Source organism: Cupressus sempervirens, chromosome 5 (genome assembly GCF_028749045.1).
Source record: "Cupressus sempervirens isolate cs-2001-9-10 chromosome 5, ASM2874904v1, whole genome shotgun sequence".
Taxonomy (NCBI): domain Eukaryota; kingdom Viridiplantae; phylum Streptophyta; class Pinopsida; order Cupressales; family Cupressaceae; genus Cupressus; species Cupressus sempervirens.
In genome coordinates, this window is record NC_143122.1 from 374,137,958 (window position 1) to 374,200,107 (window position 62,150).

The 62,150-nt window shown below is 34.2% G+C and overlaps 1 protein-coding gene across 1 annotated transcript; it reads right to left on the minus strand.

Annotated features, from left to right (window-relative positions):
- Window positions 1–14,564: 14,564 nt before the first annotated feature.
- LOC149556310 (tyrosine decarboxylase 2-like) lies at window positions 14,565–60,075 on the minus strand. Its single transcript, XM_089829807.1, has 6 exons — window positions 59,853–60,075; window positions 47,429–47,501; window positions 47,328–47,335; window positions 47,019–47,241; window positions 29,200–29,363; window positions 14,565–14,924 (listed from the first exon to the last, which is right to left on the minus strand). The coding sequence occupies exons 1-6, from the start codon at window positions 60,048–60,050 to the stop codon at window positions 14,565–14,567; spliced, it is 1,026 nt and encodes a 341-aa protein (XP_089685933.1). The 5' UTR covers window positions 60,051–60,075.
- Window positions 60,076–62,150: the final 2,075 nt, after the last annotated feature.

Here is a 62,150-nt window from a genome sequence, read left to right on the forward strand (position 1 = left end):
CACTTCCTTTTGACAAGGACTTGTGCATGCCTATATTCCCTTGTAAGGTTGAACTTCCAAAATATGACCAATATGATGGTAGTGGGGACCCTCATGATCACATTAGATAGGTTTATGGTTTAAGTATGGAAATCTTAGATGAAACCACTTACCTTATTAGGTTATTTCTAAGAATCCTTAATGGAAAAGCAATGGAATGGTTTACTAAACTTTTTCCACCTCTTAGATATTGTAATAAATTGGAAAAATTATTTAGTCAATAATACTCATACAACATTTAATATCCTATCACATTGATTGATCTTTTCAACACTAAGAAATGTATATGGGAGCCATTCATTTCTTTCCTTTAGTGATGGAGGAAGGTACTCTCACACTACCCTCGTAAACTTCCAAAAAAGGAGAGGATATACATCTTTTTGAATGTCCTTATCCCCGTGCTACATTATGAACTAATAAAGAAAATCTTTCATAAGTTTTATTTTATGGTTGTATATGTGTTACACATTTAAGGATTGTTGTTGATAAAGAGGAGCTAACTATTACCAATAATAAGTCTAAAAACAACAACTCCAACTACAACAATAAAGGCAAAAGAAAAGCTTGGAACAAAAATAATCATGTAGTTAATGATGGTTTTATGGATACATCTAAGCCTAAGGAACCTATTTTCAACTTGAGTAGTGGTATTCAAGAAAAAAGAGGCTTCTAAGGTCAATGAATAACAAATCCAATGATTCTAAAGGTAACCCTGGATGGGTATCAAACCCTAAATGTAACTTTACACCTTTGGGAGATTCATATGAGGTGGTACTAAAGACCTTAGTTGCAAACAAGATTATCACCATATAACTCTAAACCTTACGAACCAGATGTTAAACCTAAATGGTAGAAGAGAGATCATTTTTGAAACTTTAATAGAAATAAAGGTCACAAGACATAAAACTACATGAAATTGAAAACCCTCATTCAAGACCTCATTGATAATGAGAAAGTTGGTGTGGATGGGTTCATGAAAAATATTGATCACTCAATTTTTACTAAGCCTCTAATCAAATATGAAAAAGGGATAAACATATAAGAAGAAGAATGGAGATGTTAAGGTTAATTACACATACACAGACAATGGCAATATTATACATATGCTTGAATCCATTGAATAAATCATACACATGGTTAGACCTAAAGGTGATAAAATTTATTATGATTCAAAAATTAATTAAAAGTTCTAAATTTATCTTATAAGGAATTGATTCCTCTTCCATACGATCACACTCTCAACATTAACATTAGAATCGCACAAGAGAAATAAACCTTTGATCATTCTTAAACGAGTTGGTTCAACCTCACACGTTGAAAACTTGAATTCTATCACTAGAAGTCAACAAGAGGTCAATATTAAAGGTCCTAATTCCCTAAAGAAATTAACCTTTAATAAAATAGGGATCCCATCCAAACAAACATCCTCTTCCTCCAAGTCAAGATACAATTTAATGAACAAGATGCAAAGAACACCAGCTCTAATTTATATATTTGATCTTCTTGAGATATCACCTACTCACAAGAAAATCTTGGAGAAATATTTACATGTGGTTAGTGTCCCTAAAGATATTTACACCAATCAATTCCAAACTATGGTCAACCATATCATTGCATGTTACTATCTTGCCTTTTTTAAGGAAAATGATAAATCATTAAGTCATACGCACAACATTGCATTACACATCGAAGTCCAAGTCTATAGAAACCATATCAAATGTGTGCTAATAGATGGAGGCACAGGATTAAATATTTTTACTTACAACTTAGTCAAGCAATTGGGTCTTTTAGAGTTCACCAATAACCCTAGGCATTAAATCACTATCAAATCATATGACAACAAAGAGAGCTCATATAAGGGTCTTGTGGTTTTGCCCATTCAAGTGGGACCTATAGAAAGGGATGTTGTCCTTCAAGTCTTGGATATGTCTCTCACTTAAAACATTTTGCTAGAAAACTCATGGATTCATACATGCAAATAGTACCTTCGACTTATCATTAATGCTTAAGATTTCCTTATAATGGTAATGAGGCCTCTATTCTTGGAGATAATTCTATGTCTATTAATACTCTCATTGAATCCCAAGTACCACATAATAGAAATGCTGAAGAAAACAAGAACACACTTGTTGAATATGAGAGTAAACTATAAATGGGATGGGAGAATATCAGTTGGATTCTATTGCCACTCTTCATGTTTCTCTGCATTCCTATAGTAAACCTTCACAAGACATGAATCCCTTAGCTTTTTCTAAGACCATTTATGGTACTTATTTTTTATCATTGGTACCTTTAGAAGATGAGAATGAGGATAGAGATGTTAGAGAAGAATTCCCTAAAGAGGTAACACTCACTATAGAAATCTCCATAAAAAGTATGGCAAACAATATGAGTTTCCAGATAGGTTATCTAGTTCATGGACCTCTAAGTGATAAAAAGTGTGCTCTTGTAGACCCTTTGATTCATATCAATGGAAACAAATGCAGGGATAAGAATGGTTTTGGATTCTCTGGTGTTGATAAACATCCCATCTTTGATCAAGTACTTGATAGTGTTGATGAGTCCAAAGAAGAAACTCTACCTATTAATGTTATCACTCAAGAGGATGAAAAATTTGTTCCTTCTAATTTTATCCTTTGGAATAAATAAGTGCCCCTACTATATCATGAATATGAAACTTCTATATCTTGCTAGAATGATGATTTAGATATTGAGGACCCAAATAGAGAAAGAATTTAAAGGAGCATTACATGCTTGCTAGAAAGGGACTATAAAATTGATTCGTATGACTATAAGTGGGATTACTTTTTGGTTGAATCTATTGAATTGGGAGTAGATTAAATGCATATCTATTTTAACTAAACTGAGGTAGTAGATGAGTCGTCTATAGGCTTAATGAGTCAAACCCACATATCACTCTTGTTGACAACGTTGACCATGCTATGGGACTAATTGATATAGGTACCTTAGAGGGGGACCTTATAGATTCTAAATTTCTTGTTATTGCACATGACTCCTACCACATTAAAAATTTGGAACCCTCCACATTTCTTTCACTTATGCATACTAATCTTATTGATTGGTTGTAGAAAAACCAACAACCAGGGTTCCTTACTTTTTAAAATGATTATAAGATTGCATGCTACATGAGTGCTATTGAGCCTTTAGTTTCTTGCACCAAAGAACCCACAAAAAATGTGACCCAATCTGACATCAAGTATCTTATTCAAAAAATAAAATAAAAATTGAAAATAGCAAGCATTTTGATGGTGAAAACTACTTTGTGGCAGTATTAGAACCTAAAATCACAAAAAAAAGATGTAACCAAGGGTGAAAACCTACCTAAGGCACCCAAGGATGAGATAATTAGTATTCTACCTAGCTACTTCCAATAAATATCATCAATCTTGATAGATCCAACTCAACTAGCTAACATTGGGACAGAGGAGACTCCATGCATCATTCATGTAGCTCAGTCCTTATCAAAAGAAGTTGTTCACTAAGTTCTTTGTGCAAAATAAGATAAATTTTTCTTGGACATATTTAGACATGCTAGGGCTTGACACTAATCTTATCATGCATCATTTATCTATAGGTCCAAGTGTAAAACCTATTAAAAAAAAACTAAGAAAATGCATCCACATCTAGCTCTTTTGGTTAAAGAATAACTAGAAAAACTTTTCAATGTTGGATTCATACGATCTTATGATTGTGCTGAATAGATTTCAAACATTGAACCTATTTTAAAACATGATAAGTCCATTCATGTATGCAATAACTTCTAAGATATTAATAAAGCTTTCCCTACTTGAATGACTTTCATACTCCCAAATATTGAAATAATAGTGGACATGACAACGGTCTACAAAATGTGCTCTCTTATGGATGGATTCTCAAGTTATAATCAAATCAAGATAGCTCTTGAAGATCAAGAAAATACTTCTTTCACTTGTGCATGGGGGACCTTTTTCTGGAACGTAATACCATTTGGGCTTAAAAATGCTAGAGCTACATACCAAAGAGTCATGACCACTACCTTGCACAACATGATGCATAAATATATGGAAGATTATGTGGATGATACCCTAGCTAAATCAAAGAAATTAAACAATCATCTTGAATATTTGGGTTTAATCCTAGATCAGATGGAACAATTCAAGCTTAGACTTAATCCAAAGAAATGTGGTTTTTTTGTCACTTCGAGAAAAAATCTTGGATGTATCATTTCAGTTGAATAAATTGAGGTTGACCCTAAAAATATTCAAGCTATAACATATACGTCACCTCCCAAAAACATCAGCTAAATGAAGAGATTACAAAGACATATTCAATCCATTAGGAGGTTCACATCTCAACTTCTTGATAAAGAACAACCTTTATTAACAAGAATTTTCAAAAGGGATCTACTTGCATATGGAATGAGGAATGTGAAAAGAGCTTAAATCATATTAAGGAATATTTGGCTAATCCTCCTATTCTAATTCTTCCTATTCTAGGAAAACCACTCATATTATACATCTCAGCTACAACTACATCCTTTGAGGCATCACTAGCACAACAAGATGAGATGGGAGAAGAAAGATCCATATACTACATCAGAAAAGCACTTGTAGATTATGAGATCAACTACAATAAATCTTGTCTTGCAATATTTTTTACATCTTAAAAACTTAGACATTATATGCTAGCTCATACTATAGAACTTGTCACGAAGATTAATCCATTAAAATACACATTAAGAAAGGCTACCCTTATTATTAAATTTTCAAAATGGATGATGATTCACTCTCAATTTGACATTGATTACATCAATCCTAAGGAAATCAAAGGACTATCGTTGTTAATCAACTAGCAGAATTTCTTCTTAAAGACAATGCTCCAATGCATATTAACTTTCCTATTTCTTTCATTATGTAAATGACTAAGAAATCACAGAAGATGTTCTTTGATGGTTCCTACACACAAAATGGTTTTTATTTTGGATTGATATTCATTACTCCCCAAGGATACACTATGCCAAAATTCTACAAGTTGTTATTTTCTTGCACCAATAGTATAACTAAGTATGAGACTCTCACTAATGGAATCGAGTTATATATTGAATGAAGGATTGTTGAGTTACATGCCTTTGTAGAATCTCATCTCATAATCAATCAAGAAAATAATGACTATCAAACCAAAGATGAAAAGATAATTCCTTATAAGAAGATGATTGATTATCCTAAGAACTAGTTTACCTTTGTCACATTTCAACAAATTCCTAGACCTGAGAATAAAGAAATTGATATTATGGTTACATTGGTTTCTATCCTTCAATTACATGAGTATGAGTCAAGATATGGATTCTTGGTGGAAGAACTATACTATCCCACCTATGACTCCCCTAAAAATTGCATTATCTACACCATTATTGGTCATGGTTCTTCCTACTATACTAATATCTACTCCTACCTTTGTGACTAGATTATCACTTAAAACCTTACTCACAAAGAAAAAAGATGGCTCATTCGCAATGTATCTCTCTATACCCTCATCTAAGGTGACTTTTTTAGGAGGGTTCTAGATGGAAAACTTCTTAGGTGCTTAGAAAGAGAGGAATCTAAATGTGCATTATCTGAAGTCCATGAGGGTGTGTGTTGGTCTCACTCTAATGGACCCTGTGCTATCTTAGAAACTACTTCGGGTGGGCTAGTATTGGCCTACCATGCAGACATATGCTATTAGATTTTATAAAGATTGTAAGAAGTATTAGATACATAGTAACTTGATCTATGCTCTAGGAAGAGACCTCATTCCTTCTATCTTGCATTGGCCTTTTCAGTAGTGGGCTTTTGATCTAGTAGACCATAGACATCCCAACTCATCAGGAGAACATAAGCTCATCATGACTACCATAGAATACTTTAGAAAATGGGTTGAGGTTATACCACTTTCATTTTCTACAAGGAAACAAGTGGCATTGTCCACCATAAATTATATCATCTATAGATATGGTGTGTCATCCTCCATAGTTATTGATAATTGAGGTCAACTCAAAAAAAATACCTTAAGAAGCTATGTAAGAAACTCAAGGTTAAGAAACATTGGTCCTCTATTTATTACCCTTAGGTGAATGGTCAAGTTGAAGCTTCTAACAAGACTCTCCTCAAAATATTATAGAGAAGTGCTGGAAAATTTGGTAGCCCAGGTTGGTACCTCTAGATCCATCTTGTTTTATAGGATTATAGAATGAGTATACAAACGGCTAAGAGAGCTACTCCTTTTACCCTTGTCTATGGGGTTGGCATTGTCTTACCTATTAAAGTCAAGATACCATCACTTTGAGTCTCCCTACGAGAACTTATTACAGATGAGGACTATTGCATTTCCTACGTACAAGAACTATAACTAATGGATGAATATAGAAAGGATACTTTTAATCATGTGAGTGTCCATTAAAGTTTTAGTAAATTCGAATGTATTTATCCTTTATATATGTGTGTTTATTTTATGAGATAATTTAATATTATTATAATATATAACTATGGTTATATATATTATTATTATTTATTATGATTATATAATAATAGCATTATAAATATGTTATAATATTAATTATATAGATTAACAAATAGATATGTCCTTTATAGGGACATGTCTATTCATGACTTATGGTTACTAATACAAGGATAGATGCATTTGGAAAACACATATCACAAATACTATGGAAGTTTCATTACATTTGCAATGATCCTCAAACCTTAACATGGTATCAAAGCCTAGTTATAGATTTAAATTGAATAGAAAAGAAGAATTCTAACAATCAGGCTTATATCCATCTTGCATAGGTTAAGAAAAACGATAAGATCTTACAAATGGTGGGCTTCACCTTAAGGGTCGTGTTTTTACATCTTGTGTTGCATTAGACAATGATAGAGATACTTAGTGTGATAAGTAACACTGAAACATTATATCAACTCTTTAGCATTGTATTATAATGTTTAATTCAATATCAGAGATTATATAAGTTATGAGGGTTATCTTTCAATATTAGCATACCTGAAGGACATTACAAATAAATGGTTATGAACTCTTCGTCTACGGCAGTAACTTTTGGCTGAGTTTATTTTTTAAAGAGCCATTGTACCACTATATATAGCACTGCTATAATGGACGATGTCCATTCTTTACAATTGAAAAGGTGATTGTAATACATACAGTATGGTCAAATTGTGGACATGGCAGTGAATTGTATGACAGAATGCCTAAAATGAAACAGGAGTATCATGGGATATAATGATTGTATGCCTCAAAAACATGACAATGGAGTACAGAAATGCTGGAAAATCTGGTCAAATTGTGTGGAAGTCACAACAATCACAATTCAAAGCCTGTGAGTTGATTATTAAATATACCATCTAATCATGAGAGACTTTAGTTCGATCCAGATTCTGAATACAAATTGCCACATAAGAGAATTGGGAGTTTGTCATTTTGAGGAGACATTGCTAATATGTATGTATTAAACTTGATGCCAAGTAAGAGAAAATAAAAAGTAATGACTATAGACTGAAAGGCATGGCATAGAAGGATGGTTTAGCGTAGATCATTGTAGTCAACTTTTATATGTACGTAAACCCTCCACGTGAATTTGGGAGGTCCATGCACCACAAACTTGGAGCCAATATAGTTAGAATAAGGAAAAATAAAATAGGAGAAAGCCTGTGTATTTGACCTATTATTGAAGGCAACATATGAATGGTTACGTGGACACCAAAAGTGGCAAACCAATTATAATATCAATGGGTGCACACTTTATTGAAAATACACAACCATTCGTGAATACAAGTGTAAAAAAAGATTGGATTAAGACTGAGCCTTACTGGTGATGGGCGCAATAAATAAATGAAGTTATAAGGAAGTTATAAAAGGATAGGGAGATTAAATTTTGAAGATTTCACAATTATATTATAGAAGATGAAAATACATCAAGAAAAACTATTTATAGTTTTATAATCTAATTTGTAAAATAGAGGTTTGATTAGCGGAACTCTCTTATTCTTGAGCTTAAAAGAAAATTAGTCAGGGATCATCCTTTGACTACAAGAGGGATGATTCCTTATAAAGAAAAATATGAAAATAAAGTTTTTCAAATTTTGTGTGCTGCAAAATTTCTTGACATTATAAGAGTGGGAATTTTACATTGTGGGAGGGAAATTATAAGCAATGTTACATTCCCATTTGATCTAATCCTTTAAGGGGAGGTGTCAAAGAAGAAGCACTATCAAGGATGTTGATGTCCACTAGTTGTGGCGGAATTAGTTACACAACCATATATGGAACAAAACATTTAAACTAAGGTGCCCTCACCCTCAAATCTAACTATTTTGACGTGGAGGAATAAAAGAGTTCCACGAGAGATTAAAGACCACCAAATTCACTCAGAAATGGAAGAGGTGTGTGATATTCAAATGAATGGTTTATTAGACAAGGTAAGCATCTATCTTTTCATCTTGAATATGCATTTAAGTGAATTTAAATGGAAAATTGAATATAGGAATATAAATAATAATAATACATCATTTATATATAAAATTAAGTATTATGTTATCTTAGTTTTATTATTAAAAATATAAGTGAAGAATTATGTTATGTTGTTGTTAGTGATAGACATGAGTTAGATTACTAACTTTCAAATTAACATTTTTTGTATTTCTATATGTAATATAAGAACTATGTGTTGGAAATCTAAGGTAGGCTAGGTTACTGAGAGGGGAGGGGTGAATTAGGAACCAATAAAACTTTAAAATTAATTCACCAATTAAACTATTACCACATAATCTAATCTAGTTGCATGCATGAAAGAATGAAAGTAATAAAACATTCATAACACTTTGACATAAGATATAGTAACCCAAAAACCTTCCAAATAGAAAGTAAAACTAGGGTGGGGATGACACCCACAAGCTTTATGACTATAGTATAAAGTTGGCCTATTAAGGTTTACAATTGATCACTTCTTGATGATTTGCCCTGCTAGGAGCAATAAGGACTATTAGTCCACCTTGTGAAAGAATTTTACAAACATACAATGAATTATGCACTCTATTAGGAGATTTGGAATAAGATTGTTAAGTCCACCTTGTTAGAGGATTTGACTGATGCACCTGTTAGGATGAACTAGTGGCTGATCTCTGATATGCAACTCTATTTTGCTTAATGAGATTCATTTGAATAACATTGATCACCTTGTTGTGATAGAAAAGTCTTTGCTATTCCTTATACTACTTGTAGCCTTCTCTAATTTGCACTCATCTGCATCTTTCTTTCTCACATACATACTCATTTGGATATGGTATAATGCATTACATATATACCAATCTAATTAACTTCTTTTTGGAGTTGGCTACAATACCCAATTCATCATAATTCACAAAATCAACTAGTTTTTGTAACTCGGGCTCTAAAGACAACTCAATGATGTTTTGACACTCAAAAAATAATGTCAACACTCGGCACACTCTGACACTCGGTTGACATTGAAGCTTGGTCAGGGAACTTGGTTTGCTCTGGATGACTCGGTGAGCACTAAAGAACTTGGTAGATACTGAAATACTCAGTTGACATTGTATAGCTCAATCAACACTAAGATCTTCATTCACTTCATTAACACTATGAGCTCAATAGACACTGATATACTTGGTTATCACTACAAATCTTGGTTAACACCAATATCTTCATCACTAACATTGGAATGCTTGGCAGCTTCTGCTATGCTCGAGTAACACTGTGTTTTGCCTTAGTAACTCGGTAGGCATTGTAAGGCTCGACAAACACTATAAGTTGTCTTAGATGCTTGATAGACACTGTGAACCTTAGCATGAATTTTTATCTGACCATCTAGCTTGATAGCAACTAAAAAACTTGGTTAACATTGCTAGAAGTATGATAATCTTGGTAGCAATTGTAAAACTCGGTAGCAATGAAACCTACTGACTAAGTGTCAAGTCACTAATAGACAAATAATTTGACCATAAGGTCAATAATCTCCCCCTTTGGCATTAGTGACAAAAATACCTATTATACCCAAAATATGAATTCCCAAAATACAAATCAAAACTCCCTTTATCAACAATCTGAATCTTCAACTCAGTTTTGACTATCGTCTCCTATTGTACCTTGGTAACCTCTTACTCTGTTTTTTTAATTTTTTCAAAATTATTTTAGTAAACAGATTTTTTGCTTCATATTTACATCTTCCATATTGGACATGTGTTTTCTCTTCTTGTTACATACTCCCCCATACATATATCTCAACTCCCCTATGCATATATCTGAAGCAATCAATGGTTGGCACACCCTCTTCATCAAAAATTGGAGCGTTGTGGAGTGACAAATGCAAAAAAATTACAAGTTAATACCAAAATGTGACAAGAAATCACATTGTCCCTTCAAAATGATGGTCATAGTCTTGTCCCAGTTATCTTGCAATACCTTTGATGCATGTAGGGCTATCTGTACTTCTGTTGAAAGTTTCATCATATGATTAGCTATGGAAAAATTGTTATCATGAATCAATGTCTTTGCATGTGCAACATGTTTCTGAATTGCATCCATGTTAGGAATAATCATGCCTTGAATTTTTGCAAGTGTGGCCCTAATCTTGGCTTCTTCCCTTAACAATTTTGCCTTAAGATTTGTCAAGTACCTGATGTATATGCGAAATTGGGGGGCCTCTGATCCTCACATACACTTCAACATGGTCATTACTTGTGAGATCATCCTAAAATAAACATTGTATTATTTATTCAAAAAGTCTAATAGAGCGATATGTTGCCTTCTAACTAGAAGGATTATGCCTTTGCTCTCAGAACGAGAAGCAGGCAACCAGATCTCTATAACGAAGGATTTATGCAGCTAAATGAAAGTGCAATTAATCTAGATGAGAGATGCAATTATTAATCTAAGAAATAAAGAAGCATAGTATGCTAAATGGATGCATATTTAAAATCTAATATTACAATGAAAGAAATAAAGCTATGCAAATGTGAGCAAAGTGAGTAAGAATTTCAGCATAAATTTGACGCAAATTCTAAAATTCATCCTCTATAATGAGGAATGGAGAGCTTATTTTATAAAATCCAAGAGGTGATCAACGGTTGAGATTAACCGAAATGGACAGTCAAGATTGAAGAGAAGAGCCAGTCATAAAGGTAACTTCCTCATGAAAAGGGAGTTAACTGGTTGCCTTTGAGTGATAAAAGGAGTTAACTGAGTCCTTTTTGAGTGATAAAAAGAGTTAATTGAATCCATTTTGAGTGATAAAAGGAGTTAACTGAGTCTTTTTTCAGTGATAAAAGGACTTAACTGTGTCCTTTTTGAGTGATAAAAGGAGTTAACTAGTTCCTTTTTGAGTGATAATTTGAGTTAAACCCTTTTCAAGAATATTTAATTTAATAAAATAGAATATGACCTCATAATTGAATAACTTTAATTAATTGAATAATTAAATTCGATAATTAAAAAGAGGAGGTATCTTATTAAATTAAATGTATGTAATTCCTTTGTACATTAGCTAAAGAGGTGATTTTAATTTAATTAAAGTAGAACACTTATAATTAAATTAAATTAAATCAATAGGTTTATGTGGCTAATTTGAGTTGATACTTAAGAATTAAATAAATAGTGTGATTAATGCAAATTATGGTTTTCTGCATTTGACACCTAGGTCAAGTAGCGATTATTAGAATTAGAATTGCCTAGTAAAATAGGACTTAGGAATAGTTGAATAAACCAAAGTTGGTATCATGGCAATGAGCCAATTTTGAGGTATTACACCTAATCTTTACAAAATGTGCAGAGCTTCTACTAGGGTCAAGTGACAACTGATGTGCACTTGCCTTTATGTCCTCGTCTATCTTGGATAATTTAACCTTTATGTCCTTAGTAAATATAGATGTATCACTTAACTTGACAAATAGAGAAACTACATTAGTTACATAAGTTTCAAGTGTAGCAAGAATAGTAGATAATTCTACTTGGTCAATAGCTATCTTTTGTGCAACCTTCTCCAAAACTTTATTCTCAATCTTTCTCTCTACCCTCTGCAGAATTTTTTCCTGTCCATTTAACTCCTCATTTTACTTGTGAACAACTTCCACAAGTTGATCCAAATAGGTTGTTTCTCATCAACCTCAATTCTCAGTGCATCAACAAATATGCCTTTAATATCCTCAAGAACTTGGTTCCTCTATTTCCTTTGAACTCTTAGTTTTTGTTGCCTTGCTCTTTTCTTCTAGAGCTCACCAAGGGTATCCATCTCTTCAAGAGTGAGGTTAGAGGTATCCAAGTTTGGAATAACAATATCCTCATCCAGATCAATATCTTCTTTAGAGGTATCTACCTCTTGACCCTTTTCCTTATAACTAATAGAGGAAATAATTTATTTTCCTTTATTCAAAACTTCAGTGCTTGGTTAAGGCTGAGTCTCAACTATCATTGCACTTGCCATGGTGGAAGCGATAGTAGAAATAGTAGAAATAGAAACAAAAGTGGGAACAATTGAAATAACACTAACAATAGGAATACCTTGTTGTTGCTCAGTCAAGCTTGATGTTAGAATGATCTGAGCATGTTGCTCAGTAGATGAAGTGATGGAAACTTCACTCATCTTTTCACTCGATAATGTTGCTCCAGATTTTTGTTGGATGCTTGGAGAAGCATTTTTTACCTCAACCAACTTGGTAGCTTCCTTCTTTGAGCTTGATGGCATCAAGGCTTTTCTCAGAAAATGAGGAAGAGAGGTTATCACCTCTGTTGCTATCTTTTCTACATCTGAGTCTTCTATACTCTGAATTTTAGGAAGATCTCCTCCTACAACTTCTTGAAATTCTTCCTCATCAACATCATCAATTTCTCCATTATCAACTTCTTCATCATCTATTTCCTCGTCTTTTTCCACATCATCTTCATCAATTTTCACAACTACCTCACTGGGTTTGTGCAGACAGTAAATGTTCTTCCATGCAATAGTATTTGATTTGACAACAGATACAATGTGCTTAGACAAGAATGGCAATGCGTTGAATTTTGGGGTAAGCTTCTACTCATTTTTCTTCAATGATTCATTTACTTCCTTGTTTGACAGATTAGGCATTAGTTGCCTCAAATTCTGCTCCCCAATATCTTTTGCAACATTAAGTGTATTCTCTCAAACAAGTGTAACTGCCTTTAGAATATTGTCAGGAACTTATTTGACCAATTCATCAGGAGAGTATTTCCATTTTTCCATTTTTGTCACTAGGACATCTTCTATCTATTTCTTCTCCTCTGCACTCCTAGTGTCATACTTGAGTGATTTGAAAGATTATGTACCTCCTCCTTCTACTAGTCCTTTTAATTTCTCTTCAAAGGTAAGGGTATTCTTTTGAAATATGATATGTTCTACTTCATCTTCATCATCACCCAATTTTAAGTTCTTTCTTGATTTAGTGGATCTTCTTGTAAACACAGCAAGGTAAGACTTTGTAGGTTTGGTTATTATCACCTTCCCTTTCTTCTTGGGAGGCTCTTCCTCTTTGTGTTCTTCTTCCTCTTCATTCTCTTCTTCTCCTACTTCTTCCACTAGGTCATCACCTTTACCTTTAGTTAACATAAGAGGAGAATTGGATGATTTACTGCTCTTAAGTATTTTCTCTATCCTCTTCCTTCCTCTTTTCAATGCTTGGGGTAACTTGATTTCAAGTGCTATTCTGGCCTTAGCCTCCTAATAGGTGCCAAAATATGTTGCCTTGGGGTCTACTGGCTCACTCAAGAAAGCCTCAATAATGTCTTTGGTGTCATATATGTTAACCTCATATCCTAGAGGCTTAACCCATGCCACCGTTGGCCTCATAGCCTAGATGTAGACCTTGCCACAATCAACCAGAAAACAAATATCTTTCTCATAGTCTTCCACCAATTTCTTGGGGAATCTGTATCTACTTTGCATTTTCTCTTTGATAGACTCAAAGTAGTTATCCATAATACTATCAAAATTTTCACCCATCTCTGCTATAAACTCATTGATTTGATATAACACTAGTGTATCCTTTTTCCACACCATAGTTCCTTTTGAAGGGAAAAAAAATTGTACATAAAAGAATAGATATGTCAACAAAGAACCAAACTTACATGGGTTGTTCTTCAAGACTCGGATATTTTCCATGTTCTTGTTAAATTGGTTTAGCAACAGTTTGGCAAGGTCAAAGGATAGATTGTTCTTCACCACCTTATACATCAAGTCAATGGCTTCACATGATATGTTGTTTAGGCGGCTTGAGATATATATTTTATGTGCAATCACATGAATGCCAAACTTAAATACCATGTCAGTAACTCCACTTAGTTTCATCCCTCTCTCATCCCACTCGACAAGAGTTCTCTTGGCCAATTCAACCCGAGCTAGGGTTTTAGTGGTCTTTTTTTTGTTCACCATAGGCAACCTAGTAATTATGTGTATCATCTTCTTTGTAATCGGAATAGGGTGATCTAAACACAAATACATTTCATGGACACGGCTCAAGATGAATCTCATCCATTTCCCTTGGAAATCCCTTAGCATATGCAAGATATGTGTCAAAACCCTTTGTCTCCATGTACTTATGCTCAAGTTTCAAAATTCCATCCACACATAGCTCATTGAATGCTTGATTCATCTCCAGGGTTCCCAAATCTTGAATAAAACAATGATAGAAAGAATGAATGCCATGTACAAGAAGTACCTTTGGAGGAATCTGTGATTGTGCTCCTATAGGGTCAAGTGCTTTTGCAATTTCTAGACTCAGTTTGAGCTTGGGCGCTACACAATCAACTCCATGAACCAACATCTCAAAACCCTTCTTCACCTTACTGCTAGAAGATGCCATCTGCTTGGTAAAGCTTTGAACATGGTAGATATCTTCAACAACAGTTGCTTGTATCACTTGAGGGCTCTAAATTTTCTCTTCACTCGATGCTATGAAAATTCATGGTGAAACAATACATTTGATTTCCCAATTTTAACAAAATATGGTATTTACAATTGCCATTAATGCTTTGCACAAATGTTCGTTCGATGACAAGTTGTCCTCGACTCTGTTAGGTCTTTATCACTCAGAAGACACCTTCAGCTTGATAGCATCTCATGACTCGATAGGAACTACCAACTCAGAGAGAACTTTGAACTCGGTAGAGTCACCAACTCGGCATCTGCATCTAAAGTTCAATAGGGTTATGCAACCTAACCTTTCTCAGTAAGGTCTTCAGTTGTCATCTTAACTCGTTGGTCCTTGTGCATCTTAAATGCTAATATGGATCTTTTTCTTGTTGACTGGAACTAGTATGAGATGTCTCTTTAGAATCATAGTTCCAGTGATCTTCATGGACGTCTAAATTGAAGTGGTTGAGTCACCCAACTCATTGGCTTGGGTATCAACAATTTTTAGACTTTGGTTTGCATTCTCTAGAGATTTCTGCACCCATTGCTGCCTCATTTTCTTTTTGATATTGTCAGCCTTTTCTTTCTTTTCATCTTCAACTCTTCCTCTGTTCATATAGTTCTTGGCAAGATGTCCAAGTTTTGTACAAACAAAACATCTCTTTGTAGTGTCTCTCTTCCTCATGTGATGTTTTATGAAAATTGATCTAATGTGCCCAAACTCACCACAATAGTGACATCTACACCATGTGTTGTAATACTAACCAAATATGGCTTTCACAATTTGCTCTATTGGGTTCCACTTCTTGGTCTTGCATTTTGAAGATTTATGTTTGTGTTTGTTGCAATTGAAACATTTTCCTTCAAACTTATTTTTCTCTATGTACTCACTTTCTCTATGCCCATGCTTGTTGCAATTGTAACACTTTCCATTGAATCTTGGTTTTCCATTGCTCCAACACTTGTTTGATGTATGCCCTATTTTTCCACAATGATTACAAGTATGCCTTATTTTCTTTTGGGCTCCTTGTTGAGATGATTCTCCTTCATTTGTATAGCCTAAGCCAGCTTTGCCTTTGTGTCTTGATTAAATTTGTTTGCCCATTTCATTCATGCTTTCTTGAGATTTCATCATCCTCTCATTGGTTTTCTTTTCCATGTTGAGTTCATTCTGAAACCTTTCATTCTTTGTCATTAGGTTGATAACTTCTTGATTTGCATCATTGAGCTAATCAATCAAATCTGCTTTTAGAATTGATAGTCCTTGAATTTCATTATTGTTCTCTTCTATCTTCTCAGCTAGAAATCTCTTCTCTTCATTGCCTTTGTCCTTTTATTCCAAGTTTTCACACATCTTGATTGATTGGATTTCTTGTTCTCTTTTCAACTTTCTAATTTCTTCATGAAGAGTGAGATTCTTTACAAATAGGTCTTTGATTGTTGCATCAGCTTCATCTGAACTTTTATCTTGGCACAAGTCTTCAATTCTTTCATCAATGTAGAGATTGTCATTCAATTCTACTGCTATTTCCTTCCTTCTTTGCAAACATTGGGGAAGATGCTCCTTAGCTTTCTTGAGTTGTCCAATGGCCAATTGTAGATCCAACTTCTCATCCTCAATAGCCTTGTCTAACATGTATACCTCCATTACCTATGATCTTTTCTCAAGTTGTCAAACTTCTGATGTGAGAACCAATAACTCTGATACCAATTTTTGGAAATATAGGGTAGGCTAGGTTATTGAGAGGGAAGGAGTGAATCGGGAACCAATAAAACTTTAAACTTAACTTACCAATTAAACCATTACCACATAATCTAATCTAGTTGCATGCATGAAAGAATGAAAGCAATAAAACATTCATAACACTTTGACCCAAGATATGGTAACCCAGAAACCTTCCAAATAGAAAGTATAACTGGGTTGAGGATGATACCCACATTTTTTACGATTGTAGTATAAAGTTGGCCTATTAAGGATTACAATTGATCACTTCTGATGATTTTCCCTATTATGAGCAATAAGGACTATTAGTCCACCTTGTGAAAGGGTTTTAAATACATACAATGAATTGTGCACTCTGTTAGGAGATTTGGAATAAGACTGTTAAGTCCACCTTGTTATAGGATTTGACTAATGTACCTATTAGGATAAACCAATGGCTAATCTCTGATCTGCAACTTTTTTTTTTCTTAATGAGATTCCTTTGAATAACAATGATCACCTTGTTGTGATAGATAAGTCTTTTTTGTTCCTTATATTGCTTGTAGCCTTCTTTAATTCGCACTCATCTTCTTCTTTCTTTCTCACATACATACTCATCTGGATATGGTATAATGCATTACATATATACCAATCCAATTAACTTCCTTTTGGAGTTGGCTATAATACCCTATTCATCATAATTCACAAAGTTGGCTAGTTGTTGTAACTAGAGCTTTGAAGACAACTCGATGATGTTCAAACACTTGGCACACTCTGGAACTTGGTTGACATTGAAGCTCGATCCATACTGATCACTTTGAGTAGTAGGAACTCACTTTGCACTGGACAACTTGGTGAACACTAAAGAACTTGGTAGATACTGAAATACTTGTTGACACTACATAGCTTGGTCAACACTAAGATCTTCATTCACTTTGTTAACACAGTGAGCTTGATAAACATTGATATCCTTGGTTAACACTACAAAGCTCGGTTAACACTAATATCTTCATCACTTACATTGGAATGCTCGATAGCTTCTTCTATGCTCAAGTAACACTGTGTTTTTCTTAGTAGCTCAATAGACATTGTAAGGCTTGGAAAACACTGTAAAACTATCTTAGATGCTCAGCAAACACTATGAAGCTCAGCATGAACTGTTATCTAACTATTTGGCTCAGTAGCAACTAAAACACTTGGTTAACACTGCTAGAAGTATGATAAGCTCGATAGCAATTGTAGAGCTTAGTAGCAATGGAACCAATTGACTAAGTGTTAAGTCACTAATAGACAAATGATTTGACCATATGATCAACACTATTCTCCTTGGTCTTCTCCTCTAAGATTTTTATTGTAGGAAAACAAATTAATATCAAATTCAGAGGGAGTCTGACACTTTGTTAAAGACAAGTTTGGATAAAGAGCTTAGGAGATTGATGCTCAGAGGGAGCTTGACACATCCCTCTAATGAAATAGATTGAGGATATGTTTTAGTTGATCCTTGAATATCTTGATCATGTTAGATTGAGAGGGAGTATGACACTTCATTAAAGTCAACCTTTGGTGATCTCAATCTTATTGATTAAGAGGAAGTAAACCATGTTGAGATGGTTTCTCTTGTGTTTTGTAAATTAGAGCAATCATGAGGACTGAAATTTGTGAATATATCTTGTGTCTATGTGATTTAATGAGCCTACCCCTAGTGTACGTCATAAGGAAGTGATGACTTCCAAATGATGTCACTTGCATTTGTAGAAGTTACTATAAGGTGATGATCTTACAATAACTTTTATTATGTGATATCACACCTTAGTTGAGTACTTTGTGAATATCAAATTTTGATATTCTAGGAGACCAATACTCTTGATATCATATGTGATATCAAAACCCTATTTGAGTAATTGGTGAATATCATGTGTTGACATTCTGGTAAACCAATACTCATGATATCAAATGTGATATATTAATTATGAATATCTTCTGATCAAAGATATCCTTAAAACTTGTCATTCCTAATATTACCAATAGTGTGATATATGTTTTGTGTTTAACCATCCTTGCTAAGAGGGAGTGTTGATGTGTGGAAATCTTAGTTGGCTAAATTCTATGTTATACATTGGATATATTAAGAAGATTTGGAATGATGGAAAGTAAATCTGTGAAGACACCCATGGAAACAAATCTTCTAAAAGGATAAACTAAAGATGTTGTCCCCACTCTTTACTATCAAATTATTGGATCTTTAATGTACTTAGTAAGCACTAGACCTTATATACGTTATGCAGTAAATGCTCTAAGTAAATTCATGAGTAAACCAAAGAAGCAATATGGTTAAGAAAGCTTATCTTTGATCTATCTAAGAAACCTTTGGAACCTACTATAATCTATTGTGATAACCAAAGTTGTATTAAACTCTCTATAAATTTGGTGTTTCATAATAGGTCTAAACACATTGAGTTACCATATCACTATGTGCGAGTTATGATTAAGAAAAATGTAATTGAGCTAAATTACCTTAGTATAGAGTATCAAGTTGATGATATCCTTACCAAGTCCCTTGCCAAAACCAAAGTGGAAACATTTAGAGAAGATCTTGGTATGATAATGTTTCCTAAGTACAAATCTCAATAAATTGAGATTCATATTATTTGTTGTATCCAAAATTGTTGTAATTTTGTGAATCTTTTGAAAGAAATGTCTTTCATATGATATTCTTGTGAAATTTATTATAAGGAGATAATATTATTTATAACTATGTTATTCATTTTGAGTAAGTGTTGTACTTAAATCATGAGAATATGCATCTTGTGAGACTTACATCTGATTGCCTAGATGTCATTAAATTGATTGTCTTTCAGTTGCCCATATAGATGCATATTGGGTATGAGGTAAGTATGCATTTTGTGAGTCCACCAACTAAGAGCTTAGATGTCATCATGTTGATTATCTTGAGTTGTTTGTGTAAATGCATACTAGGTATTTTAATAATTAAGAGCTTAGATGACAATTGTTGATCATTTTTAGGCTATACAAAATACTAATCGTTATTTACCTTTCTTATCAAAATGTATTTATCCTTCTTGACTAAGAGGGGGTGTTAAATTTTTAGTCAATTCAAATATATTTATCCTTTACATGTGTATGTTTATTATATGAGATAATTTAATATAATAATAATATATAACTATGGTTATATATATTATTATTATTATTTATTATGATTATATAATAATAGTATTATAAATATGTTATAATATTAATTACATAGATTAACCAATAAACATGTATATTCATGACTTAAGGTTATTAATACAAGGATAGATGCATTTGGAAAACACATATCACAAATACTATGGCAGTGCCATTACATTTGTAGTGATCCTTAAACCTTAACAGTGTCTACCAAAAATTGATGTCTAAGAGCTACAACAAGAAAGTACATCATCAAGCTTCTGAAGTTCGTGACTTAGTCTTGAGAGAAAATTCTAAGAATCAGAAAAATTGAAAACAAAAGGGAAATTTTGAACCTAATTGGTTGGGTCTTTATATCATCACTGTTGCTTTTGGATTTTGTGCATATTAACTCTCAACACTAGAAAGAGACCATCTCCATGAACCTGTCCATATACTCCATTTGAAGAAATTTTGCTCTTGGCATCCAGACCCTTGTACATAGCTTATCATCCTTAAAAAACCTAGAAATTGAAAAATGTCCTGAAAAAATAATCATCTTAGTGAAAACCTAGCAATAGGCACTTTGATGTATTACCCAAATGATCAAAATATCAAAAAATCTAAAAGAATTATAAAAATTCCTTAAAAAAATCTTGCCCTGTGTTGAAAACCAAGAAATATACACCACTTGAGACTTATGTGCTTTCATCTATCATTTAATGGCCTTCGCCATAAACCACTTGACTTTCATCATGCATGCTTGTCTCCTTGGTTTGGAATTGGTATTTTTCTAGGTCTAAGGGTCACAAACTATGTCATCTTTGGTCACTAAGATTCATCAGTGTATCTTAATACCACCCCAAACAATATTTCTCAGAACTACTCTTGACATTGAGTGTTCCTTAACACTTATTAGATAATCTACTTTGAACTCACACCTTGTCAGCAGCCTAGAATTGTGTGATATATCTCACTTGCAGCCATAAGTCTTAGGGAGTTAGGAATTATCCTCTTTTTCAAATTGCACTTAAACTAAAATAACTAAAACTTGCTTGATTCTTTTATTTGAGTGTTGTTTTTTACTAATAATTTTCATTAATGTTCCCTCCTTAGTCTCTCTAGGATGTCACTTTATTAGAGGACTAAGGGCATGGGGCATATTTTCTTTGTCTTCTTCTTGTGGGTGTAGTTTTGATGATCCTATTTGTTTCAATGCTTAGGTGCCTATGATACATTTGTCCACTTGGTTTGAACTCCACATATACTTTAACCTAATTTATTTGGACACTTACATGAGTTTGAACTATGTCCTTGACTATTACATCGTATTTTCTATACAACACCATATTTATGGCCATCTTGGCATCTATGTCTTGGTGCAAGCATAGTCTAGCTACATTAACTAGGATTCTAACAGTGAGTCATTTTAACCTCTATGTATTTGATCCTTATGTTAGGTTCTTGCATCCTATCTAATATAGATCATATGCATATCTTCATAGTAGTGCTTGCAATAGTGATGGTTGTATGATCTTGTGATGTACCTTAATAAGGCTCAATGACAATAACAAGGACCTACGTAACTGACCCTTGCAAATCATACCTTGCATTTCATGTTTTCTTTCATATCAAGTTTTTTTCATCATAGCTAGCATTTTAGGCTTTTGCATTCAAGCAAGGAGAGATTCTCCTTCATCATCATCATATGTGTAGTAAACTACATTCATCCTCACATCTCTTCTTCTCATCTTGATCATCTCTTTTTCATCCTTACGTCTTTTTTCATGTCTTATTTGATCATGTCATCAAAGGGGTTTAATCTTATCATCACATCTATCTATCCTTTTGGACTCCCTTATATGTATTTTGACCTAATTTTTAACTATCTTAAATTTTAGTGAAAATTATACCCTTACCGAAATCCTAAATTCATGTTTGAGATCAAAATCAAATGTCAAAATTTCATTTTAAATTTTGTTTTTTTCTCTGCATAGCTAATTAACCCTTTTCAAGGCAAATCTTTTGAGAAAAAACATCATTTCAATCTCTATATCTTCTCGTATTCATCATTTCTTCTTCATTTGATCTAATTCTTATATTTTATCATTATTAGTCAAAGTAGGGTACATTATTCTCATCGCATTGTGGTCAAAGTCAATTCTACTCTTTCTGAATTGCTTATCAATCATCTTGAACCATACCTTATCTTGATTTGATCAAATTTATCTCATTTGTGCATCTTCTCTATATCATTTCAAATTTGATCCCAAGGGGGAAGGAATAACCTATCATTGATCTCTCAAAGTTGGAAATTGATTGTGTTATGTTATCATCACTAGGGGCATCTCAACTTCATTGTTTAACATCAAGTTGAGATCCTTTATTAAAAAAATTGCTCCACTTAGGGTGGATGCTTGATCTATCTAATTTCTCTTAACATAGTTCTCATTGCATCTTATCAGTTCTGGTATTATCTTATCAACCTTGTGCTAATGTTCATTTTCATTGCTTCACATAAAATTGTGCATTTAGGATTATCTACTTTGATGGACTTTGTTCACTATTAGTGCAAAGTTAGATCTCTTATCAATCAACTTGACACCATCATTCTTTGACTCAATATGCTTACTTATATTGCTCACACATTGACTTAAAGAGGGAAAAAGCAATCACCTAATATTGATCTAGTAAATAAGCCCCCTTTTTAGTATTTTTAATCTATACATTGGACCACATTATGTGCTTAATCAATTTTGCATAATTTATTAATCATTGATCAAATCATCAATTAATCGTTTATTTTATTTTATGCTATAGTTTCACCACCTTATCCTAAGTTTTATTTAATTATAAGAACACGTCTCCTTTTAAATAAATAAAAATCCCCTTTATCCATTGTGTGCACATAAAAAGGAATTTTTAATTTAAAAATAATAATAAATACAATTTTTTGACAAATTGAATGCATACTTTCCAAGATGAGTGGAATCTCTTTTTCCTCTTAACCTCCTCCACTCATCTTGTCTCTCTTAATCTCATCCATCTCTTTTGACTCTAGAGAATCTCTTTCACATGGATCAACTAAAAAATAAATATCTACTATCTCTTAATCTCTAACCATCCAAATCTCTTTAAAAGGAGGCTCTCTCCTCACTCTCTTCATATTTGGATTTCATGATATTGTTATGTTGGTGCTTTGATTCTTAATTTCTTGAGAACTTGAATACTCACTTTGCACTCTCATATTTGCATACTAGATTAGTATTTGCTTTTATTACATCTAGCCTAGCTTGTGTATCTTAACTAGGAGGATTTTAATCTTCATCTTGTTATCTTAGTTTCCTTTTCTTGCACTTACATTATCATAATAGATTAATCTTGCATTCTCATCCTAGTTTACTACTCGCATTGATTCTCATTTGAAGTTATTGAATACTAGCATTCTTTCTCTTATTCCTTGAATCTTCCATTCTATGGTGCACCTTGTAAGGGTCTCCATTTTTGGATTCATTTGAGAGCCACCAACATATCACTTTAATTCTTGCACGTCATAGATAAGAAGCTATATGATGCCTGTCATGAGATTCTTTCTGAATAATGGTTTATAGAAGTGTGCTCACATTTTAGCATATTGTGAGAAGCTAGAATCTTCTAAGTGAATTATGGAGTTCAAGAGAGGTTAGAATGATATGTGATACAATAATCACTCAGAGGTAAGGGTGGTTTTTCTAGAAGAAAGTCGTCATAATTAGCATAATATTTGTATTTATTATGAGAATCATTACTAAGGTATCAATAGACAATTCATTAAATGTAAGTACAAGATTCATTGTGAAAGAATTTATCGTAAAGTGGAATACAATTACTAAAAATATCATCTCTACATGGTTTAAAAGTATATAGCAAAAAATAGTTATCAAAAGTTATAAAAGAAAGTCCATTAGCAATATTTTTTTGTGAATATGGTGAGGCTTTTAAGAATAAAAATATATTCATGGTTGAATTTTCAAAGTACAAGTAGAAAAGAAGACCGAAAAAAGGAGAAAAAATTAGCTAAGGATTTCCTTTTTACAATTAAGCTTAAGGTTCCTAGTAATGGCCTAAAACAATTGAGATATTTTTAGTGTTTTTTGTTTTACTTTAAGAATTTTATAGAACAAATTCAAAGTTGCCAAAATTTAATTAAAAATATGTATACTACTTTAAATGAAAAATATACTCCATGTATAAATACAACTATAAAATCTATAAATCATGAATTAAAAAAAAACTAACTTTAAATCTATTTTACATAAATTGAAAAGTTGTACTCACAAGAAACGAGTATTAAAAGAGAGAAAGAGTAAATACTAGTGTGTCTCTATTAATGAAAAAAGGTTAAACAAAGTTAAAGAAGACTAAAAAACTTGATTAGAAGTTTTAAATAAACCCAGAAAATCCTAGAAAGTTGATAGATGTCAAGTTTACATTTTGATGTTAGTGACCTTTGGACAAGTTCATGCTTTAAGTTGAACAAGTTCATGCTTGAAGCGAGCACCTTTTCTTAAGGGATGTTTCCATATCATCATGTAGTTAGTAGTGTCAAATGGTTTCTTTTGTGTACACTTATCTACATTTCTCAAACTTATTTTTATAGCTTAAAAAATGGGGGGAAAGAGAATAAAATTTATTTACAAAATGTTTCTAGTTAATCCGCTACTGGTACAAGTTAGATGTGTTCTTAGAATGTGGTCCAGAAGTGAAAGTTGATGTAGCAATATTTGTGTCTAAGAAATTTATAGTGGTGATTTTTCAAATATAGTTGATGAAAAAACATTTAAAGCAATGGTTTGAGAATGAATGGAAGGCATCCTTCCCTTTTATTAAATACATTTTTTTATTAAAAATATTATTCTTGTTTATGTCAAAGAAGAGGAGAAAAAACATTGGAAGAATATTACTATCAGAATAGAAGAAATTAGTATGCCTACACATAACAATGGGCTTAAACATGTTAACGTAAAAGGTCATTAATATCATTGTTCTAATAAATCATAAATCATGGATCCTTTTAAAAGAAAGAGTTTACCTCAGGCATTGGTGGAGTTTATAGAAAGAAGGCCAACCCTAGTGAAACTAATCAAGATTTAATTTAAAATAAAAAGACAGACAACCTACTTTTAAAACTTTGATTTGAGGAATTTTAAAAATGAATCGTCCATCTAGATATACTTCCTTCTTGAAAAATTAAAATAATGTATTCATTCGCAAGTATGTTTGGCCCCTTGTGACCGATTTCTCTCTTGGTTAAATAGTGTTAAGGAGAGTCAAAAAGATATGTGGTGGAAAAAAGAAAACAAAAAATGTACTATCATTCTTTTTCAAGTAGAACTTTCGAAAGAAAAAAATAAATGTTAAGAAGTGCAAGAAGACTTTACAAAGGAAACTCTAATGGTCAGTATGTAATGATGAAGTAATAGTGAAGAAGATAAAGTTTTGTTCATTTAGAGGTTCACATCACTTGTTGCTTTGGCACTTAAAAGTGGGAATTAAAGCCTCTAATGTCTTGGTGTCTACAAATTTTGTAGGAGTTTCAATTTTGCGGCTAGATTTGGATAGTAGATCTAAACAATCTTCTTTTATAGTTTTTCCATAAAAAAAGTTTTAGTTAGATCTTTTATGGTTTCTTTATTCTGGTTGTTAAATTTTATCGAGTAAAATTTTATATATTTCCTTGTCATATAACTAAGAATTCTTACAAGATTCAAAGGCTCTTGAAGTGATGTAAATAGTAGTAGAAAAGAATGTTTGAGTTTTTTGTAAATTATCTTTGATGATCCTAAGAAAATATAGAAATATGAAACAAATAGTAAATTCACTTGAAATGTGTCTCTCAACTAACCAACAAGATTGATGGTTTGGTTTGAATCTCTATCATGAGACACTGAAAAGAAAATTCCCTCTTGGTTTGTAAAGGTACTCTTTGCTACTAATAATGATCAAAATTATGCTTTTCCTTGTAATGTTGTCTATACATATCAAATTCATCTATTATAACTTGGTAAAGTAGGCTTAGAGATTACAAAATATTTCACTTCCTTTTTTCAAGTCTCATCGTGTGCAAATACTATTGCTCAATGAAAATTGTCATATCATGCAAAATACCTTAGTGGTGCTTTCATGGTGGATCCCAAAGTTCTTACATTTCGAAAAATCTTGTGTTATCCTAGGTTAAATACATGAACTTCCATCACATTGTAAGACTATATAAATCAAATTATGAAACCCAACATAGTTATTCTAGCTTAAACAATATTTACTACCAATTCCTATTAAAAGGCTCCATCAATCTTAAATTTTATTAAGACTTTAAGATCCTTGCACATCTTAATAAGATATCATCCCATTAATTTACAATAGTTATTTTCATTATTAAGTAGTGATATTATTAACCAAATCTGAAACTAGCATTTAATGATTCTTTGTTGATCAAGAGGAAAGTTTGAATTTAAATTTTTCTCATTAATATTTATTAGACAAGCCAGGCATTGATATTGTTACATTCGCAAGCATCATTGGCTTCTTAAAGATGTGTTTTTTTTTTTTCAACATTTACCCCTCCCCCTTCTCTTGTACTGAGGTCTTACAATCTATCTCATATCACAAAATTTCTTATGGTTGATAGGCAATTGACAGTTACTCTATACTCGAAAGGTAAAGGTATTGATTTACAATACACTCACTTGGATCAAGACTACACTAAAGCACTATATTACTTAATTGTGTATGTTGTTGTGAAATACTCCATGTAAATAATGTTTAATAGCACAGAGAAAAAAAAATAGTGACTATTTACGTAAGTTGTATTCATGTGCATAATAGCTTGATAAGATTTGTCACTCATCCTTCTATTAATCTATATTCCAATTAACTTTCAAGACACAATTGTTGCTATTTTTGCCATCATGAGCCCATTACAAATGCCAATATAAGACACTTTCCATTAACTAGATTCAATGTGTTTAATGATGATCAAAATTGTGCTTTTCCTTATAATGTTGTCTATACATATCAAATTAATCTATTATAACTTGGTAAAGTAGGCTTAGAGATTACAAAATATTTCACTTCCCTTTTTCAAGTTCCACTGTGTGCAAATACCATTGCTCAATGAACATTGTGAGATCATACAAAATACCTTAGTGATGCTTTCATAGCGGATCCCAAAGTTCTTCTGTTACCAAAATATTGTGTTATCCTAAGTTAAATTACATGAACTTCCATCACATTGTAGGACTTTCTACATCAAATTCTGAATCCCAACATAGTTATTCTAGCTTAATCAATCTGTATTGCCAATTCCTATTAATAGGTTCCATCAAGCTTAACATTTATTAAGACTTTAAGATCCTTGCACATCTAAATAAGATATCATCCCATTAATTTACAATAGTTATTTTCATTATTAAGTAGTTATATTATTAACCTAATCTCAAACTAGCATTTAATGATTGTTGATCAAGAAGAAAGTTTGAATTTGAATTTTTCTCATTAATATTTATTAGACAAGCCAAACATTGATATTGTTATATTCACAAGCATCATTGGCTTCTTAAAGATGTGTTTTCCTTTCAGCATTTACCACTCCTCTTGTAATGAGGTCTTACAACCTATCTCATATCATGAAATTCCCTACAGTTGATAGGCAATTGACAAGTACTCCTCTACTCAAAAGGAAAAGTTATTGATCTACAATGCACTCTCTTGGATAAGACTACACTTAAGTACTATATTAATTATATATGTTGTTGCGAAATACTTCATGTAAATAATGTTTAACAACATAGAGAAAAAAATATTGTAATTATTTACATAAGTTGTATTCATGTGCATAGTATTGATAAGATTTGTTATTTCATCCTTCTATTAACCTATATTCCAATTAACTTTCAAGACATAGTTTTAGTTTTTGATTAAATAAAAAAAGTTTTAACGAGTGCTTAAAACCCGTCGATTTACAAAAGAAATAGACATTAAGTCTTGAACCAAAACAATCAACAAAGAAACAATGGGTCATTGAAGGCTAGGAAAGTCTGACAAAAAGGGGCAACCTCTAAAAGAGCAAGCGAGAAACAGGTTTTGAAAGGACCCGAAACCTTATACAATACTGACCATCAAGATTTACATTGTGGTCCCATCTTTTGAGAACGTAAAGAAATATCAAATGAAGGTTTAGAGGACTTGACTTTTTTCCTTTTACTGATGTCCATGCATCCTCCACCTTCCCAACAACGTTCTGCCAATCAAGGCATTCAACCCCATAACTAACCCCCAACACCCTAGTTGCAAGAGATAAAACCACTAAAACAACACCAACATAGAGGAATACCAGAAGAAGGGACAATAGCACCATTCTAAAATAGAGTCATTAAAGGGACAACATTCGAATCAACGGTTTCCACAAAAAAAGAAGGGACAACTGCAACATTCTTGGTCATCGCCATAGGGACAACATTTGAATCATCAAAGGCAGCAATAGAATCCTCCACCAAAGAAAGATCATTCTGAAAAGAGTTATCCACCCCATACACAACTATGGATACATTCTGAGTCGTGTAGTGATCATCTAAAACCCCTAACCACCAAGAAGGTAATTTCTTCGATCTAACCTTTTTCAGAGGAGCATCGCAAAGGGAGATGGCTGGTCTTATGACATTTCCTGCATCTAAAGGGAATACCCTCATAATCAAGAAGTTGAATCAAAGAACTATTTGGAGAGGCCAACTTAATCATTTCAGGGAGCCCCTTGGAGACATCAATGTCCACAAGAATGCAAGCATACGTCATCTTATACATATTGGAAGACGCTGAATCAACCAACATTAAATCCCCAAAGGCCTCCCCCATAGCCTCTAAGACATCTCCAACAAAATTTCATGTATTAGAACATGCATTTTCTATTCAAGGAAAAGGTATATCCCTGTAAGACCTTGCACTTGATGTAATCTATTCTTTAATGTAATATAGGTTCCATTTTCTCAGAAAATCAGCCTACATAAAAAACTCATTAACTTGCTTGTAAAATGCAGCTAAATAAAAAATTGTTGAAGTTAACTCTAGCTGGACAAAATTATTGAAAAGAACTCGAATGTTTGTAAAATTCTTGCCTCAAAATAATATCATTTTGGGATTTGAATGTATCTGTGTGCCATTTTTCAACTAGAAAACCAAATTGCATGGATGAATCATGAAGGTGTAATTCTGACAATTCACATCTTAAATTTCACTGACCAGTTCCCTACTAGTCAAATTGTATAGCTTGAAGCTAAGGAAAAAAAATATTGAATCCAGTGAAGGAAAGCATCAATACCATACAAGCTTTCTGCACTGCAGAATGTGCTTGATCCGATGCATATACAACAAGCTTTTCTAGTGATTTGGTACTATCCCCCTTTAATACTCTATCACGTGCTGCTAGTAATACAGCCAAAACAGCTTCACTTGTTGTACCTTGAATAACACCACCACCCTTACCTACCACAAATTTCTTACCATAAGTACAGAAAATGCAAAACCCCTAAAAAAGAGTTGAAGCATTAATTATCATAGGATGCAAAAAATAATTAGATAGATATAGATTGAGATGAACAATATTTATAATTCATTCATGTAAGGCATCAGTAAGTAAAGTGGAAAATCTGTGAACAAAACTAAATACATGCAAAACTAATACAATCGCATATTGATAAGCACCAAAGGAAAACACAAGTCTAAAGAAACCAACAACCTGCACAGATAGAGTAACAGAGACTTTCATCTATGATAGTTCAGTTTTATGTCATTTTGTTTTCAAGCATATTTTTACCTGGACCAAGCTGCCATTTCATCCCCAACCATGCCAAGTTTTAAAAGGTGTTTTTTCGCATATGCAAATTGAAAATAAAAAGGGTTTTTTCTATAACTCAACTAGATTTGTAATCTAGAATGGAAAGGAGTTTAGGTATCAAAAACCAATCATGTGAGGCACTTTTTGTGTACTATTTTCTGAAGATTTATGGCTCATAAATAGTGATCAGTTTATTACTTGGGAAGACTGACAAACCTCTGGTATTGCCCATATAGTTTTTAGTGCTTGATTTCTTTAAGTTGTCAGTCCTAGTTTCTCAACATAATCTTATCTTATTTTATTATGTAATATAATGGAAGGGGCCATAATCCTTCACTTGAACGATTAAAAAAAAATAGTGATACTCATAATCAATAATTAAAAAATATTTAAATACCTCATAACCTTCTATCGGTTCAAAGATATACATGTTTTTTATCAAAACCTTAAAATACAAATTATATTCAATCCACAAAACGAATCAGGAAAACAAGAATCTTCAATCTTTAATCCTATTCCATCTCAGAAATTTACACATAAAAATCTCTAAATATTGGAAATCCTTTTATTTTTTGTTGTTAAGAAAATTTTCACTTTTGGTCTCCCATGATGGATTTGGGTGGAGTTTGAATTTGACAAGAGTTAAGTCAAGGACTCTCTTCTAATTTGTATGCTTTATGAGGAAAACCTAGACCCTAGATACCAGGTCATAATCTTCAAAAGTGGACCCTGAGGATGCCAAAAATTGATCCTTGTAAAAATGGAAATAGAAGAATGGAAGAGACAAATGGATCACCAATGCTAAGACTTAAAAAACTATTGTAGAGGTGGGATTGCAAAACTAGAAAGTTGAGGCTTGATTGTTTGGTTTTTTTTTTTTTTTCGTACCCAATTGCTTTCAAAGGCTAGTCTCAGAAGGCCCATTAATGGGCTATTGAAAGTTAAACCTTAGGATGGTAGAAGGGATGTTGTGGTTTGGAAGCCTCATGATCAAAGGGTGGATGAAAATTAATTTTGGCAAGGCTTCTAAAGGTAACCCACATCCGTCTAGTGCAGGTTTTGTAGCGAGAGATAAGTTGGGGAATATCCTTGCTATTAGAGCTAAGAAATTGCCAAAGGGATCGAATAATGAAATTGAATGTTTCACTGCAACAATAAAAACTTGATGGCGAAATGGTTGGGGATTGGTAAATTGCATTTGGAAGGTGATATTCCCAACTCAAGTAGTAAATGCTATAAATAAAGGGGAGACTTACGCTTGGTATTTAAACAAGCATATCCAAAGAATTTGATTAGTTCTAGAGACATTAGAGGACCATAGGGTGTCTCATGTCCTTCAGGAAGAAAATGTTGTAGAAGATAAGATAAGATAAGATATAATATTAATGTCCAACAAAAAACCAAAAAGGTTTATGGGATTGAACATACAAACAGAAGAGTCGACCACACCAGAAACACCAAAATGGTTTCAGAAAAGAAACAAAACAAGACAAAAGAACAAGAAACATAAGGTAAGGACTATGAATCCTTCCTTGGTACAAAGTAATCAGAAACAAAAGGATAAATTATCTAAAGTTGGTATTGGGAGTTCTAACCAAGAAACATTTGAAATTTTCTAAGGCTTTGGAGTCTTCATTTGGCTAATATATAAAGCATGGGATGTTTTTGAATTAATTGGTGGCGGACTTTTGATTTGGGAAATCTTTCACGTTGATGGGTGGTGGGACTGCGAACAATTAAGGTGGCATGTACATGTGAGGGATGTTCAAGTAATGATGCGGAGATACGCCTTAACGTTGATGGGTAATTACTTCTTATCTGCTCGTTACCAATGAGAGTACCATGGGCTTTTTTTTTCGCTAGTTGATGATGGTGGACGTCAACATCTAGATAGTTTTGTGGCTTTATTATGGCTTGTGTGGTATCAAAATCTAAATCTAACAACACCAAAGTAATCCTGATGATGAAAGACAATGAATGAACCTGATGAGGTGACTTACTATAAATAGACGCTCCCTCCAAGATTCTTGGAGCCCAAACCAAAAGCTTGAAATAAAAAATGAGAGCCTCCTCCAACTCCTCTGACTCAACTGAGCTCATCGAAACCAACAGATTGACTTACTATAAATAGTAAGTCCCTCAAATGGAGCCAAAACATACCATAGGCTGTTGGAAAGCCTATAACCACACAACAAAAACTCTCAAATCCTACTGTCAGCTCACAAGTGAACTGACCTGGCCAATTGCAGGAACCTGCTAAAAATGGGGACATTACAACCCTCCATGACCTTTCCACTATGATCCAAGTAGGATTCTAAGAAGCAAAGACAATGGTTGAGAAAGCATCCTACTACATGAATGGCTTGGTGGAGTTGATTGTTCCATCTTTTATCAATAATTCCCAAGTCAAATAAAATTTGATAGACTCCTTGGCCCTATCCATGGCCTCATAAAAATACCCTATTAGAGTTTGATCCTTATCTACCAAGTGGAGAACTCTAACCAAGGACTCTGACACCTACAATTGGAAAATACAAAAGATTAATCATTAAAGTTACAAACTAATAATGAAAGAATTGAATATCAAAAATGTTGATGTAAATAAGTATTTACTTATTACACTTACTTAAGTTTACTTAGGTTAATGCATTATATTAATATTTATTTATTAGTCACCTAAGAGTATGTGCACTCTTGTGAGTTGTCATGATGACATCATAGGGGTCTGCACCTCTTTTAAGTACATGTTGTCTACAACATAAGAATCTTCTACACACATACGACACTTTGTCATTCTTATCCATTCATCTAGAATGTTGCATAAGGTGCTTAGTTGTCTTATCTCCTAGTTGTTTCTAGAGACATTTTAGGTGTTTCTTAAGAGACCTTTATATACAAGCACTCCTAGTGTACTCTTAACATGGCATATTGAATATATCATCATTCTGATCATTCTCTCTCTCTTGGTCTACAGTTGTGCTTATGTTTGAGTTTTTAGTTCTTGGGTGAATTTTTCCCTTAGGCAAATTCTTACATGGTGTCAGAGCAACTTGGAGATTTCCTCATCACATAGTCATTTGAGACCACGCTTGCTTCATCACCTCAACCTGAATCCGAAAGACTGCAAAAATTGGGAGTGTCGAGAGCCAGATCTAACCTCACCATTGCGTTCGAAATGTTGAACCAGTGAAAATCGACTATAAACTCGGCTACCTTGGCCCAAAGTCGACCGCGAGGCAAAAAAATTGCAAATTGGAACCCGGAAGCCCCGATTTGCAGTTCGCGTATGGTCATTTTTTGCAGATTTAATTAATTTTGGATCTGCAATTTTATTTTATTTCTCTACATTTTTTGACAATATTTCCAAAAAATATTTTGCCCTTCAGGCACCCAGCAAAGAAATTTTTTTTAACAGAACTGAGTAGTGACACCCCGGATCTGCCACTTTTGGAGGTATATTTATTTTAATCGCAGGCATTTGGCGGGCATATTTATACTACGGCCGTACTGCGTACAGTATTCGTAGCGGGTACAGTAAATTTCCGGCTGACCAGCCACAAAGTCCGGCCCCATCTCCACCAATTTCGGCAACTATATTTCCCCACCAGCACGGCTCGGCCACAACCCCAGCGGCCCACCTCATTTGATTTTAAATCCGCAGGTCATTACTTTTATAAAGCGCTTGTTGCGCTTACACAATCGATGTGGGACAATTCTTTTAATTCCTGCCGGCTATGAAAAGACTTTCGACCATCGAAATAAGGTTTTCTAACTGCATTAAACAATTCCACCAGCAGACTTGGTTTTCGGCAGTCGACTGAACCTTACGGCATCGGCAAACTCTAATTCCAACATCCGCAGTGTATGTCTGGCCACGTTCAAAAATTTCGGCATCGTGTTTTTTCCCCGCCCGCTGTATTCATTATCCACCCACGAAAAGGTTTTTTGTCGTCGTTTTTTTTGAAGACCAGTGGCATTGGGGATATTCCGTGTCCCCCAAGGCATATTCCAGCTCGGCAACACAATCAAAAGTTTCCAGTGCGTGAAAGGTGGACCTAGCTTCTGCCACATCAATCGTTGTACAGGTACACACGTCACCATTGACATACGTACTAAATTTCGATGGTAGAATTTGGACTTTTCAAACTCCTGCCCACCGCTCTTTTTGCCATGTCAGGCTCGGTTAGCACCACTTGTCCACATCTTTGACACGTCAGTAGTACGAAATTTTTCCACGTATCAGTCCATACCGTACGGACGACACAGTCAGCCTGTCACATTAGCCGAGGCGTTATTTTTTGTTGACATCAACAGATCACTGAGTTAAAGTTGACAGTCATTTGACCATCATAACAAGGCATTTTACAACTATAGCGACGACTGTTTGACCGTCAAATTTAGACTCGCAATTTTTGCTCCAGACCCCTCCCCAGATTGCTTCTCAATTTGGCAGCCTAACTTCGCGAGCCCATAACTCAGACATCTAGACTTCGATTCAAGTGCAATTTTTTTTGAAATTGGGTAAAATTTCTTAAATTTTCCAGTGGTGCTGTTGTTTTCTAGTTTTGGTGCACATATTTTGCAGAAAATGCATTTTTTGGTGATTGTACCTGCATAATCCTGTGTTTTACAAGTTCAAACACTCCGTACAGGCACATCTGGTCACTTTTTCAGGTTCTATTTTTCTTTGAAGTGCGTATTTTTTTGTTTACTTTCCAGATCTAGAGTTAGATTCTAGGGTTGTGTGGACCAATTTCTCACTTTCAGAATTAGACCTTTTTCGGCATTGTAAAGCTTTGATTCTTTTTCAAAATTGTTGTAAATATGAGCTATAATGCCTAAGTGACAAATTTAAGCCTTATAAGGTAGTAGTAGAAGCAAAATCAAAAAGTCCACTTTGTTCATTTTGACAAGTGGCCCATTGTAAACGCACTACTTATAAAGTGCCAAAAGCATCTTTTGGGGGGGGGGGGGGGGGGTCTTTTGATTGAGTGAAAGGGGGCGTGTGTACTGTGTTTTTTGTGTCTCTCTATTGTGCTCTTTTCATTTCTGCATCATGGGTTTTAAATGTCCTCCTCTAACTTCACGCAACTATTCTACATGGAAAGATATTGCATGGAGTAGATTAATGGAAAAAGGAAATAGTCTTTATGTTGATGGTACAATTACCAAACCTACTAATGCTAAAGAACTCATTGATCGGCACAATCAAAACCGACAGGCTTTAGGAGTTATCAGGAGTTGTGTACATGGGGATCTTCTCCTCCACATTAAAAATTGCTCAGAATCCAAAGAAGCTTGAGATAAACTTGAACAGTTGTATGGTAAGGTGGATGAAGAAAAGGGATTTCAGATTGAGGATGATCTACTTCTCTTGGATCCAAAGAATTTTGACACAATTCAAGATTATATCATTAAAGTCAATGAGTATAGGGCACTTCTTAAAGATTGTGGAAATCCCATGAAGGATGACAGGTTGATTTATCACATCCTGAAGAGGCTACCTTCTGAGTTCGATAACTTTGTTTTGAGTTTTAATACTCACAGGTTGACCATGGGATTTTCTTACCACAAGCCTTCATTTGATGCATTTGCAGAGATGTTGATTGTTGAACAATCTCACTTGATGGATTTTGGACTTCTCAAGTCATCAAAGACCAAAGCCCTGGTGGCTAGTGATGAGCACAAATCAGGTCAAGGAGGGAAAAGCAACAACAACAATAAGCAGTGGAAGCAGAAATCACAACCTGAGACACAACAATCCTCCTCTCAACAAGGCAATTCTTCTTCCAACAAGAAGGGAAGTAATGACAAGAAGGACAATCTTTTTTGTTCATACTGCAAAAAGCCAAATCATGACGAGCATCATTGCAAGACAAAAAGAATCGTTGAGTTGGAAAACCTACTCAGGAAGAACAAGATTCAAGTGCCAGGTACTTCCAAGGATTCAACTCCAACCTCTTCAAAGGGTAAAGGTCAAGTACTTATGGCTAACACAAGTTCTTCTTCAGAATGGATACTTGACTCAGGTGCCTCTTATCATATAGGTTCTTCAAAGGAAGACTTTTCTTCATTGAAGCAGTCAAAGGTACCACACATCTTTGTGGGAGATGATACTAAAATGGAAGTTGAAGGGAAAGGACATGTGGAAATGGAAAATGGGGAATTCAAAGATGTTCTCTGGGTTCCAAACCTTAGCTCCAATCTCCTATCAGTTTACCAAATCACTTGCCTTGGAGATGGTCATAAAGTTGAGTTCCTTCTAGATTTAGTGATGATGTAAAGTCTTAGAGATGATTAATTGGTTGCAGTGGGGAAAGCCAATGATGACAGGAGGCTTTATTCCTTCTCCCACTTTGTGCCTAAGTCTCCTTCTCAAGCCTTGTTGACTCACTCACATTCACACATTACATTATGGCATGAGCGGTTTGGTCACCTTGACTTCTGCTCTCTTCAGCAACTTTGCTCTAGACATATGGTCAAAGGTGTACCTAATATCAACTTTTCTAAGGGAGAATGGTCATCTTGCTCAGTGGCTATGAATCTCAAGGAGAAGTATGATAAAGAGAAGTCTTCTCGAGCTCTAGTTGTTCTTCAGTTAGTTCACATAGTTTTAGCAAGACCATTTGCAGTGACTTCAGTCAGCCAAGGCCGCTATATCCTCACATTTGTTGATGAATTTTCAAGATTCACTTGGGTCTACTTCCTTCATCATAAGAATGAAGTGGTTCATAAGCTTCAAGACTTTAAGACTGATGTTGAACACAAGTCAAGAAAAGCCATCAAGGTACTAAGGGTGGACAATGAGAACAGATATGTTGACAGAAGACTTAAGAACTTTTGCAGGATTGAGGGGATTGATCTTCAGAACTCACCAGCATTCAATCCGCATAAGACAGATGTTGCAGCAATGAGGATTAGGACTCTCAAGACCATGGCAAGTTGCCTGATTAAGGCCAAGTCTCTCGATCCTACATTAGAAGTTGAAGCCATTAGTAGTGCTACTCACATACTTAATAGGTCTCCTCATAATGCCTTAGATGGGAAGACTCCTTTCGAGGCACGGTGCAGTAGAAAACCAGTTGTGAGTCACCTTAGAGTCTTCGGTTGTCCAACTTGGGCAAACCTATCTTCCAGGAGTTGCAAGGCACCGAAACCTAGGCCTTGTACCTTCATTGGTTATGAAGACAAAGCAAAGGCTTACAGACTTATGGATCCTGAGACACATGAAATATTTGTGGAGAAGGATGTCCACTTTGAGGAAAGTTCACCCAGCTTATCCTCTACTCCTCTTTGCACATCATACATAGTGGAAACTGATAGTGACACCAACGATAGTGCTTCAACAGGTTCAGACATGTGGGGTTCTATCGACAGTTGCAGTGAGAGGTCACATCAGTCTAGTCCACATGCTTACATTGCCATAGTGAAAGGTCCAACAGAGCATGGTACATCTCATCTTCCAGCTCCAGCTTCAGTTGACTTGGGAGACAGACTTGAGGATTCACATCTTCTCATTGATGAAGTTGATCCTTCTACAATTGTTGCGAGGGCTCACTCTGACCCTCATGTCCATGCTCTACATAATCAATCTTCATAGGTTGGTGTGATTATGGATCCTTATGAACAACAATTAGTGGAGGTCTCTTTGTCAGTAAAGGAGACAGATGGTTCAGTAGAACTAGTTCAACAGACATCCTTGCCAGATTTGCATTCTTATTTTCAGCACAGTTGGAAGGGGTTAACACTAGCATCAACACAAGGATACTTGAGCAAGTTTCAGGGCCACCGTATATCTTCAGGAGTGTACCTTTGCCTGTGTTTCTTCCAAAGGGGAGGAACACCATTCTGCATTCTTGGACCAGCTTCTTCATTGGAGCGACTTTCACTTGTCGGCATTCTTCTTTGGGGGGGGAAGCCTATTCTATCTCTCTTCCTTCTCTCCTTCTCTTATGTATATACTAGATGTATGTCGTAATGGGGGGGTCTTGATTACTCCATCCATCGATGCATCCTTATTTATCTCTCTTTTTGGGGGAGGGTTTTTCCCATGAGGTTTTCCCTCTTTCTCCGCTTTACGATAGATTGCATTTTCATTATGTACATGGGTACCTAATATGGCCTAGTAGCCGGAACCCATTATGCATCTTCATCCTAGTTTCGTAAGCTTAAGGGCATTCCCCTAAGTTGCACTTAAGGGGGGGTGTTGGTGTAAATAAGTATTTACTTATTACAGTTAAGTTTACTTAGGTTAATGCATTATATTAATATTTATTTATTAGTCACCTAGGAGTATGTGCACTCTTGTGAGTTGTCATGATGACATCATAAGGGTCCACAACTCTTTTAAGCGCATGTTGTCTACAACACAGGAATTTTCTACACGCATATGACACTTTGTCATTCTTATCCATTCATCTAGAATGTTGGATAAGGTGCTTAGTTGTCTTATCTCCTAGTTGTTTCTAGAGACATTCTAGGTGCTTCCTGAGAGGCCTTTATATACAAGCACTCCTAGTGTACTCTTAACATGGCATATTGAATATATCATCATTCTGATCATACTCTCTCTCTTGGTCTACAGTTGTGCTTGTGTTTGAGTTCTTAGTTCCTGGGTGAATTTTTCCCTTAGGCAAATTCTTATAAAAAAATATTCAAGTTTTGAAGTTACCTTCACAATCTCTTAGCTCTTTCAAAAAATAGGTTGTCAAAGACTATACATTCGACACCCTCTCCTTTAGGCTTCTTTGAATAAGTAGAGTTCAGCCATCGATGAACTAAGAATACTTTGAAAAATTAAGAAACTTCTTGCAAAACATGTGACACTCGATCTTCTATACTCCTCCCGTGGAAGTGTTATCAAGTGAAGAATCCAAGGGTGATTGTAGATATATTTTATGATCCTCCTTGCATCATCTGAAACTGATCTCACCCAATATAATTTTCCTTTGTCCTCCAAAACATCAAAAACATGTAGGTGTCCAAAAAAGTGTACTATGTTTCTCTTGGAGGATTCTACTAGCTGCCACATATGTTGTTACATTATTGGTTATTATTTGCACCACATTTTCCAATCGCACCTCTATGACAACTTGCTCCAATATTAGAGGTGAAGTTTCTATAGCTTTCACCTTGTTGGAAGCATCCACCGGTTCTAAGAACACAACATCATTCTTGCAAGAAATCAAAAAATTAATGATGGTAGGGTGTTTTCCACTCGTCCACCCAATGGAAAGAATGGTGAATGCTTCTATCTCCAATTTTAAAATTTCCTCTATATTGCATGTTCGTTATTTATTATTCATCGATATTGTGTTAATCCTTCATTAGTTAAACGATGAAAACTATTCAATTAGTTACTAACTTTCGTCCTATAATCCCCATCACGTACTATCCATTTGTCTTTGTCCACTTGTCTAATTAAATTATCACATTGATTGTTTAATTTTTAGGGGGAAACAAGCATTAATTTCTCCCCATTTCCTAATTTCTCATCTTGGTAAATAAATTATATTTGCCTACCCCCTTCATACCTTTCCTCCACAATTAATTAAATATTTAAATCAATTGGCTAATTTCCAAATTGTGAGGGAGTTAATAACCTTCCCCTCATTCATTAACTATTAACATAGCTCCTAATTTATCTCCAAAACCATTTTTCCTTTTGTGTCATAATCCCACTAATTTCTCCTATGACATTCCCCCTAATTTCTCTCCAATCCCACTTTTCCTTCTTGTGTCATAATCCCACTAACTTCCCCTATGACACCTTCCCCTTATTTTTCCACTAATTCATGTCCTCTAATTTCTTCACTTTCCAAATCACTCATCAACTTGTCATTTTCCAAATTTGGTTTCCTAATGCCATTATGACCATTGATCGGTCTTCAATCTTGGCTGTCAATTTTGAGTTTCAACATAAGTGACTTGAGGATATGTATTTAAGTAGTTATTTTCAAAAAGACACCAACAATGAATAGTTGTGGCTCAGGAAAGAGCCTACAAAACAATGGTAAATTGTGAGCCTCTCATCAGGGAGGCCTTGGGTTCGAGTTTACTCAAGTTTAACACATAAAAATAATTAATCTCAACAAATAATAATAAAATAATAAATAATCTAGGCTGGGGCCCATTACCTATTAAAAAAAATAGTTGTGGCTCTTTCAAAGGGAAAAATAATGAAAAGGCGTGACTCCTCCCTTATATCGGAAGATATAAAAGGGGCAAGGATTAATTTGAAATGAGTATCCAAAAGGATTGAGGAAATAAAAAGGAAATTTCAGAATCAAGAAAGGAGGAACCAGAATACAGATCTGAATTAAGTAAAAAGTGCAGATCTGTTTCTGAAAGGTTGTCCCTTTCAAAGAGAAGAAATAATAATGAGTTGCACTCTCTCAAGGGTGCTAATCGTAAAAGTTTGTCTTTCACCAACGAACACTTACAGTAAAAAGGTGTGACCTCTCCCTCACATTGAAGGATATAAGGGAAGAAGATTCATTCAAAAAAAGGGGGCAGATCAGATCAAATAAGAAATGAAATATAATGTCCCCTTTCAAGACATCAATATTTTCTAGAAGTTAGCCTACAACTTTGGTCCTTGTAGGCTAATGGTGATCAGGGGACACTTTTGAGGGTGTTCTATGGCTCTGCAACTAATCTTTTGGTGCTTACATCAGAATTCTTTAGCAGTGTCCTAGTTTATTTGTGGTGTGCCTTCCAAGGATCATTCAAGACACTTTGATTCATGCTTACTATTTTAAGTCACTTGGATGTTTTGCTCATACTTAATTGTAATATCCACCCCTAATGATAAAATATAACTAAAAGAATATATATATATATATATATATATATATATATATATATATGTAACAATTTGATAAAAATATATATTAAGATAATTGAACAATAAAAAGATAATTATCTAAAATAAATTACACTTGAATGAATTGATATAAATAAACCAATGTTTATATCAAACACCAAATCAAATAATCAAATAGAAATATCAAGGAATTATTTGATGATCATTAGTAAGTACTAATGTATGAATGATTTAAATAATCAAATAATAAATCAAACATTATATTACCTAAATCTCTAAAGGCATTAAAAGCGGTGATTCTATTTACTAAATCACAAGCCAAACATCGTGACCTTTTACATGCCGGTTAAGAGCAATATATCATTGCACACATTGTTCATGGAGAGTGGGGAAAAAAACTTAAGAAGAATTTACCTAAGTGACATCTTTATAATAAGCAGCAGCAAATGAAATAAATTAAGGAAACATGGTGGAAGTAGTGATGCGGATACACGGGCAAGTTTAGAGATATATTAAAAAAGAAGAGAACAACCAAAAAAACTTGCCAAGGACGAATTACTATAGGCAATAGATATACAAGAGGAAATAAATAAATAGTCCCAACTCACCCGTCAACTAAGCAAAGACCACACCATAAGTATGGGAAGTAAAGGATAGAGTGAGGTAATGAAAGGGAGGCCAAGTCAGCAATAATAAGACAAATAAACCTTTTAATGAGGAGGGCAATAAAAAAAGGGAGCCACATAAAAGACTTTAAGGTAAAAATAAAAGGTATGTCTCTTTTTAAAGCTGAAAATATATAGATTATGTCAAGTATTATTTCATTTGTATATTAAAATAATAAAAAGGTTCAATAATGTTGGATTATAATTTACTATTAGAAGAATTAGAGAATTTGATAATTGATTAAGGAATATAGTGTATAATATTGTATATAGCTATACTAGTCATAGTAGTTCTATATATATATATATATATATATATATATATATATATATAGATTTTTTTTTTTTTTTTTTTTTAAAGGTATATTTATATTTATTAAAGAATGGTATTTAGAAATTTGAGTGGGTTAATTTGCACAAATATGTCAATACATTTTCTAATGGAAGAAGTAAATTATTCAGTGCTCATAGTGCAAGTACAGGAAGTGAGGTCCTCGTATAAATGGCTATTGTACCAGTGCGAGAGATGAGTAACCTGTATGAATGGCTAGATGAGTAATAAATGGAACCTCATAGTGCTAGTGCAAGAAGTGAGATCCTCGTATGGATGGCTATCATGCCAATGCAAGAGATGAGTAACCCTATATGAATGGCTAGATGAGAAATGGCCAGAATATTCTGATGACATCAACATATGCATGTGTGATTGGCCTTGGATAGAGGATGTCCCGTCCAAGAAGAATCTTAAGAGGTGTGCTCCCGAGAAGATGACAAGGTAGCTATGAGCTAGAAAGCCTGATCTGGGGACGTCCTTAAGATTGGGGTTAAATTAGAGAGTAGAATAGTATAATTAGATTGTTATTATTATGACTTTAACAATGATTTTGCAGGTATTACTTGTTCCTAGATGACCCTAATAGTGGAGACATTACACTCTTTCAAGAGTGCTAATGGTAAAAGGTTGTGTCCTTCGCCAAAGAGTATTTACAATAAAAAGGTGTGACCTCTCCCTCGCATTGAGGGAAGAAGATTCATTCAAAGAAAGGGGGCAAATCAGATCAAATAAGAAATGAAATATAATGTCCCCTTTCAAGACATCATTTTTTTCTAGAAGTTAGCCTCAAGGGACACTTTTGAGGATGTTCTATGGCTCTGTAGCTGATCTTATGGTGCTTACTTCAGAATTCTTTAGCAGTGTCCTAGTTTATTTGTGGTGTGCCTTCCAAGGATCGTTCAAGACACTTTGATTCATGCTTACTATTTTAAATAAGTTAGTTGGATGTTTAGTTCATACTTAATATTTATAGTAAGTCAACAGAGTGGTCAAATGGCACCATACCTATATATGGGAAAGTGAATGCATTGTTCTTAGTTGATGTTGGCAATTAAAAGGGATTTAATGATTTAAGTTAAATTATTAAATTATACTACTAATTATATTAAGTGACTTTATGATATGAGAACACAGGGGGTTAAAGTGTTTTTAAGTCACTGTCCAAAGTGACTTTATATTGGTGCCTAGGGAGTGATAAGGCTTTAAATAGTTCAATAAAGTGTCCTATGGAGATAGATGCCAATATAGGAATATATAAGGGTGAATATGTAATAATTCGTTAACACGGTTTATCTAAATTTAAAACTATATAAGGGGTTATTTTATTATTATTACCAATTGCAAGTATATATGAAAATTAAAGAGGTGGACAATTAAATGGGTTTTCCATAAAGTTATAAAAGGGCCCAATTAGAGCTTATTTGCATGTACTTGACTTGGTTATTTTCTCTTTGAGGAGTTTAAGAGCTTTGGCTTTCATTTACTAAAAATTAAAGACAAAAAGCATCCGAGTTTCTGAATGGTTTGGACAGAAAAACAAATCTATTTTTGGTGTGGATTCATTCAAAATTCACCATTGACTATATTTGTAGGTTTTACACCATTTGGAGCTTCAACTAGCTAGGGTTTGAAAGAAGGAAATCATATTAGCTAAGGTTTTAAGTTTATTTGCAGGTGGAAGACATTGCTTTGAATGCAGAAATTTATTTTCCAAGTTTTTCATAATACCATGGATAGATAGGTTTTGGCATGAGTTTTGTGAAGGATTTTGAAGATTTCTTGGATGTTGAAGGCTTGCTACAATGGTGTGAACAGTGGCATGAACAGCGCTTGCAGCAAGTTTAGATTTGTTTGAGAAAGGGGTTTATAGTATTTCACAGAAAAGTTGAGCATAGGGTTTGAGTGCTTAATTTGGAGTTCCTAGCACTAACCTTTGGAGGTGATCTAAGGAGCTATTTCAGACATTTGGGACAGACTCAACCTTATTTCAGTTATGCCGAAATCAGATTTATATTCAGTTCATAATCAGTGTTATAAACAGCATCAATGCCTTTTTATTGGCAATTATGCACCGTAACTTTGAGGGCAAAATCCGATATGTCATTGTATTGAAACTCGTTGAATTCGAAAAGAAAGTCTTGCCATTCAGAACTATATTAGATGTCTAATTTTAATTCCAGTCCATAAACTTGTTATTCCATATGTTAAATATTTCTGTAATTTATCAAGGAAAATTATCTATGCATTGAAAACTCACTGAATCATAGTTGGAAAACTCACTCAGCAACAACTCACCAAGCCCCAAAAATTTTATTTGGGAAAAAAATCAGCCAGTTTTTCAAAAAGACTCCAGAAAAACTCGAGAACCTAAACTGCTTAAATTACTTTTTTTTTGCAAACTTCAACGAGAATATGCATGTAATTAAAGAGAATACAAAAGAAACAAGTAGAGTTTAGATATATATAAATGCATAGTGGCTAAAAAATCGCATTCTAATGGAGAATGTTGATGGCAGGAAGCAAAATAATAAATAGTTTCTGTTAAACTAGAAGTAAATATATCATAACAATCACATCTTCCTCTTCCCAACTCTACTAGCATATTGTAATTCTCTATTTTATATAATATATATAGGCTTTTTGCAAAAGTTTAAAAAATTAAAAATTAAAAATATTTTTAAAAAAAATTTAAGAAAAGAGTATTTTTGAAAAACTTGAAATTTTTTTACAAAAACTCGGCAATTAATCGACGATTTTTCACAAAAAGTCATATTTTTTCTCTAGCCGAGTCGCAATTGAATCTGGAAAAAACTTGTCGGTTAGAAAAACTTGGTGATTAGTAGAAACTCGCCAATTTTTAGGTGATTATGCCAACCATAGTTCAAAATCTCATTCTCTACCACTTATCAGCAAGGCAAAAAAAAAAATTCTCACCAAATATTGGAGATAAATCGGTAAGTTCTCAAAATCAGGAATTTTTAAAATGACTTAAATTTAATTTAAAATGCATTTTTTTGCAAAATTCAATACGGAGATGCATCTAATGAGTCAGTAAATGAGTAAACAAACCAAACAAGCTGATCTAGATATTATATAAATGCAATACATAACAAAATCTCATCCTCATGTGGAATGTCGATGACTGACGTTAAAGACTCTTAAGTTTGAAGCAAACTAAACATAGCAAATTGTCATTGTAAAAAGATAAACAAATGCAAATGTCGAGTACAATATAAAATTAGTCTACATCTTACTCTTCCTCTTCCAAATAGCTCTAGTAAAAACTATGGAAGTGGGAAGGTGTCTTGCCCTAGAGTCCACTATGGCTATGGTTGTAGTTGTGTCTCAATATCCATCCTAGATGTAGCTGATGTTGACGCTAGCAATGACTCCTCATCTTCTATATCCTCACTCTTAGTGTCCCAAGTGTCCTCACTCTCACTGCCCTCCTCTTAAATGTCATCCAATATCGGTGCAAAACCACCTTCTTTTGAATCAATATTTTCTTCAAAAATCTCTTTGAATCCACTTCAAATCCACTTGCAATAAATCTACAAGGCCACTAAATGGTATCTCGTTGGGCTGCTCGTGAGATTTTTTCAACTTCTCAAGAAAGGTATCCCACTTCTCAGTGAGAAGTTTCAAACTTCTCAGCTGAGATTTTGGCGCGAAAAACTTGTATTTTCTCACCACTCCAAACTTCTCGCGAGAAGTTGATTTATTGGCCACTTATTGGCACTATTTTGAACTATGATGTCAACTATGCACTGAATACATACACTACAACTCTGAAAATTGCATTAGAAATCAGAAAATCAGATTGTATGCCACTTGTCTGAAAATTTGTCAAATAACCAGAAGTGAAAAATTCAGGTTAGAATAAGGGTGGGATTTCCAATTAAATAAACAACAGATTCAAATACATATAATGTGGTATCGAAATGTATGCATGATACTGGAATTTGGATTATATGACAACCATGCTTAATTTCATTGCTATGCATATACATTTGTAAAACATGATAGACTATAATTAATGGCCCAGTCCTTAATAATCTGCTAATGCCTTCATAAGGATGGGAGACTTGTGCAGGGAGAGGTGGAATAGTTCCTTACAAGACGGGTAAGTCTCAAGATGGGGTAAGGACATATATTTATGAAGCCTTGAGGAAGAAGCCCCAAGATTGGTATGAACATGTGTTCCTGAAACCTTGGGGAGGCTTGCTTCTAGATGTTTCCAAGTGTCCTAGCATAGTAATTTCACCATCCTACATTAGAGTTAGAGATGTAGCGAGGAAAAACCCTAAAAATGATTGTTTATTTATTATATTACGAAGGATCAGAACTATGATTTATAATTGGTGAAAATATATGGTCTAGTGAGCTGTGGCATTTACATCTGTTAATAATAGTGCAATCAGAATTATATCAGTTTATTTATACACACACAGACATTCTCATTATACATGAGATATTAGAATGTTCATAGCCTAATCCTTAATCACTTTCTATTGCCCCCTAAGAGGATAGGTTAGTTTTGTTGGGTAGAGAACAATTCCTCACAAGGTAGCTGAATCCCAAGATAGGATATGAACAGAGTCCTGAAGCCTTGAGGGAATCTGCTTGTAACATGGTTTCCAAGCCCCCTGTAACAAGTAATTCTAGATCCTCCCATAGGAGAGATGTAAGGAATTGGGGCTTATGTAAACTGTCAAATGTATTATGAATCTTTAATTGTTTCCTAATTTAATTTGATTTAAATCAATACTGGTGTATATTAATAATTGCAAATTGGCAGCCTCCTAGTAGGGAACATTACAAAGACAGTAAATTGCCATTTCCAAAAGCAATCCAAACCCTAGTTGGGAAGTCTAGGGTAAATGAAGTAAAGTCCCACTTGGGGACATTATATTCTAATTCATAAAAAAGAGATAGCAATTGCTCGGCTGGCCAATACAATGGCAGGAAGGGAAATCACCAAACCCATTAAACAATATTTCTATTGCTTTCTATTTATTTGGTGTAATATCTATTTTGCAAAAAAGTTTTTTTCTGGTTAGCGTGACTTCATTTTAATCAATTGAAGATCTGGCTGAAAATTTCCCTTCCACAATCTCCTTTCTGTTGAAATGTGTGTTCAATTCTAGTTAATAGAATAACATTCTTTGCAGCACCACCTTATCCAAAATTTTGAAGTTACAGATTGCTATTTTATGGATACAATTTTATATCATTAACTATGCGAAAAAATGAGAAGAAATGAATAGGTGAGAAACTCTTTTGTTATCATTGAACCGTCTATTGACATAAACAACATGAATTAATATTGATGATACAATTTTATATCATTAACTATGCGAAAAAATGAGAAGAAATGAACAGGTGAGAAACTCTTTTGTTATCATTGAACCGTCTATTGACATAAAAAACATGAATTAATATTGAAACCTAAAAGAAAATGAAATTCATCATTATGTACCAGGTAAAAGGAAAGGCTCAGGGAGCTTTAACATTTTTCCAAGCCAGTTGAGGACTATAGCTTCAAGCTCAGTTGCAGCAGGAGATGTTATCCAGCTAAAACCAACAATATTAAAACCACCACTTAACATTTCCCCTAGAAGCCCAGCAGTGCTGCTATTTGAAGGATAAAAGGAAAAAAAATTGGGGCTTTGCCAATGGGTAATCCCAGGTATGATCTTATTCTGAACATTTGCAGCACTCACATGAAAAGATCAGACGAAGAAATTCTGTATGTATTGAGTTACAAAATATTCAAGAAAATATTAACAGTACTGTCTCAAAACAAAGCACTCATTAAGAAATAGAAGAATGACAAATAAACTAACAAATGCCAATAATGTAAAACGTTAATAAAATTAGCCACATCACCAGTTAGAACATCCTCCAATGTTTCAGGGTATTCTGGAGCATTATCAGGTATGAGTGTTTGCAAATATCCAGGCTGTAAGAACGACAGATTACTCCTCTTAGAATTGCAAAACACTTGCTTTCTCATGTCATTATTTATTTTCTAAGATCCATGGTTTAATACATCAAATATATTGAACAACAAATAAATTAAGAATCATTAATAAATTTCTCGGATCAGAACATCGCAAAACCTTTCACAAATAGAAGAAAGAAAAATCTACCAATTAATATCCAATTCTCTGACATGTCTATCCAGAGCCTGTTTGCAACTTTCAGCTACAAAAACAGAATGTCCTACAAACATCAAATAACCTTAAAAAGCAGTCTATGAGGAGCCTAAGACATTAAATGCCCAGAGCCTGTTTATGCACTACATGTATTCATGTGCATGTGTGTGTATACTAGATGCTTTGTAAGATATTTGTATTCACATATATGCTTCACAGCTTAAATTTGTGTCCATACTTCATGTTGGCATGTGCCAAGCATATGCTTCATGATTAATTAAATTAAATGCTTAATGCAAAAAGTGTATTCTTGTTCCATGACTCGTGTGCATTCATGTGTATGATTCATGCCTTATGTGTATTACTTCATGTCTTATGTAATTGTTTCATGCCCTACGTCATGTGTATTTGCACTATCCCTACTCCTAATAGGATATAAAGAAATAATAGTTAAAAATATAAATATCAGAGATAAAATTAAAAGATAAAATAATATTAAAGAAACAACTTCATAAAGTAGTCGAATATCTCCTTATGAAAGGATATTCAAAAGTATGATTACCTTATGCTATGTGACGTTGTTAATTAATATAATCCAGAGCAGACATAAATCATGCAGAAAAGATAGGGATCTGCTCACAACAATCCCCTTAAGCAACAATGAAGATGTTGAGAGTGTTGACTTGGTGGTCAGCACCTCCTTGGAGATTTGTGTCGTAGACCTGGGTAAGTCTCAGCATTTGTATCGGACATTAACAGTTCGAGATTTTGGTGCAACGGAAAATGCTACCTACAATTGGTATCAAAGACCTTGGGTCACAGGTTCAAGTCTCCCTTCAGTTTGAGTTGAAGGCTCAGTTGGTGCTAAGTAGGAGATTGTTGAGAGTGTTGACTTGGTGCTCAGCAATTTGTTAGAGATTTGTGTTGTGGATCCGGGTAAGTCTCGACATTTGTATCGGGCATTAACAGTTCAAGCTTTTGGTGCAACGGCAAATGCTACCTATAGAAGATAGCTATATTTTTTATACAAAGATCAGACTAAATGATAATTAAAATCCTTTCGATGAAGTGCTGATTTGTGATTTGTCTCTTAAGAATAGCAATTAATATTAGAATAAGCAAAAATGAATGGTCAATAATCCAAAAAATGATTTTATGGTGAATTTGAATATCAAATAGCCATTTAATCAATACAGAGATGACATATTGGCACTGACTACTTAAGAGACTAATCAAATGTTAAGGAGAAGTCATTATAATCCTACAATATTAAATATAAGGAGGTACGGTTATGAGACATGTTTTGGGAATGCAACCCTTACCATTATGACATGTATAAGATGTAGTTCGACTCATGGAAGAAAGTGTACAGAAACATTGAAGTTTCAAAACAATAATAAGCTCTAAGCTGGAATTACAGAACATCGTAATACATTAAAGTCAATCCGCATTCTGTATATACATACTATCACCAAATATTAATTGATATCATTATAGATCACAGGTACCTTGCTGCACCCCTGTCCTGGGTATGTACCAAAACTGGGAATCATTTAATTAGTAATACTAAGTAATATATATACTAAAAATTATTATTAATTCAATAATAAGTAACAGATATTGAAAGTTATCATTTAATTAAGATACAAAGTAAAGTATACACTAGCATATGAATGCTATGACTTATTATTATTTTTGTATTTGAGGAGGGAAGTTAAGGATGAAATTAGGGAGAGGCTACGGTAAATTTCAATCAATAGGCTATTCCCAAAATAGGGTGGGGATCAGCAACCCTGAACACCTTGAGGGCATCGTACCAAGAAAGGATTAAGGGCTTGGATCTGTAAACTTTGAGGGAAAGCCTATTGAGGGTTGGTGCCAAAGCAACCTGATTACATCCAAAGCATCCTTCCTAAACTCAAAAATAATAATAAGGTAAGCATAAACTTAGTAATCATGGAGAATTAGATCTCTATATTTTGTTAATGATCGAATGTATTGCTTTCTTACTCGTGTAAATTAAAATGAATCCTATTAAAATTTGAATGAATCTATGTCTAACTGGCCTAAGCTTGCTAGAAGACATTACAATTGGTATCAGAGCATGATCCTGCCATCTTGTTGGGTACAAAATTATGCTAACGAAAATGAATCCTACTTACAAATAATATCAATAAGACTAGAATTATAATATATAGTTATATGTAATATGAATATATATTTATAATGTTGCCATACAAGAAATATTGATATAACCTATCCCTTAATCTCTTGTTGTAGCCCCGGGAGTTGATAGTTGGTATTGTGTAGGGAAAGGTAGAGTAAATCCTCACAAGATAAGAGAATTCCAAGATTGGTAAGGATATGTAATTCCAATGCCTTGAGGGAAACCCCAAGACAGGTACAAACATGCAGTCCCAATGCCTTAAGGAAGCCTATTTGTGTCAAGCGCCCTACAAAAAGTAAATCGACACTCTCTATAGGGTTCAGTTAGGAAAGATGTAAGGAATCAAGGCATAAATATGTTTAACTATCCTATATGTATTATGAAATTATTCATCGAGTTTCTAAGTTGAATCAATTTGGTGGCATAATAATGGGCATATGTTGCCTATATTTTATGTATGCTTGTGTCTTCATACACTTATGTGTAAACTCTGTGTATGCTTCATGTTTTCATGCATTAATGTGTATACTTTGTGCATGCTTTGTGTCTTCATGCATTAGTGTGTATTCTTTGTGTATACCTTGTGTCTTCACATACTCATGCATATGTTTTCAAGTGTATGCTCTATTTGATTTGATCTAAAATAAAAAAATAGTCCAAGAGAGATAAATCCAAGACATACTATCATACAAATAGGATTTTGGCCAAATTTGATTGGTGCCATTATAAGATGATCTAAGATCGTCTCTCTAGAAAATAACAAAACTTGTCTTAAGTTAACAAAATGTCAATATCAAAATAATGAGGAAATATTGAATTGCTTGAGGACAAGCAATTTCGAGGATGGTAGGACCATAATATCCCTCTTCCTAATAATAGGATATAAATAAATTATAATAAAAAAAGATAAATATCAAAGATATAATTAAAAGATAAAATAATAATAAAGAAATGGCATCCATCATAAAGCAGTTAAATATCTCCTTATGAAAGGACATCCAAAAGTATGATTACCTTATGTTGTGTGACATTGTTAATTAATATAATCCAGAGTAGACATAAATCATGTAGCAAAGACAATGATCTGCTCACATAAACCCCTTTAGCCACCAATGAAGATAGTTATATTCTTTAAACAATCATCAAACTAAATGATAATTAAAATCCTTTTGATGGAGTGTTCGTTCATGATTCGTCTATTAAGAATGCCAAATAATATTAGAATAAGCAACAACGAATGGTCAATAACCGAAGAAAACAATGATTCTATGGTGAATTTGAATATCAAACAGCTATCTAATCAATATAGAGATGACATATTGACACCGACTACTTAAGAGATTCTTCATATCACAACCGAAGGTCTCTTCAATTTCCAAAAATAAGTCTTCATATTTCAAAACACGTGACTCCTCACATGACACGTCTCTTCATATAATATTATCATAAATATTTTCTTTAGCTGTTGACAACTTGACACAATATAGAAGTATTTTCTCAATAGCAAAATCAGAGGTAAAGATCTCTATCACAATTACAATCTTCAATAGTCTAGATGTGTGCTTTATATTCCATGTGTATTTATGCGTTTGCCTCATGTTTTCAACATGATTAATTCATGTATTTATGATGCTGCCCGCCTTACATCTCAAATGTGCCTCACATCATGTTTGATATGTTTCAACATGTTTATTCCACAAGCATTTTAAGAGTACTTGTAATGTTTCAACTAACCACAATCTCGCACTCAAAATAAAAAGGGTGCATGGCTTAGAATATCAAGATTCTCTTTCTGCAAACATAAAGTAACATCAGGCACAAGTGCATAGGTCCGTCATATGTTTCATTGTTATGATCTAAGTTCAATAGTAATCTGTCATATATTTTTAGAATCATGCGTGATGCCAAACTGTCATTATGAACAATCTGACCTGACAACTCTTTAATGGTATAGGAAAGTTAAAGCTCACAAACCAAAAAAAATTGCTCTGGGAAGCTACAAAATATGACTAGTACATAGGTATCCATTGCTAGAACACCATATAGTGTATAAACCATTTGAATTATATGAACTCATACTATAAGTTCATGGTAACATGATGCAGGAGCATCAAGCTTGGATTTTTGTGGACCTTATGGTTTACACGATTGGAGATGTGTTCAAGGCATACTAGGCAACCTTGTCCTAAGTGCGCATAGAATTTGGAGTTATCATCTTGGAGTTAGAGTCATTTTGGTGACTGTTGGTCGCATGTTCCTAATATACTAGCAGACTTTGGAGATTGTATTCAAGAGCTTTGATAAGTGGGAGTTGGCGTGTGCGCTCTTGGATTTGGATCGTTGGATGGCACATGGACTTATGTCTAAGTGTGCATATTCTTATGTAGTCGTATGAGTTAGTTAGTTATTGTAAACTTGGGGCTTGTCCTAAGTATTTAATTTATGTTATGTATTTAATGTATGTAACCAAGCCAACTTGTGGCTTGAGGGTGTATTTAATGTGGGTTTTTATTTAATGTCTATTATGCGAGGCCGACTTGTGGCTTGGTTTAGTATAAGTAGAGGGTCTTGTGGAGTCTAGAGTCATTATCATCATTCATCATGGAGAAGAGGAGTAGCTGAGAGAAGCAAAGTGTAGCAAAGCTAGTAGCTAAGTGTGGGTTTAGGAAACAAGAAGGTTGCTTAGTGGCTTGCGAGCACGAGTTGAGATTCTTCTTGGAGTTCTATACCACATTGCGGATATGGGCTAGCTAGGATTTGGATCTTGCAGAATTACTATTGTAATTGCTTATGTATTTGGTCATAACCCAATAAGTCTTACAACTGGGCATATTGGATGTAAATTTTATGATTTTATTATGAGAGTTGGCATTATTTGGATCTAAAACTTTGTGTTATTGTTATTCTTCTATTGTGTCATTATTTGTTGAGGGCTACGACATCTCCTCTAGGGATTCTCCTACCTTGCACTGCACCAAGTGGTATCAAAGCGAAGGTTGGATCTGGATGATTTGTCGCAGAGGGTTTGCGAAAATCTTGGAAGATGCCTCCAAGAAGATTGGACCCTAGAATGATTGCAGATCTTTATAATATAGTGGAGACGAGGATTAATGAGACGATTTCTCGGGTGGACGTTGCTTGGTCTAAATGAGTTGAGGAATAGAAGAAGGAAGTTTTATGCTACTGGAGTTGGAGTCTACCGATCCAGAAGCGAGTTGTCTGGCTAGTTAGAAGACTTGTTCGACAGAGAAGAGGGCATGGCAAGGTTGAGATGGAAGTTGGTTTTGTTGATCAGTTTGAGGAGTCTGATGCGAAATCTGTAGACCAACTTGTACTTGTTGCTAAAGAGGTTCCTAATCTTGTTGATGTTGGGATGGAGATTGGTTTTCATGATCAGTTGGTTGGATCTGACATGGAAATTGTAGAGCATCTTATTGTGGATGATGAGATTGTTGATTATGGCAATTTACATATGGATGAGGATTTGGATATGGTTGCTGATATGGATCTGCATTCATATGTGGCTGCTGAGATGATTGAGGAAATACTAGTTACTGCTGATATGGTTGATATGGATGTTGCTACTTATGTGGAGTTGGATGTTGCTGATGTGATTGGGGATCTATATGATACTGTGGATCTGTGTTCCTGATTTGCCCAAGTTATAGGGATTATTAGCAAAGCATTATATTCAGTTTGCTCTTGGGAGTGAGCATGTTTATTGGGTTGCCGAGATTCATATGATTCTAATGTTTGTATAGATGAAGCATAGATGGTTGAGTTTTAGATTTGTTCTCTTATCCTTGATGGATTCGAAGCCTTTTGGTGAAGATGAAGTTGGTTGTGGAGATTTCTTTGGGCATCAAAGTATGGGACATGCTTTTCTATCTACCTGAGGAGTCTGATGCAGGAGCATCGAGCTTGGATTTTTGTGGACCTTATGGTTTGCATGATTGGGGATGTGTTTGAGGCATATTGGGCAACCTTGTCCTAAGTGCGCATAGAATTTGGAGTTATCATCTTGGAGTTAGAGTTATTTTGGTGACTGTTGGTCACCTGTTCCTAATTTACTGGCAGACTTTAGAGATTGTATTTGTGAGCTTTGATCCATGAGAGTTGGTGTGCATGCTCTTCGATTTGGATTGTTGGATGGCACATAGACCTATGTGTAAGTGTGTGTATTCTTATGTAGTCTTATGAGTTAGTTATGCATTGTAAACTTGGGGTCTGTGCTAAGTATTTAATTTATGTCATGTATTTAATGTTTCTGGCTTGAGGTTTTATTTAATGTGTTATTTATTTAATGTCTACTATCCTAGGCCAACTTGTGGCTTGGTTTAGTATAAGTAGAGGGTCTTGTGGTGTCTAGAGTCATTATCATCATTCATCATGGAGAAGAGGAGTAGCTGTGAGGAGAGAAGTGTAGCAGAGCTAGTAGCTAAGTGTGGACTTGGGAAACAAGAAGGTTGCTTGGTGGCTTGCGAGCACGAGTTGAGATTCTTCTTGGAGTTCTCTACTAGGTTGTGGATCTAGGCTAGCTAGGATTTGGATCTTGTGAGACCTTGCAAAATTACTATTGTAATTGCTTATGTATTTGGCCATGACCCGGAAAGCCTTACATCTGCGCATATTGAATGTAAATTTTATGATTCTATTATGAGAGTTGGCATTATTTCGATCTAAATCTTTGCATTATTGTTATTCTTCTACTGTGTGATTATTTGTTGGGGACTAGGACATCTTCTTTGGGGATTCTCCTACCTTGCACTGCATCATTAAAAAACCTCCGCAAATCCCATCCTCAAAACCAAAATGGACAGAACTATTAATTGAGATAAAAGGTCAATGCGCACAAACCTCAATGAACTAGCCACTTATATATGCCAAGGACTTGAAAAGGGAACAAGAGATTCCCAGAAATAACAAGATATCATAGTCTAAGACTTATTCAAATAATATCATATTGAATGAATAATTCAGCTTTAAGATGGACATCCAATAGCTCTCAGTACTAAAGGTTTGACCTTTTGTTCGACAAAGGGATCTGATTTCCCAAAGCATAACTTTGTCAACCATAAACAGTACTTATCAGCTCACAAGCTGCTGCTCATACATAGTGAAACACCACAAGATCGTGTGTTCAGAATACAAAGATTGATTTAACAAAGTAATCTGTCTATGCTTTTATGCAGTTAAACTCCTAACTGTTAACAATAATGTACAACCACCATAAAAACCATGGGAATCAGTGAACAAATTCAGAACAGCATATGGCCTCCATCTTAGAGTTGGCATTACCATTTCGCACTCTTAGCTGAATGTCTATTTCATGTATGATGGGTCAGTCATCAAAAGAACGAAAAAACTGAAGCACGCCTATGACAAGGGATTACTGAGTTCTCAAACAAGTTTATGACCCATATCAATCTGTGAAGAGATTCTGTGGTAGAGTAATGAGCAATCACCAACTAAAGAAGGAAGCATTCTTAATAGGACTGATGGTATCATCTTCTATGCATCACCATAATGTTTGCATCTAGGGAAGGAAGACGGCATTAAGAAAAAACCTCACCAATGAAGGTCATAGATGTGTGTCATGCTCCTAATCCTCATCTTAATATATAAATCGTTGCCCTAATATTAAGCAATATCTACAAAAGTAGGCAAGCATTGGGGCAACCTAAACCTTTACCAAGTGATGTGAAACAAGGGTTAGAGAAACATACAAACCATGCCGATTCTAGATTGTGTTCAAATTGCAACTAAAGTAATATCAAGTCGCACAACAATTATAAATTAGACCACATGATGATTTGACTATTGCTTGAGGACAAGCAATCTCAAGAAGGGAGGACTGTCATGTCTCCATTAAAAAAATCAGATGCATACAATGAGGGTGTTTACCCTCGTGGGATAACAGAGATTAATTGCATACAGGAAATAAAGTATTTAACACAAAATGTAAAGAAAAAATAATAGTAGTTATATTCATTGCTTGGTTACCATACACAAATGTATTATGTACAACCATGTCTTGATCAAAAGGAATAATGCATACATATAGTGTCTGAGGGGGTGCAGGCAAACCATCACACCCATGTAACTCCCTTGGGTAGACCAACTGACTAACTACCCAATTTCCTAACAACATCATCCCCCTCAAAAGAAAAGGTCGTCTCCTGATGACTTACAAAATTCTTGGCAACAACGCCAAATGGTTACCCTTGTGGGGTAACAGAGATTAATTGCATACAAGAAATAAAGTATTTAACACAGAATGTAAAAAGAACACAATAGTGTTATATTCACTGCTTGGTTACCATACATAGATGTATTCAGTACAACCATGTCCCAATCAAAAGGCATAATGCGTACATATAGTGTCTGAGGGGGTGCGAGGCGAACAGTCGCACCCGTGTAACTCCCTTGGGTAGACCAACTATCTAACTACCCATTTTCCCGACAACAAAGGGTATGCTTGGAACCATTGAGATATCATATTGAACTAGACAACAACAAAGCATCAGATTTAAAACATGGGCAAATTAGTGGTGAAATTGGAAGTCAATATGCAGGTCTCTGATGTCCTAAACAATGAAAAAACAGTAACAAGTCATTTTAGAGTTTTGAAGACCACAAGGAAATCCAGAAGAGTGCTGACCTCTGTGAGAGTGGATGCAGAAAACAGCAATGTCGTACAGTGTGACTAAGATTGCTTTGCAACAAGAACAAACTAAACCAGCAAATCTTTAAGGAAAGGTGCATTTCAATAAGGAAAGGTGCACTTAAACACTTGCTAATATAGAGGTGTAATCTGTGGGTGAGGAATGTAATTACTATAATGGCTCAAGCAACAATTTACAAAATGACGTGTCCCTTATCTCTTCAAAGGGAATGACCCTAAGAGATTGAAAGATATATAGTCCAAACAAACACCATAGAGGAAGAAGGGAAAAGGATAACAACACTTATAAAAGAGAAAATCAGATTTTTATAAGCATCAAACATAAGGAAGAAAAAGGAATACAATCAGCATTTATTATAATACAGAAATCAAATCAGCAAGTTATCAGCAAGCATTATGAATATACCTTCAGCAATATCATGTAACAATAGGAAACAGAAGACAATAAAGCAGACCCAAGGATCATGGTAAATAGCAGAATTATAATCAGATCATCAGCAAGCATTACGAATATATCTTGAGCAATATCATGTAACCACAGGAAACAGAAGACAATAGTCATGGTAAATAGCAGAGTTATAATCAGATCAGATTCTCAAGAATCTGGCTCAAACCTGTTGTAACCTTGTAACAATCTGAATATCGGTCTTGTGGTATTATCAACACCTGGGTATTATTGTCAATCAATTATTTTTATTGTGTTTATTTACGACTAGAAATAGATGCATGTATCGATAATCTGTTTGTGAACTTCCATCATTATAGAAGGAAGACGGTGTAGGCAGAAGAGGGAGTATGATGACTGTCAACTAGGTATGCACCCTAGATGGATGTCTATGTTACCTATCACCAGGGCCAAGAGAGCCAAAGTTCCACTCTTGGGCCTAGATAGTCCCTTTCGAATGTGACCTTGAAATATGAATATATGATAAGGTCATGAAAGTTTGTAACTTAATTATTTAATATCATCCCTCAAAATAAATCATAAGGCTAATATTATTTAATAAGTTTAAAGTGACTTTAGTGGTGAGTTGAGTGAAGATATAATGAAGTCACTTTACTTTTATTTTCCTAACTTCAAATCATATTAAAAATGAGAAATAAAAAGAAGAAAGAAAGGAAAGTGAAGAGGCATAGTAGAGGGAGAGTCAAAAGTCTCTGCAGTGGGTTATAAAAGGACAATGAGAGTTTCATTGAGATTATGCTTGCTTTATTAATTTCATTTGGAGGAGATCTCAGAGCTTCTTGTTTCAGTGTCAGAAATCTGAGGAAGGAAACCTTTAGGATTTCTTATGAATTGGACAGAAACCTAGTTCCAATTGAAGGTGTCAGCTAGGTATCCCAGGTTGCATTTTTACAGAGTATTTCAAATTTTTGAAATCTCCACATCAGAGACGAATTTGTAAACTTTTCAGGTTTATTTCTAGAATAAAGAACAATGAAAGCATTTTATATTTGCACTGGATCTGTGAAAAAAAGTTACTTTATTCTGAACAAATTATTAAAGTCAAATGGTGATTGATCTAAGTGATACATGGAACATGTCCGGGAGTTGATTAAAAAATAAGTAGGGCTTCTTACTAGTCGTATTAGTAAAGTCTGGTTTACGATGTGGTGGACTTCTTTGTTGATTGAAGACTGCCATCCACAGGAGGTAATCACATGTTCCTGGAAACAATCAGTTGTCTAGAAATTGTTCTTACAGTCAAGATGAACTGAAATGCGAGGATGTTTGATCAGCATCTATATTTTCATACAGAGATATCAATGAACCCACTCTCTACTTTAGCAGAACTGTATTTGAATTTCCTCATTCTATTACCAACCAGCAGTACATCGTGAATGAATAAATGTAGCTAAGTAACGAGCCCACTCTCTATCATCAGTTTGTTGTTGACCTTCTTTATTGATGTATCAGGTTGAATAAACCATAGAAGCAGAAATCTGGAATGGATCAAAATTAATCCTTGATCGAACATTCTGTCGATTTATTCCCCCAAATGTCAGGGGTTTTTGGTTGACTTTGGCAAACAACTTTTTGTGGATTTTTTGGCAACTAATTGGCAAAATTGCCATTACTCCTTGCAAAAAAACACAATTAGTCCACGCAAGCTTTTTGCCAGGAAAAATCCTAAACCACGCCAAAAATTACCCAGTTTTTCTGTTTATTTTCTATGCCCTAAATCCCTAAACCCTAAACTCTGAATCTGATTTATTTTTAAAATCTGACTCCTCTTGTTTGCCAATTTATTCCCCAAATGATTTATGCTCCTATGATTAACAAACAGTATCTCAAACATCCCAAATGAACAATGTTATAACTGCAGATCTGAAACTCTGCATGCAAGGAGACTGTTTGATGAAATGTCTTTCAAGGAAACAACAATTTTACAGAGCAATTAGGTGTGGTATGCTGCAGTGGCCTGTTGTATAATAAAATCAGATCTGATATTCTGTTAGTTTCACTTTGCCACAGCAGTCTTTACAAGTTTAAAGAGTCCAGCAACACTTCTCTACACCACTATTGATAGTCCGAGGCTTGACTGATTTGTGGATAGGAAAGAATGTTGCATTAAGGATAAAAATTGCAAATTGGTTGAGACTTTTCATCTTTTAGCTTTACTTTCAGGTCTACCTTAATTCCAATTCATTCAAGTTCAGTCATTTTGTAATGAGAATAATATTGAAAAAATAATGCCATACACGCAAGAAAAACCTCCTCATGAAACACACAACAGCGGAATTTATTCATAATTAAGATTGGTACCAGTAGTGAGGTAGCAATGACAATGATGGAGTTCATCTAATAGTGCCATAGTTTAGTTGTGGCATTGTTGATATTGCTACCAGGATTCAAACCACCACTACCCTTACTGATCTAGTATAGTTGAACCTTAGCATTATGCTAGTGGCATTCCTGTGTGACTATCTGGTCCATATATGGTCTACTTGCAAAGTCTATGCCTCTGTTGGACTGCTGTCCACACAGGTTGGACCGTTACACATGTTCATGTTGGGAAAGAATTTTGAACTGGTCCGCCCAAGCTGAAAATCCCACATTCTCCAAATAAAAGAAGAGAATAATTGAGATAATTTAAGCCATTAAATTAATATTACCGATAACATTTTTTCTGGCTACAAGCCATGTGAAAGGATTACCACGTTTAGTAAAACTCAAGTGGTCTTTCATCAGGATAGATTGATGTTATATCAAAAATTACATGCAACTTATGCTTGTTTTCATGAGAATTGAGCTCGTTGGTCTAGACTAATATCGAAACTAAAATGAAAATTTGAAGTTACCTGGACTTGGCTTCGCACGGGGAACTTGTGGATATCTCTGTAGTAGTCAGCAATAAAGTCTACCATTCTGTGAGCATTTTCTCTGAACTCCTCCACGTCAAATGCCCTCGTCAGGCTCCCATTTTCACTCCCTTCAGCGAAGCACCTTCCCCTGCAAGAAATCCGTACATACATTGTTAGTTCTCCATTCCATTGCATTCGTTTTCAATTTTAATTTCAGGCAGGCTTACATTGTGAGATTAAGCAAGAACGAAGTCGGAGGTTGTGCTGCTGATAAGGTAATACTGATACAATCCAATGAACTAGCAGAGGAAAAGATTACCAAATTTTTTACAATCTTATTATTATTCTAAAATATAGAAAATAGCTCTTTACTCCTTGGCTCCTAGTCGAAGAGGTTTTGGGCATGCTTGAGCGTGGACTAAAACTTGTTTGTGAATGACCTCCATCAAAAAATATATATAGAAAATAGATTTAAAATCTTGTTAAAATTTGTAATGTACCGAGATATTTTAATTGTTTTTTTGTTATTTTTCACTAGTCTTCCACTCCCACTAAATGGCAACGTCTATAAAGTACCTAAAATTGTTCATTTAATTAATTATTAATTAATTCAATATTTAAAATTAAACAATTAAAAATTATAATAAAATGAATTTAACATTACAATAAATGGGGAATTTCAGAGGGCGTAGACAATGGTCCCTTTGATTATGTTTTCTTGTTTGTGTCATATCTAAATTCATTTATAATAATTGATTAATAGTTAATATGGAATAAAACTAGCCAAACTTGGAAACGGCAGAGCGATTCCAACCATTTCGTGGCTTCTTTCTCTCAGTTTTAGTTAATGCTGACTAGGATTTATATTTTTAATAGTGTTTCTTAAATTTAATAGAAAGTGGTTCCTGCGATGGGCATCAAATTCGCTGGAGGAAGTTCAAAGCGGAGGAGAGGGCTCATAAGGTTTATATATGTATAATTATTAAAAATTAGATATTGAAAAAAAATACTAATAAGAAATGGTAAAGAATCATTTCTAGTCTTAAATTGATAGAATTTGTAAGGTTTTTTTTTTTTTTTAAGATAATAGGTTGAAGTTTAGATTTATTATTGTTATTATTATTTATATTATTTTGGTGGTCTATATTTAATTGTTAAAACAAAAGTTATTATAACACTAGAGTTCAAAAGTTATTTATTTTTAATTGATTTTCAATCAATAATTTCTATTTTTTCATTGAGTAATAGAATTTTTATCACGAATTTCAATTTAGTCCAAGCACAATACTGCATTAAGAAAATTTACAAAGATCAAACATTTTGCGTAAACCTAGAAAAAAAATGAGGGACAACAGTTTGGGTACAACTTCCATCAAAAATGACATTCATGGAGAGTCGTCATTAGTTTTGTCTTGAAACAAAATTCTTAAATATGAATATTATTAATTGGAAAATAATAAGCTTTTTTTTTAGAAAACAAATGTGAGAATGGAAGTATGTCTTCCTCTCATGCAATCACCCAATGCTTATCCAGGCTTGAAAGAAAATCTCTTAGAAATAGCATGCGCACCCCTTCTACCCATAAATAAATTTGTGCAAAAACATTATCAATTATGCGCTTAGAACATTGTAACCCTTGTCGCATTTGAGCAGCACAATGTATGGCACCAATCTTTTTGGGATGACTTCCTCGCAACACTAAATTGCGGCACAAACACATTCCCCTGGCCCATCTATTCAACACACCCATTCCATAATTTTCAAGAGCCAATACGAAGGAACTTGGAACACAAACACTAACAAATTGGTTGAGAATGTGGACCATAGTCACCACAATCAAGTAAATTTCCTCTCTAATTGGCTTTAAGGCTTCTCTATTCCTACATCTGTAGCATAGGCAACAACTGAGTTTCATCAAATAGGTCTTGCATCCCTCTATCTGGTTGGGTGATCAATTGCCTATGGAAATGTACTATAGAAATATGTACTTGGACCCAGGCCTGGAATTTGATGGCTGCCCTAGCCTATCATATGGTTTTTTAATCACCGCCAACAATTTCCATACCTTTCATTTTATGGTTTTTTTTAAAAAAATCAATTGTCATTTTTTTTATTTTAAGAAAAGTAAGCAATACTTTAAATTTAAATATTTTATAAATTAGAAAATAATAAATATTAAAAAGGAGTATATGCAAAAGTCTTAATGAATAGCTTATAATTATGAATTAGTAATATATACAAAAATCTCAAATAAAAGAAGCAAGTTTCTACGTTCATGTATGTTACTTTAAGAGA

Bases quoted from the DNA above. Each gene is read 5' to 3' on its own strand.
- LOC149556310 (XM_089829807.1), bottom strand. From the start codon at position 60,050: ATGCAATGGAATGGAGAACTAACAATGTATGTACGGATTTCTTGCAGG. The intron at 47,502-59,852 runs GTAACTTCAAAT...TCGTTCTTACAG, and splicing joins CCGTGCGAAGCCAAGTCCAG to CCTGGATATTTGCAAACACT. The intron at 29,364-47,018 runs GTACATAATGAT...AATTTGTGGTAG, and splicing joins TGAGCCTTTCCTTTTACCTG to GTAAGGGTGGTGGTGTTATT.